Source organism: Jaculus jaculus, chromosome 9, assembly GCF_020740685.1.
Source record: "Jaculus jaculus isolate mJacJac1 chromosome 9, mJacJac1.mat.Y.cur, whole genome shotgun sequence".
Taxonomy (NCBI): Eukaryota; Metazoa; Chordata; class Mammalia; order Rodentia; family Dipodidae; genus Jaculus; species Jaculus jaculus.
In genome coordinates, this window is record NC_059110.1 from 75,978,891 (window position 1) to 76,050,979 (window position 72,089).

Consider the following 72,089-nt stretch of genomic DNA (forward strand, 5'->3'; position numbering starts at 1 on the left):
AAACACCAGAGGGCTGAATCTAGGATCCACCCACAGTGACACCAAGTTACAAGCTTGAATAAAACTCCCGAATAAACTGGGCATGGTGGCTCACACCTTTAATCCCAGCACTTGGGAGGCAGAGGTAGGAGGAATTCTGTGAGTTCAAGGCCACCCTGAGACTACACAGTGAATTCCAGGTCAGCCTGGACTAGAGCAAGAACCTACCCTGAAAAAACAAAAACAAAGAAACAAACAACCAAAAGTCTTCTGAATCTACTGGGGATATCCATTCAAACTACCATGCCACCTCAGCAGCTGCTGTGAGTTGAGCAGCACCAGGGGCTCGGCCTTTGAGTTCCAGTGGCCTCCTGGGTTTCCAGCTGAAGCACCACCTGTTTTGGGCTTTGGATCACCTGCTACCACCCAGCTGATCAATGGGAAGTACAGACAACATCCTACACATACATGCTCACTTCTGTGCTGGCCCTAAGTGAGGACTGACAGACGCTGTGGTGCAGCCCCTCTTCCTACACCTTCCCTCCTACTCCCATCTCCCCCCACTCTACTTCAGGAATGAAGAGCTCTACAGTGGAGCACCCACAGTCTTCCAACAGTGCTCCAGGCACTGATGTGAACACAGTTAATGCAGGACTGTCAGGCTCTGGGGGAAGCAGCCATGGGCTTCCCACACTGGCCTGGGCACTTCTGATTCACCCTTTCTGCAGTAATGAGTGGCACTGGGGACTTCACATCATCCTCCACCTCCTACCTGCCCAGCATACTTCCATGGGACCTGCAGCCTCCTCACCCAGTGGAGTAGGACTGAAGGGCACAGCCAGAAACTCTTCTGCTTCTCATATCATAAGGAAGATTAAGAGGTGCCCTGATAGTTATAGCAGGTGTGCCATGTGAAGTTCTGTCAGTTGGTTTTAACTCAGTACCAGAAGGTTCACCTACTGACTTCCCTGGCCTGACGGCCAGCAAGCCTGTTTCAACATTGAAAGCAGTGGGATTTATTAAAATATAATCAAAGATAAGTCAACTTCATGAACTTCAAGTACTCAGTTTAAAAAGTAACTGGGTATTGTACTCAATATGTTTGCTTTTCAAATAAATGTGGAGTGACTTACCCATAAAAATAAACTTTGATCATTCAGCAGAGAATAATTCTGTTCCTAGGCTTGTCTTTGTGGGGAGATTTTTTAAAAATATATTTATTTATTCACTTGAGAAAGAGAGAGAGAGAATAGGCATACCAGGGCCTCCAGCCATTGCAAATAAACTCCAGACACATGCACTACCATGTGTATCTGGCTTACATGGGACATGGAAAATTAAACCTGGGTCTTTAGGCTTTGCAGGCAAGTGCCTTAGCTGCTAAGCCATCTCTCCAGCCCTGTGGGGAGATTTTTAATTGCTTCATTCTCATTGCCTACCATGGGTCTATTTAAATTCTATCTTCTAGCTTTAATTTTTATTGGTCAAATACACCTACAGATTTGTCTGTTTCTTCTAGGTATCCAGGTTTGAGGTATTGCAGGAAACTTTTTCCCTGGGGCAATGTGAACTCATATCTTCTCCCTAGATAACAGACAGATGACAGACCAAAAAATGGTTACACCAAAATCAGTTTTGGTGAGCCAATGAGTTAGGGGTTACTTACAGAGCAGGGTGATGGGTTGCTTGTAGGAACATGATTCAAAGGCCGCTGCATCACTGAAAAGCCCAGCCCAGCTCCGGTTCACGTAAGCTGGATCTCTGCAGCAGGCTGCGCACCCTGCAGGCAGCTCAGCTCGTCAGACTCTGCAGCACACTGTACCACCTGCAGGCAGCTCATCAGCATCTAGAACACTGACTCACCTAGAGGAGGCATTCAGTAAACATTGGCTCTCATTGTTGCTCCTGCTGCTGTGGCAACTATCATCTTGTAACTGGAAATTCTTTATTTTTATTGGTCACAATGCTGCAAGAGAAGAAGGATGAATGGCAAAATCTAGAAACTATACCTAAATGTGAACTCTCTAACATCTCTGAAACTGTAACTGAAAAAGATTAAATGTAAGAGCCAAAGGAAGGGCAGGACTCCATATAACATGCTCCCTCCAGACACAAAATGGCCTGGATATCCATGGGCTCACAGTGCCTGACACTACCTGCATAAGACCATCATAAGAGGAAGAAAAGATCATGACATCAAAAGTAAAAAAGAGACTGATTGAGATGGGGAAGGGGTGTGATGGAGAATGGAGTTTCAAAGGGGTAAGTGGGGGGGGAGGGAGGGTATTACCATGGGGTATTTTTTATAATCATGGAAGTTGTTAATAAAAAAAGACTAAAATATAGGCTGAAGAAATGGCTCAGTGGATAATGTGCTCCCTGTACAAGCTAGAGTACCCAAACTCATTCCCAAGACCCATGAAAAAAAGCTAGAAGCTGTGGTGGGCTTCAGTAACAACCACATGTTGATACTGACTGCAAGATGGGAGGCAGAGGCAGGAGGATTTCCTGGAAGCTCATAATGAGCACAGCAAAGAACAGCTGAGTGAGAAACCCTGCCTCAAATGAGGTGGACTGGTGAGGACTGACCCCAAAGTTGTCCTTTGACCTCTGCACATACATGCATGTCTACACTCCCACACACAAGCACATAGGCCCACACACATGAACATGTGTGCATGCACAGGGACGTGCACCTACACATAAATAAGAATAAAAAGAACAAGTAATGATTGGCATGTTTGTGAAAGTGAACCAATCCAGGGAGGTGGCAGTTTGCCTAGTCAGCAGCTCTTCCCTCCTGTTTCTTTAATGACAAAGCCTGCTTCCAGGCAGAAAGATGGAAAACACAGTTGTCACTACCCCACCTTTCTTTTAATCATGACCTGAATATTTGTGTGCCCCAGAACTTCTGTGTTGAAATATCTCCCCCCACGGTGACAATGTTAAGAGATATGGCTTCTGAGCTAGTTGTGGCAGCTCACGTCTTTAATCCCAGCACTCAAGAGGCAGAGGGAGGTGGATTGTCATGCGTCCAAGGACAGCCTGAGACTACATAGTGAATTCCCTGGCAGACTTGGCTACAATGAGACCCTACCTTGAACCCCCCCCCAAAAAAAAACCCACAAAAATAGAGGGCTGGAGAGATGGCTTAGCATTTAAGGCACTTGCCTGTGAAGCCTAAGGACCCATGTTTAATTCTCCAGATCCCACTTAAGCCAGACACACAAAGGTGAGGCCAGGGTAAGGACGCATATGCCTGCTAGGTAGTGCAAGCATCTGGAGTTTGATTGCAGTGGCTGAGGCCCTGGCACCAGTTCTCTCTTTCTCTCTCTCTAAAATAAAAATTTTTTAAAAATGAGATGGAGCTACTGGGAGATGTGACCATGATGGCTATGATCTTGTGAATGGGATTAACACCCTTCTACAAGAAGCCCCAGAAGGCTGATCTTGGCACCCTCGCCCTCCAGAACTGTGAGGCATCAATTTCGGTTCAGAAACTAAACAATGCTATAGTTTGGGTCTTGAATGTCCCCCAAAGACCCATGTTAAAGGCTTTGTCCCCAACAGTCATGCATTTGGAAGGTGCTGGAACTTTTAATAGGTGGGGCCATGTGGGAGGTCCTTAGGTTATTAGAAGTATGCCTTTGAAGGGGTTAGTGGGCCCCTCAGCCCTTTCACTTTTTATTTGCTGCTTGGCTATGAGGGGGTTTTCCTCATCCCCTTCCTGCTATGGTGTGCCACTGCCTTACCACAGGGCCAAAGCGAAAGAGTCAAACCATTCGTGACTAGAACGTTTGAAACTGTGAACCAAAATGATGTTTTTCTCTTGATAAAAAGGTTACTTTTGTTATTTTGTTATAGTGAAGGGAAGCTGAGCAACACATCCAACCTAAGATATCTTCTTGTATGTAGCAGCATGAGTTCTTAAAACTGTTAACGTGTCACTTGTTTCAAAATAATGATTTTTCAATATGGAGATATGTTAGGTGTGAGCATTATCATAATTTCTTCAGGCTCAATAGAGCTCAAGGATAGAACCTGTTTTCTTATTTCTAGATTTTTCCAAATCAAGCAGTATGTAGCTGTTTGCTTGACTTGATTTTTGTGTGTGTGGGGGGGTGGTGAAATACATAGATCCTATGAAATCTTGATATATTTAATTTTATCATCCAAACTGACAGCAGAAAGCAAGCTATTGTTATATATGCTTAAAGTCTCAACAAGACTATGAATGTTCAAGGAAAAATGATTTTTTTATTGTTCATGGTAGTAGTGATTAAATTGTGAGATTGTTTTCATTCATGTTCAACATTCAATAAATATTAAGGACCTACTAAGTGCTAGGGCTTGTGCCAGACACCAGGAAGATAGCAATTAGCCTGATGAGTGCCACCCTATAGGTGGTTACTTTTTTTTGCATTTCTGTGACCAAGATCCCTGAGCAAGCAATCTAAATGAGGAAAGCTTTATTTTGCTATTTCTCTAGCCACCTGGCTCTGGGTTTCAGTTGTGAGGGACATCAGAGCTCTTTCCCTACTCCTAACTGGCTGAAAACTAAGAAGCTGAAGTTTCCTTCAAAGCCCCTCCCCTCCTTCCAAGGGAGCTCGCATCCCCACAAATCCTCACACTGGCCACCCCAACGTGATGAAGGGCATGGACATAAAAGCCCTGACACCATGACCTCACTCTCGCTGCCCTAACCTCCCCCAGGTGTGTACATTTCTGTCTTTGTATCTTCCTGCCTGCCCACCACAACTTCCCATTCTGCTCAACCTCTGTCTCTACTCTCATTCTCTCTTTCTGTTCTACTTCCTCCAAAGCACTTTCTCTCTCTCTCATTCTCTTTCTCTCCCTCTCTCTCTCTTTCTTATTCCCTTTTCCACTTCTCCCTCAGTCTGTAGCTACTTTCTCTCCCCTGAGGTATGCCCCTTCCTGGCCAGTACAGTACCAGCAGTTCCTTCCAGCTGCAAACACCTTGTACACAGACTCTCTCTCCCTCCTTTACAGCTTTTTAAGCCCTACTGCACCTCTTGGCGCTGATAATAAAGTAGTCTTGATTTAACCCACAATGGTCTCAGAATTCTCTATCTCAGTGGTGGGTAAGCAAAGACATAAAAGGGCCTGAAACAAGATATAGCCCCCAAAGACACATCCCCAACAAGCTGCTTCCTCTAGCTAGACTCCATCTTCTAAATTTTCCATAACCTAACAAAATAGCATCATCTGCTGGGGAGAAAACATTCAATATGTGAGCCTATGAGGACAGTTCATATTTAAATCATAACATTCCTAGATTAGGGAAGACAGAAAATAACTAGGTAATTGCAATACATAGAGAAAAGCCTTTCCATAGGGCCAAGTCCAGAGAAGTGTGAGAGCCTGGAGTTCATTCAACTGCTCATTCAGTACTTATTGACCTTTCATAATGTGCCAGGAGCAGGGAAACAACAAAGGAAAAGAAAGATAGTGTTGCTTTGGGTCAAATGGAAGAAAAAGACACATGAACAGATCAATATAGGTGTTAAAGATATGATGGAAAAGCACCTAAGCAGATGACCACCACACATTTGAGGGGGTGAGGAAAGGATGACTAAGGTGAGATGGGATGGGAAGGATGCCATGGTGGGGACAATGTTGCATATAGCAAGGGCAGCACTGTGCACAGCACAGGAGCAAGAAAGACGAGAGTAAAGGTAATTTCTACTAAAGTGAAATATTGGGCAGAGTGGAGGTTGTGAGAAGGAATGAAGGAAGGGGTTGGCAAAGACAGCTAGTACCCAGTATAAGGATCAGGAGTGACCAAGACCACAGAGCAGCTCTGAGGCAAAGATGGAAGATTTTATTTGGGGAAAAATACGAGCTGCCAGAACTGACTCTCAAGACTGGAGCACAGTCAACTTTGAGATTACAGATAGTGAGTTAGATAGAGCCCGTCAGCTGGGGGAAGGTGAGGAAGGGAAGGAACTCCTTTGTTATTTTTTTAATTTTTTTTAATTTTTTTTTATTAACTACTTCCATGATTATAAACAATATACCATGGTAATACCCTCCCTCCCCACACTTTACCCTTCTCCATTCTCCATCATACCTTCTCCTCCTCTCAATCAGTCTGTCTTTTATTTTGATGTCATAATCTTTTCCTCCTATTATGATGGTCTTGTGTAGGTAGTGGCCGGCACTGTGAGTTCATGGATATCCAGGCCATTTTGTGTCTGGAGGAGCACATTGTAAGGAGTCCTACACTTCCCTTGCTTCTAACGTTCTTTCTGCCACCTCTTCTGCAATGGACCCTGAGCCTTGGAAGGTGTGATAGAGTCATTGCAGTACTGAGCACTCCTGTCACTTCTTTCCAGCAAAATGATGCCTTCTGAGTCATCCCGAGGTCTCTGCCATCTGAAAAGAGAAGGTTCTCTACCAAAAGTGAGAGTACAATTTCTATAAGGGTATGAACATTAAGAGAAGTGCTTACTGGGCAGTTTGATGAGCATAGTATATACATTTAGCCAGACAGCAGCAGACATTACATCCCTAGGGCTCATGAATACCCCTGTTTTAAGTTTTGAGTATCACAGATGTATTCCCTCCCATGGAGTGGGCCTCCAGTCCAGTTAGAGGGCAGTTGGTTTCCACCATGACAGATGTGCCACTATTGCACCTGTTGGCTCATTTGGCCTGGCTGGCAAAATATAAAGCTTGCAGTGTCCATCAGTGTTGAGTATCTTCACTGGTGATTCCTCTCTTTCCCATTGAACTGCATGCAGAATGGCTTCTTCCAGCTTTCTGTCAGCTGGTCTACATGGAGGAGGTTATCAGCTCAGTTCCAGAAGGATTTCTCAGTGGCCTTGTAGCCCAAGTATGTGGAGTTTTCAGCAATAGGGTCTTACCACCGATTCCTGGTGGGAAACCAAGGGCCTAGGCAATGGCCTACAATGTTTTGGGGGCATCAGGGACCTCCCTGGCCAACAGCTCACTGGAGGTATCCCATCTCTGGCACTGAAAATTTTCTAAGAATGATCTATGGCTCCTGAGTGTTCCATTGTCTGAAACCGGAGGAATCCATATGATTTATTTGCATCCTCTTAGATTTTGGTTAGCCCTCCCTTCACCTTTCCTTTTCTCAATCTCTTCCCCTGACCTCACTTGGGCCTTTTCACCCCCATTAATCTATTCTTCTACTTATGTATATACGTTACCATCCAATTATGTGCTCCCTCCCTTCCTTTCTCTTCCTTTTATATCTCTTTTCTAGCTTACTGGCCTTTGCTACTGAGTTTTCTTCCTATTCACACAGAAGTCCAATCATCTGTAGCTAGGATCCACATATGAGAGTGAACATGCAACACTTGGCTTTCTGGGCCTGGGTTACCTCACTTAGTATAATCCTTTCCAGACTTATCCATTTTCCTGCAAATTTCAAACCTTCATTTTTCTTTACCACTGAGTAGAACTGCATTGTATAAATGTGCCACATCTTCATTATCCACTCATCAGTTGAGGGACATCTAGGCTGGTTCAATTTCACAGCTATTGCGAATTAAGCAGCAATAAACATAGTTGAGCAAGTATCTCTAAGGTAATGAGATGAGTCCTTATGATACATGCCTAGGAGTGCTATAGCTGGGTCATATGGCAGATCTATTTTTAGCTGTCTCAGGAACCTCCACACTGATTTCCACAATGGCTGGACCAGATTGCATTTCCACCAACAGTGTAGAAGGGTTCTGCTTTTTCTGCATCCTTGCCAGCATTTATGGTCATTTGTTTTCATGATGGTAGCCAATCTGACAGGAGTGAGATGGAATCTCAACGTCGTTTTAATCTGCATTTCTCTGATGACTATAGATGTACAACATTTTTTTAGATGCTTATATGCCATCTGCATTTCTTCTTTTGAGAACTCTCTATTTAGATCCATAGCATCCTTTTTTTTTTTTTTTTTGCCTTGCCTGGCAATAAATATTTTAATATTTGTTTCATTTTTGTGATGACAAATAATTTTCAAGTTTATTTCCTTTTTTGTTTGTTTGCTATTTAAATACAAAGCTAAATCACAAAATAGGTACAACCAAGACATTTAATCTCAGTTAGGTGCTCCTGTCAGGTCCTCCTCCAATTCTGTGAGCAGGCTGGTAGGGGTGGAGGCCCCGGGTCGCAGGGAAGATCTTAGGTAGCACCGTCATGATGCCAGAGGTCAAGGGCAAGGGTAGGTTCTCATACCTGGATCCATTCACATTTACCTGGCTCCCAAACCCCAGTCCTTGGATTGAAGGTAAAGAGTGAGAATCAGGTCCTCCTCTAGGGAGGGAGAAGGATGCCACCTGCTCTTCCTGTGGCATTTGAGCCTTCTCCTGGTTTCCTAGCCACTGAGCCCTGCTGGCTGCTACCCACACCTGGTATCTGCGGCTGGCAGGCTCATAAGAACACCAGGGAATCTAACAAACAGGTCTTGGCAGCAAAAGAAGGAGTGAAAGGAGGAGGGGAACAGTCTTAGTAATTTTGGGTCCCACTACAAAACATTTTTTTGATTAGAATAGAATACTATCATAAATCTCCTCTAAAAAAACCCCAAAAAGATAAAAATGAAAAGAATACCAAAATAAAAGCACAGCCACTTCACTCCCTTCTAGACCTGTATACATGTAAGTTGTTTTCTGTGCATTTTTTCCATTTTCTTTAATTTTTTGTTGTTTTATTTTTCCTTTTTATTTTTTAAAATAAATTCAGTGTTCACATTTCTATAAAGAATGAACGCAGTTTCAGGGGAAAGTGCTTCTCCCGGCATACCTCTAGTCTGATGCCCACCCTGATGCTTCCAGGTGCCTGGGAAAGCAGCGAGCCCTGGAAGAGAAGGCCTGCGCTTGGCTGGCGCCTCCTGGCCCCAGGCAGGCAAGCGTTCAAGAAAGCAGAGGGGGAGACTAACTCACTGCTTTTTAAAAAATATTCATACATTTTGATGCGCGTCTGTTGAGACGGTGAGAACAAGAGCTTGGAGACATCCCGTCCAGGCCATGCGTGGGGGGCAGCGGTGCCCTCGCACCTGCCTGTCGTGGGACATTAGGGTGCGGAGTAAGTTCTGGCTTTCAACGCGGGGCAAAGCCTCGCCCAGATTCCTAGTTCAAGGTTGACTCTTTCTCTAAAATCTGTGACTGCATGCATGAGAAGCATGAACGTTCGACTGGTATGCAAAAAGGTACAACAACAACTAGAATATAAAAGTTTTGGTAATATAAGGCCATCTGTTCAAGCCCACCTTGGAAACCTGTAACAGATATCTAAATACTACAGTGAAAAGGCATTTTATTATACTTTTTATTTTTTTTTTTAAATTTTTATTTATTTATTTATTTGAGAGCGACAGACACAGAGAGAAAGACAGATAGAGGGAGAGAGAGAGAATGGGCGCGCCAGGGCTTCCAGCCTCTGCAAACGAACTCCAGACGCGTGCGCCCCCTTGTGCATCTGGCTAACGTGGGACCTGGGGAACCGAGCCTTGAACCGGGGTCCTTAGGCTTCACAGGCAAGCGCTTAACCGCTACGCCATCTCTCCAGCCCTTATTATACTTTTTAAAACATCTGAATTCGCTAAGATTAAGTTTGTAAAAAAAAAAAAATCATTTCCCTTTGAGAGCACTTTGTCCTTTGAAGAAGGGGAGGTGGAGGGGAGGCGCCACGGGTACGCTTTAGTGGAGGCCTTGCTGCACACAGTCGTTTGGCGCTCCTCTCCTGAGGATGAGGATGAGGTGAGGCACTTCGTGGAAGTCATGCAGTTTAGTTTGGCAGTTCCCACATTTGCTGTGGTTGATCAGTCTCCCTAGGCGATTTGTCTCTCGAGTGGCATCCACGCAGTATGTTTTGCTCAGATACTGAAAATAGCACATGTAGCAGCCCGTGGAGGGGTCTTGTGCATAGAGCCTCCGGCTTCTTGGCGTCAGTGATCTCAATGAGGTCCCCGTGGTATTCCCTCACCAAGTCCCCCTGCGGAACTGCTTAGTGGCAATCACGCCCCTGCCTTTGCCATCAACGAGGTCAATCTTCATGCCCTCTTCCTTCCCACTCTCGATCAGCTCGTCTATTCTTTTCCATTCTTCAGACTGCAGCTCAGCTTTGCTCTTCCTGGAGCTCCTTCGGACTGGGTAGAAATCTGTGAGTTTGTGATTCTGCTGCGTTTTTCCTTGAGCTTTTTCCGGCGGGGAGGGGCTGCTTGTCCTTGAGGGGCTTTTTCGGAGCTTGCTTGGTGACAACTGCATTGGTAGAATCAAATGATGGGATGGAGCTTTTGGAGGTTCTGTTGCTTCAGATTTTTGGTTTGAAAAAGGTGCCAGGGGACCTCTCCGGGCATCTTTGATCTGTTCCTCAGACTTCATGGTGTTTCTTATGGAGTTCCCAGCATTTCTTTTCTCTTCTCGTTTCCTGTAGATCCCAGCTAATGGTTTCCCTTGGCATTTGACTTCGTGCTGTACAACTGAGTTCTCTTCTGAAGGGGGCACGCATTCCGGAGCATTTGTTCAGGCTCACGTAGGAATAGATCTTTGATTGCCTAGCAAACACATTTTCCTGCAGACCGGCCAGGCCCATAGCGGTGCGCCCGGCGCCCTCGCAGCCTGGCCACCAGTGAGGCTGCAGCGCCCAGGGGAAGGGCCGGCGGCGCCCCACGGCGCCCCCTTTCCCCATGGCCTGTGAACAGGGACCCGGATCCCACGCATCCTGGGGCCTCTCGGAGCTGGGGAAGCAGGGAGGGAGGGAGGCGCAGGCGGCGCATTTTCCGCAGCCGCCACAGCGGCATTGCCCCTGCAGCTGCCCACTTTCAGGCTCCCGGCCTAGTTTTTAATTGGCTTGTTTGATTTCTTATTATTTGTTTTCTTTTTGAGTTCTTTGTATATCCTAGATATTAATCCTCTATCAGATGTATAGCTGGAAAAGCTTTTTTCCCATTCTGTAGGTTGCTTCTTTGCTTTATTCAGTGTCCTTTGCAGTGCAAAATCTGTAATTTCCTGAGGTCCCAGCGGTTAATCTGTGGTTTTATTGCCTGAGCAATTGGGGTTATATCCAGAAAGTCTTTGCCAAGACCAATATGTTAAAGGGTTTCCCCAACTTTTTCCTCTAGCAGTTCCAGAGTTTCAGGTCTGATGTTAAGGTCTTTAGTCCATTTGGACTTAATTCTTGTGCATGGAGAGAGAGAAGAACCTATTTTCATCCTTCTACAAATACATATCCAGTTTTCCCAGCACCATGTGCTGAAGAGGCTGTCTTTTCTCTAATGAGTATTTTTGGCATCTTTTTTTTTTTTTTATATCAGGTGGCTATAGCTACTCAGACTTGCATCTGGGTCCTCTATTCTGTTCCATTGATCTACATGTCTGCTTTTGTTCCAGTACCATGCTGTTTTTGTTACTGTGGCTCTGTAGTATAGGTTAAAATCAGGTATGGCGATACCACCATCCTTATTTTTGTTGCTCAGTATTGTTTTAGATATTTGAGATGTTTTTGTGCTTCCAAATGAATCTTTGGATTTTTTTTTCTATTTCCATGAAGAATCCCATTGGAATTTTGATGAGCATTGTATTAAATGTGTAGATTGCTTTTGGTAAGATTCCAGTTTCACAATATTGATTCTTCCGATCTAAGAAGAAGGGATGTTTTTCCATTTCCTAGTGTCTTCTGCAATTTCTTGCTTGAAGGTTTTATAGTTTGCATTGTAGAGATCCTTTACTTCCTTGGTTAGGTTTATTCAAAGGTACTTTTTTTTAATGCAATTGAATGGGAGTGATTCTCTGATTTCATCCTCTGTGTGTTTGTTTTTAGAATATTGGAAGGCTACTGTTTTCTGTGTGTTTATTTTGTATCCTGCTACATGGCTGTAGGTTTTGATCAGCTCTAACAATTTGCTGGTAGAATCTTTAGGGTCCTTTATGTATAGAATCATGTCATCTGCAAATAATGATAACTTAATCTCTTCCTTTCCAATTTATATCCCTTTTATGTGTGTCTCTTGCCTTATTGTTATGGCTAAGACTTCCAGTGCTATATTAAATAAAAGTGGGTGCAGTGGACACCCTTGTCTTGCTCCTGATTTTAGTAGAAAAGCTTCCAGTTTTTCCCCATTTAGTAATGTGTTGGCTGTAGGCTTGTCATAAATAGCCTTTATTATGTTGAGATATGTTCCTTCTATTCCCAGTCTCTGCAGGACTTTAATCATGAAGGGATGCTGAATTTTGTCAAATGCTTTCTCTGCATCTAATGAGATGATCATGTGATACTTATTCATTCATTCATTCATTCATTTCCAAAGAGAGAAGGGTACTTTGTGCATCTGGCTTTACATGGTTGTTGGGGAATCAAACCTATGCCATCAGGCTTTGCAAGCAAGCATCTTCAAGAACTGAACCATTGCCCATTGCTCCAACCCAGGAGTTGATTTTAATTCTAACACGTGTCCCCCTACTCTTTTTAGGGGTTGGGAAACTTGTCTACAAGCAGTTCTAAGAGTAGTACAACCAAAACTGCTGGTTTTCTTCTGTAACTATACAATGGAACGTGCTTACATGGACTCCATACTGGATATTTAGTTCTCTCTTTTCCCTTACACAGAAGCACCAGTGTGAAGTGGGCACAATTTTCACACCTGCATATTGAGTTTCCCAAGGAATTGACAAAGCCTACGGTAAGTATGCACCATTGCTTACCTTTAGGAGCTACATCAGAAAGCATGGTGACCCAGGCCTGTGATCCTAGTGCTCAGGATAGAGAAACAGGAAGCAAAAAAGAGTTCATTCAAGGTGGGCTAGAGAGATGTCTCAGCAGTTAAGGCACTTGCCTGCAAAGCCTAATGAACCAGGTGTAGCACATACATCTGAAGTTCACTTGCAGTAGCAGGAGGCCCTGGCATGCCCATTGTCTCTCTCATTGCAAATAATAATTTTTACAAAAAAAAGACTTCAAGGTTATTCTCAGCTATATGTGGTATTCGTGGTTGGCCTTGGCTACATTTGGCCCTATCAAAAAAACAAAACAAAACAAAACACCGGGCGTGGTGGCGCACGTCTTTAATCCCAGCACTCGGGAGGCAGAGGTAGGAGGATCACCATGAGTTCAAGGCCACCCTGAGACTACATAGTTAATTCCAGGTCAGCCTGGACCAGAGTGAGACCCTACCTCGAAAAACCAAAAAAAAAAAAAAAAAAAAAAAAAAAAAAAACCAAAAAACCACAGGAGCTACATTAGCAGTGACCTTTCCTGATTGTTTCATTTAGGTCTGTTTCCTAAACATATGAAAAACAAAAACAGTGGGTCTAGCTGGGTATGGGGGTATGGTGGTGTATGCCTTTAATCCCAGCACTCCAGAGGCATAGGTAGAAGGATTTCATGAGTTCGAGGTCACCCTGAGACTACATAGTGAATTCCAGGTCAGCCTGGGCTAGAGAATCCAGAAATAGCTAGATCATGTGATTTTTGTCCTTCAGTTCATTATATAATGTATTACATTTATCGATTTGTGTATGCTGAACCATCCCTGCATCTCTGGGGTAAAGCCTACTTGGTTGGAGTGAATGATCTTTCTGATATGTTCTTGTATTCTGTTTGCCAATATTTTGTTGAGAATTTTTGCATGTATGCTCATGAGGGAGATTGGTCTGTAATTTTCTTGTTTTGTTCTATCTTTGCCTGGTTTTGGTATCAGGGTAATGCTGGCTTCATAGAAGGAGTTTTCCTTTATTCTTTACATTAGCCATTTCACATAGGGTTTGAGGCCAGTACAATGACCAGGTGACCTGAAAGATAAGGGGGCAGGAAACCTAGACCTGGGGCAGTGTTAGGCAAGGAAGGGATGATGGCTGGGTGGTTCCTTGAAGATTGTGAATAGCCCACTTCCTTACATCTCTGTTGCCCTCCTGCTGTGATTCCATTTTTGTCCTGACCTAACAGCCAGATCCTGAAATATCTTTATTTATTTACTTTTATTTTTAAAGTTTTTTTTTTTTTTTTTTTTTTTTTTTGCTTTTTCGAGGTAGGGTCTCACTCTAGCCCAGGCTGACCTGGAATTCACTATGGTGTCTCAGGGTGGCCTGGAACTCATGGTGATCCTCCTACCTCTGCCTCCCAAGTGCTGGGATTAAAGGCGTGCGCCACCACACCCGGCTTAAAGGATTTTTTAAAAGAAATTTCTATTTATTTATTTGAGAGAGAGAATGAAGCAGAGGGAGAGAGACAGTACACGCATGTCAGGGCCTCCAGCCACTGAAAGTGAACTCCAGATACATGTGCCACCTTGTGCACCTGGCTTATATGGGTACTGAGGAATCGAACCTGGGTCCTTAGGCTTTGCTGACAAGTGCCTTAACCATCTCTCCAGCCCTGACCCATGATTTTTTTCTGGACAAACCTGCACCCTGAGAACACCTACTATAAAAGATAACCATAGGTGTGAATCAGAAGGTAAATTCTGTCCTTTGTTGATTATTACAGTGCCACCTACAGGCATAGGAAAAGGAACTTGATTCCCTTTGGTCAGTTTGTTCTTCGTCCTATAAAGCCACTGGGGTTTGGTGTGTGTGTCCTGCAGAAGGCTTCCCAAGAACAGAAACGCTTCCTACCCTTGCAAACTCATGAGAGCCCTCAGCAGTAGCTGCAACCCCAGTCGTGCAGTGCAGAATAGGGCCTGAGTGGGGCTGAGGGGGAAAAGACTGCCAATACTTCTTTCTATAACTTCATTCACCTCTGGGTGTGAAACTGGGGATGGAAATCTGGGGGCTTCACACCATCAAACACCAAGGGTTAGAGTCACTTGAGCCAAAAAGCCAAGGGAACAAAGAGGGGATGTTGAGAAATGAGTCATTTTTATAGGTGCAAGCCTGGAGACCAACTTTCCAGACAATAGAACTTCCTCAACGGAAGCCAAGCTGGCCTCTCAGTCCTCGGGGCTGAGGGGCCACATGGTGCTTTGGTGCAGTCCTTTGATGGTGAAGGAATACATCTCGAGTTTAGGAATACTTCTCTCAGAGCTTCATAAAACCACCGTTCGCACTTACTGAAGTCTTAAGTATTTTTGATCACTTTTAAAATAAACTGTATGTACCCTCTTCAGCTTGCAAAAAAGAAGTGGTTGTTTTCAAATGCTGGTTTTCAGTATTTGCAGGGATTTCAACATCATCATAGTCATTTTCAGGCTCAGTGTGGCCCAGGATAGGAAAGGTCTTCTTATTTCTAACCTTATTTACTGATGAATATGGAGCTGGTGACTGACTCGGGCTTTCCTGTGGGGCTGAAATACACAAAAAGATTCAAAGCTATCATGAGTTGATATGTTAAATTTTTTTTTTTACTTATTTGCAAGCAGAGAGAGATAGAAAAGAGACAGACAAATGCCAGACATGGTAGCACATGACTTAATCCCAGCACTTGGGAGGCAGAGTTAGAAATTTCACCATGAGTTCAAGGCCACCCTGAGATTATATAGTGAATTCCAGGTTAGCCTGAGCCAGAGTGAAACCCTACCTCGAAAAGCCAAAAAAACAAAAACAAAACAAAACAAAAAACCAGACTCTAGATGCATGATACACTTTGTGTATCTGGAATTACATGGGTGCAAGGGAATTTAACTCAGGTTGTTGAGCTTTGCAAGACAAGCGCCTTAATTGCTGAGCCATCTCCCTAGCCCTGTGTCGATACAGTTTTGATCAAGTGGCTTGACATAAGTTTTTTTTTTTTTTTTTTAGGTTTTTCGAGGTAGGGTCTCACTCTGGCTCAGGCTGACCTGGAATTCACTATGTAGTCTCAGGGTGGCCTCGAACTCTCAGCGATCCTCCTACCTCTGCCTCCCAAGTGCTGGGATTAAAGGCGTGCGCCACCACGTCCGGCAAGTTTTAATTTGGTTTGGGGTCTTCCCAAATCCCAATAGGTCAGTTGCACACTTAACAAGGAAATTGAGCCATAGACATGACATGTCTCAGGATAACTCAAGTGAATGGCAAACACTGATCAGACATCATGACCCCTACATCTCTGTCATTTTGATCCCAACATCTCTGTCATCTTCACTCCTACATCTCTCTCATTTTGACCCCTACATCTCTGTCATCTCGACCACTTCATCTCTGTCATCTTGACCCCTACGACCGTGTCATTTGGACACCTCCATCCCCATCATCTTGACCCCTCCATCTCTGTCATCTTGACCCTTCCATCTGTATTATTTTGGCCTCGACATCTCTGTCATCCTGACCCGTACATCTCTGTCATCTTGAATCCCACATCTCTGTCATCTTGACCCCTATATCCCTGTCTTCTTGTCCCCTACATCTCTGTCATCTTGAGCCATAGATCTCTGTCATCTTGACCCCTACATCTCTGTCATCTTGACGCCTACATCCATTTCATCTTGAACCCAACATCTCTGTCATCTTGACCCCTACACATCTGTCACCTTCTATCCTACATCTCTGTCAGCTTGACCATACCTCTGTGTGATCTTGACCCCTACACCTCTGTCGTCTTCCCTCCTACAACTCTGTTATCTTCACACCTGCACTCTGTAATGTTCCCTCCTACATCTCAGCCATCTTGACTCCTATATCTAGGTCATCTTCCTTCCTACATCCTGTCATTTTGACACCTACATCCCTATCCTTTTGATCCCTATATCTCTTTCATCTTGACCTCCTACATCTGTGTCATCTTAACCCCTAAATCTCTGTTTCCTTGACCCCTACATCCCTGTCATCTTCCTCCCTACATTCCTGTCATCTTGACTCCTACATCCCTGCCGTGTTGACACCTACATCCTTGTCATCATGACCCATATGTCTCTGTCATTTTGTCCATACATCTGTGTCATCTTGAGTCCTACATCTCTGTCATGTTAACACCTCCATCCATGTCATCTTGACCCCTCCATCTCTGTAATCTTGACCTCTGACATCTCTGTCATCTTGACCCCTACATCCCTGCCGTGTTGACACCTACATCCTTGTCATCATGACCCTATGTCTCTGTCATCTTCACCCCTACATCTCTGTCATCTTGACCCCTACATCCCTGTCATCTTGACCCCTGCATACCTGTCATCTTGACTCCTCACTCTCTCATCTTAACACCTCCATCCCTGACATCTTGACCCCCCATCTCTGTCATCTTCCCTCCTACATCTCTGTCACTTTGACCTCCACATCTCTGTCATCTTGACCCCTATGTACCTGTTATCTTGACCTATATCCCTGTCATCTTGACCCCTCCCTGCATCTCTGTCATCTTGACCACTATATCCCTGTCATCTTCACCACTACATCTCCATCATCTTTAGCCCTATATCTCTGTCATCTTGACTCATATATCTCTGTCATCCTAGTCCCTACATCGCTGTCATCTTGTCCCCTACATCTCTGTCATCTTGAGTCCTACATCTCTGTCATCTTTCCCCCTACATCTCTGTCATCTTCAGTCTACATCCCTGTCATCTTGACCTCTATATCTCAGTCATCTTTACTCCTACATCTGTCATCTTGACCCCTACATCTTTGTCATCTTGACCCCTACCTCTGTGATATCTTCCCTCCTACATACCTGTCATCTTGTCCCCTATGTCTCTGTCATCTTCCCTCTTACATCCTGTCATCTTGACCCCTACATCTCTGTCATCAAAGACCCCACTTCAGGGGCTGGGAAATGACCAGCAGGTAAGAGCACCTGGTAGTCAAGCATGAAACCCTGAGAGGGCTGGGTTCAATTTTCCAGCACCCATATAAAAAGTGGACATGGGAGCCGGGCGTGGTGGCGCACGCCTTTAATCCCAGCACTCGGGAGGCAGAGGTGGGAGGATTGTGAGTTCGAGGCCACCCTGTGACTCCATAGTGAATTCCAGGTCAGCCTGGGCTACAGTGAGACCCTACCTTGAAAAACCAAAAAAAAAAAAAAAAAAAAAAAGTGGACATGGGCCACTCACTCATACCTATTACCCTAGTTCTGCCAGTCTGACCAAAAACAGCAGCTCCTAGGCTGGGTATGGTGGCACAAGTCTTTAATCCCAGTACTCGGGAGGCTGAGGTAGGAGGATCACTATGCGTTAGAGGCCAGCCTGGGACAACAGCATGAGTTCCAAGTCAGCCTGGGCTTAAGTGAGACCCAACAACTCCAGGCTCAGTGAGAGACTCTGTCTCAAGGAAACACGTGTAGAAAGAGTGATAGAGAATGACAGCTGAAGTTCTCTGGCCTCTACATGAGGCATATATAGCTGCACACACATACATGCATATACCCTACACCATACCACACACACTACACACACACACATACACACACACACACACACACATACACACAAGCCCACTTCATAAGAACCTTGAAGCAAACACGTAAGAAAGGAAGCAGCCCTCAGATGACTTCATTGTGTCTATAGACCCTAATTCTCAAAAAGGAAGTGGTACAAGCCATATTTCCTTGTTGGGGCATCCATCCCTCCCAGTAGCTTAGACTATTTCCCAAGACTGTCTGTAATTAATTGCTTTCATACAAATCTCTTTGCTAAGAAGTAAGGAAACAATGGTGTTTTCAAATGTTAGATTTGGTGCAGTGAGGAAAGGCCACATAAGGGCATGACAATAAGGCAGCAGTCTGCAAGCCAGGAAGAGAGACATCCCCAGAAACCCCCACACTTAAATCTTACTTCTAGCAGGGAGAACAGTGAGAAAATATTTTCCTATTGTTTAAGCCACTCTGCCTACAGTATCTTTGTTATTTCAGTCTGGGCTAAATAAATATTACATAAATCTGCTGTCCTACTCTGCCCTGAATGAAGCTTTCCTTAGCAAAATGTACACTTACATGAACCTCCTGGAGAGAGCGAGCCCCTAGGTGGCAGAGAGGGTAGCAGACCTGGTAATTGATTGAGAACATTCCTAGAGAGAGACAGAGAGTCAGTATTTTGTTCAGATCATGGCTACTGCCAGGAGATTCACAGAAAACATCAAGGAGGGTGAATCCTACACACTGGAAGCATTCCCTTCCTTTTCTAGATCATGCATTCCATTTGCAATGTCACCCTAAAGGAATCACTTCCTTTAGCCCAGAGTATGGGCCAGAAAGCAGAGCAATATAACTTATAGGGTAGAGCACACCTTCTAGTGTCTTCTTGAGTTAGATTAGGACAAGGAGAGGTACACTAGGTGTATTTCAATTGGCAAAACATATACTCCCTCCTGAGGCAAGTCCTAATTTTAGTTTTATTCCTTACTGAATTTTTTTTTTTTTAATTTTTTTTTCAAGGTAGGGTCTCACTCTCGTCCAGGCTGACCTGGAATTCACTATGTAGTCTCAGGGTGGCCTTGAACTCATGGCAATCCTCCTACCTCTGCCTCCCAAGTGCTGGGATTAAAGGCATGAGCCACCATGTCTAGCTCTGAAATGTTTTATGTTTACCAAATATGTATTCTAGAATGTTTGGAGCAGCACTACTCAGACAGCCCTGTTTTTGAGATGTCAAATGCCCCCCAGAGGCCTAGCATGGTACTATTGGAAAGTGGTAGAAATTTTGAGTTAGGGCCTAGTGAGAAATCTTCAGGTTACTGGAGACGTGCTTCAAAGGGGATTATGGGACCCAAGTCCCTTCCTCGTTGCCTTGCCTCATCTCACCTCTCCTCTTCTCCATTGCTATGGCATGAGTAGTTTTGCTCTACTGAATACTCCCTACCACGGTATGCTGCCTAGCCACAGGCCCAAAAGCAACAGGGCCAACAAATCACGGACTAGAACCTCCAAAACTGTGAGCCAAAACAAACCTTTTCTCTTTATAAACTGATTATATCAGACATTTGTTATAGGAACAGAAGCTCACTAACACAATCCTAACTGAGCATGGCCTGTATCAGCCTGAACCCCCTAGAGAAATATTCACATAAAATCAACTGTTACTCTAACCAAGCTCCCATTGGCAATTGAGGGATAAATAAATAAATTATATATATATATATATATGTGTGTGTGTGTGTGTGTATTCTTGCTGAGGGCTGGAGAGATGGCTTAGCAGTTAAGGTGCTTGCCTGCAAAGCCAAAGGACCAAGATTCAACTCCCCAGGATCCATGTAAGCCAAATGCACAAGGTGGAACGTGCATCTGGAGTTCATTTTCAGTGGCTAGAGGCCCTGGTGCACCCATTCTCTCTCTCTCAAATAATAAATAAATAAAAATTAAAAATATTTTTAAAAACAACAACAAAAAAGCTGGGTGTGCCGGGCGTGGTGGCGCACGCCTTTAATCCCAGCATTTGGGAGGCAGAGGTAGGAGGATCACCGTGAGTTCAAGGCCACCCTGAGACTACAGAGTTAATTCCAGGTCAGCCTGGACCAGAGTGAGACCCTACCTAAAAAAAAAAAAAAAAAAAAAAAAAAAAGCTGGGTGTGGTAGTGTACTTCTTTAATCCCAGCACTTGGGAGGCAGAGGTAGGAGGATCGCCATGAGTTCAAGGCCACCCTGAGACTACATAGTGAATTCCAGGTCAGCCAGGACTAGAGTGAGACCCTACCTCAAAAACAAAAACAAAAAAAGTGCCAAATAGCAAGTAGCACAAAACAAGGGGGAACCTGACTGTCTCTGTTCCAGACAGTGGATATCTCTGGTGTCATGACTAGTAGCAGCATAAGGCACATCTTGACAGCCACATCTCGGCTGCCAGCTAACTACTTGTGTCTACTCATTTTGTGGAAATTTGTTAAGTTATGCATTACCTGGGTGCATATTCTGTAGTAATAATATGCTTCAGTAAGTTTTAACTGTAGTGCCAGCTTTGCTCTTAGTAAAGGTGATGTTTGGTCATCTAGCTACCTGACCCATCATTGTCAAGGGAATCTGAATGGGTATGGAGGGGTTTTATTGGCTGGTCTCCTTGAACCCCACTGAAAGCACTTAGTTTTCTTTCTAAAATATTTTATTTTATTTAATTATTAGAGAGAAAGAGACTGGGTATGCCAGGGCCTCTAGCCACTGTAAACGAACTCCAGATGGATGTGCTACCTTATGCATCTGGCTTACGTGGTACTGAAGAATTGACCCCGGGTTCTTAGGTTTCACAGATAAGCACCTTAACTGCTAAGCTATCACTCCTTCACAATGAAAGCATTTTAGAGAAGTATAGATTTTGCTGTAGGTGGTATGCATAACCTCAAAAAAGTCTGACCTGTGACTAGCTCCTTAACAGTCTCCTCTAAGCGCTGAGAATATCATTCTGAAGAATGTATTTTTATATACCTGAGGCCTTGATCATTCTAGATAGTTTATGCTCATGGCATTATTCATGATGGATGGCTATTTCTGTTTTTCTGGGACCCTGAGCCATGCTGTGTCCATCTGACCCCTGGAAGCTGGAGGCTACGTAGCTTGAGTTAGTCACATGGGTGCTCTATGCCATCATGACGAACCTCAAATAAACTCTGGACACCAAGACTAGGATGAGCCCCTCAGTCTGTGACACTTCATATGCCCTGTCACACATGACCGCTGGGAGCCATCCTTGACGCTCACAGGAGAGAAGCTAGAGGCAGGTTTCTCCTGTGCTTCACCTTGTGTGTCTGTTTCCTTTGCTGATTTTTTAAAAAGATGTTATTTTTATTTATTTTATTTTATTTATTAGAGACAGAGAGAGAGAGAGAATTGGTGAGCCAGGGCCTGTAGCCACTGAAAATGAACTCCAGACGCATGTGCCACCATGTGTATCTGGCTTATGTGGGACCTGGAGAATTGAACCAGGGTCCTTAGGTTTCGCAGGCATGTGTCTTAACCACTAAGCCATCTCTCCAGCCCACCTTTACCGATTTTAATCAATGTTTTGCTACATTAAAGTGCAACTATGAAGAGAGTAACTTCTGCATCCTGTGAATTTTTCTAGTGAATCGTCAAGCCTAAGTGTGGTATTAGGGACTCTCAGCACAAACAGCAATCAAAAGCCCTCAGGGGCGGGAGAGATGGCTCAGCAGTTGAGGCACTTATCTGCAAAGCCTAAGAACCCAGTTTGAGTTCCCCAATACCCACATAAAACCCGGTGCACAAGGTGGCGCATGCAGCTGGAGTTCATTTACAGTGGCTGGAGGCCCTGGCATACCCATTCTGTCTCTGTTTGCCTTCTCTCTCTCTGTCTCCATATATGTATACACATATATATCATATATATATATATCAAATAAATAAATAAACATAAATAAATAAATAAAGCCCTCAATTGGGCTGGGGAGATTGCTCAGTAGGTAAAGCGTGTGTTGGGCAAGCATGAGGACCTGAGTACAGACCCCCAGTGCCCATGTAAAATGCTGAGCATGGAAGCTTGTGCCTGTAATTCAAGCACTGGGGAGGCAGAGACAGGAGGATTCCTGGGGCTTGCTGGCTAGTTTGCCTAGCCAAATCAGTGAGCTCCAGATTTAGTGAGGCCTTGTCTCAAAACATAATAATAGGGCTGGGGAGATGGCTTAGTGGTTGAGGCGTTTGCCTGAGAAGGCTAAGGACCCTGGTTTGATTCACCAGGACCCACGTTAGCCAGATGCACAGGGGGTGCACGTGTCTGGAGTTTGTTGGCATTGGCTGGAGGCCCTGGAGTGCCCATTCTCTCTCTCTCTGTCTGCTTCTTCCTCTGTCTCTCTCTCAAGTAAATAAATAAATAAAATATTTGTTAAAAAAATGTGATAATGATAGTAATGCAGAGGGCAACTGAAGAAGACACCTGATGTTGATCTGTATTTTCCACATGTACCTGTACACACATGTGTGCCCACATGCATATGAACATGCAGATACCCTCATACACATGCAAAACTGTCCAGAATACAAAACAAAAGTAAAGCAAGTCCTGTATTTTTGTTTGTTTGTTTTTCGAGGTAGGGTCTCACTCTAGCCCAGGTTGACCTGGAATTCACTATGGAGTCTCAGGGTGGCCTCGAACTCATGGCGATCCTCCTACCTCTGCCTCCTGAGTGCTGGGATTAAAGGTGTGCGCCACCACGTCTAGCTAAGTCCTGTATTTTTAAGCTTATATGTATGAGTGTGGGGGAGGGGTATGTGATATGTAGGGGTGTGTGTGTGTGTATGAATATGCATGAGTGTGGGGGTGTATGATGTGTAGGGGTATGTGTATATGTGTATAATGTTTGCGTGGGGTGTAGGATGTGTATGGAGTGTGTGTGTATATGAGTGTGGGGGTATATGATGTGTATGGTATGTGTGTGTGTGAGTGTGGGGGTGTAGGATGTGTGTGGGTGTGAGTGTGGGGGTATATGATGTGTATGGTATGTGTGTGTATGTGTGTGAGTGTGTGTGTATGAGTGTGGGGTGTGTGTGTGTGAATGTGGGGTGTATGATGTGTATTGGGGTGTATGGATATGAGTGTGTGAGTGTGGGGTGTAGGATGTGTATGGGTGTGTGTGTGTGTGAGTGTGGGGGTGTAGGATGTGTATGGGTGTGTGTGTTTGTGAGAGTGTGGGGGTGTAGGATGTGTATGGGTGTGTGTGTGAGTGTGGGGATGTAGGATGTGTATGTGTGTGTGTGTGTGAGTGTGGGGTGTAGAATGTGTATGTGTGTGTGTGTGTGTGAGTGTGGGGGTGTAGGATGTGTATGGGTGTGTGTGTTTGTGAGAGTGTGGGGGTGTAGGATGTGTATGGGTGTGTGTGTGAGTGTGGGGATATAGGATGTGTATGGGTGTGTGTGTGAGTGTGGGGGTGTAGGATGTGTGTGGGTATGAGTGTGGGGGTGTAGGATGTGTATGGTATGTGTGTGTGAGTGTGGGGGTGTAGGATGTGTATGGTGTGTGTGTGTGTGAGTGTGGGGGTGTTGGATGTGTGTGTGAGTGTGGGGGTGTAGTATGTGTGTGGGTATGAGTGTGGGGGTGTAGGATGTGTATGGGTGTGTATGTGTGAGTGTGGGGGTGTAGGATGTGTATGGGTATGTGTGTGAATGTGGGGGTGTAGGATGTGTGTGTATGAGTGTAGGGGTGTAGTATGTGTATGGTGTGTATGTGTGAGTGTGGGGGTGTAGGATGTGTATGTGTGTGTGTGTGAGTGTGGGGGTGTAGGATGTGTGTGTGTGTGTGTGTGTGTGTGTTTGTGTGTGTGTGTGTGAGTGGGGGGCGCTGTATGATTTTTATAGGGGTATGTAAGTCAGAGAACAACTTTGAGTTCTTAGCCCAGGATATTTGTCTTTTCATTTTGTTTCTTTAACATTTTTTTTATTTTTAATTTTTTGGTGTATATGCATATGTTGCAGTGTGTGTGGTATGAGGTGTGTGTGGTGTATTCTTGTGTGTGTGTGCTTGTGTGCTCACAAATGTGCTGAGCCCATGCATACCTCTGTGAAAGCCAGAGAAGTCTGGTGTTCTCCTTTACCCCTCTGCTGTGTACTTCCTTGAGTCAGAATCTCTCTCTGAATCCACAGGTGCTGGTTTGTAAGCCCTGGCAATTCTCCAGTCTCCACTCTCCACAGGACAGAGGCAATAGGCCTGTGTGGCTATGCCTAGCTTTTTGTGTGGGTGCTGGGGAACTGAACTGAAGCAGTGTCAGTTTCATGCTTGCACAGCAAGTGCTCATAAATCCATTGAGCCATGTCCCCAGTCTCAAATGCTATATTTTTATTTCGCACAACAGTCTTTCCAGAGGACTATACTTATAATCCATCTAAAGACAAGAGGTATATAGCAAGGCATGGTGGTGCATGCCTTTACTCTCAGCACTTGGGAGGCAGAGGTAGGAGGATCACTGTGAGTTCAAGGCCACCCTGAGACTTCCTAGTGAATTCCAGGTCAGTCTGGGCTAAGGTGGGCCCTACCTCGAAAAACCAATAGAAAACCCAACCAGTAACCTCTATCCAAATAAATGTAATAAAGAGGTCTTGGATATCAGAGAATGCCAGAAGGCACCAGCATATGTGCAGTGGAGAAGATTGGCAGATACAGCATTTCACCAATTCCATAGGAAAGGGGGGCATTTCAGTTACACCGAAGCAGTAGTGGAAGGGCAACAGCAGAGGTGATAGATGCTTCTCGAAATTGAATAGTAGAAGTATTTCCCCCACTTACTCATAAGTCTTTTCTGCATTTCCTTGGTTTTGTTTCAAGGGCTTGTCAATTTTCCATTTCTTACCTAAGGAAGAATTCAGGGTGCATTAATAAAAGTTGTGATGCCAGAGGGTAGAGATTATCAGAGACCAAGCAGATCTGCGACATTAGGAAAAAGAAACAGATTTAGGAGCTCAGCGCTAATAAGTGACAGAGCTGACACGAGAACCCAGGCCAACCAACCACACAGTCTTGGCATAACCAAGGGAGAGCAGCAACCACATGCTGTTTCTCCATTGCCTTAATTATGCCTGGCACTTGACCCATTGTATGAACGACCAGAAATGGTGGGGAGGGGATGACATAAGGAATGGGAAAGAGGAAATGAGTTAAGGACTGGAAGGAACAGTTTCTGCTATGATGTGTTGAACATACATGCTATTACTTATTATAACCTTCTTATTAATACAAGTGGTTCAAGATGAAAGAGAGCAGGTTAGGCTTTTGCTAAAGGTCATACATTTGCCTACATCTGAGAATAAAAAGTATTAAGAAGGCAAATTGCTGAGTCAGGTGTCATGGTACATATCTATAATCTAACACTTAGGAGGCAGAGATAGAAGAATCAGGAGTCCTAAGCCAGCTTAGGCTACAGGAAGCCTTGTCTCAAACAAATAAACAAAGAAACAAGGCAAATGAAGGAGTATATGGGCCCAGAATACACTTTTTTAAATTGGTGTATGGAATTGTACAAAGTAATAACATTCAGAATAGACTTTTATTAATTTATGTGCAAGGAGAGAGAAAATGAGAATGAGAATGGATGTTCCAGAGCCTCTTGCCACTGCAAATGAACTCCAGATGCATGCACCACTTTGTGCATATGGCTTTACATGGGTGCTGGAACATTGAACCCAAGTCATTGGTCACTGGATGAAAGTATACTCGCCATCTCTCCAGCCCATTATTCAGGAGTTTTATTCAAGCTTATAACTTCACTGTGGGTGGACCTTAGAGTCCAGCCCTAAGGTATGTTGGAGGGGGGTTGTATCTGAATCCCAGCTAAAGTTATACAGAATACTTGAGCTCTCCCTGGAATTCCTGGACTGTGCTTGCTTATGGTGCTGGCGGTGGTATTCCTCTCTGGGTGAACCTGTGAAAGGGGGACAGTGTCTTATGCCATTAGGGAACTTCCCTTGGATCTGTAAGCTTCACTAAATGCCATTCCTACCATACCTTGTGCCTAGTTTAGAAGTTCATCCCAGCAATGTGAAGCTGACTGTGACAGAATTGGTACCAAGAGTGGGGTGTTTGCTGTGTGATGAATCTGACTTTGTGGAACTTTTTTTTTGGAGGAATGGGCATGGAATTGGTACTTGCAACTAAAGATGCCTGCCATAGTGCTAAGCCAAGCTTCATGGACTATTTTGGTAAGAATTTGAAAATGCTAACTGCAGGAAGAATTGTGTTTGGAAGCTTTGCCTAGAACTTTCTAAAAGGAAGAAAAGACTGCAGAGAACTTTTTAGAACTGGGCTATTGGCATAAAGGCTGGCTGTGTTCTGCTCTCCATGCCCAGAGAGTTTGATCAAGGTTAAACTTGTAGTGGACTGATGTGCTTGGCTAAAGATATGGATCTGAAAAATTTAAGATTTAAAAAGTTAGAAAAACTTAAGCAAGTTTAAAATTACTGGCACTGAGATTGGTTGCTGAAGCTGCTGTTGTTAAGGAGATATTACCAGGTTTAAGGATAGACCAACTTCTTTTTTTGTTTGTTTGGGATTTTTTTGTTTGTTTTTTGAAGTAGGGTTTCACTGTAGTCCAGGCTAACCTGGAATTCACTATGTAGTCTCAGTGTGGCCTTGATCTCACAGTGATACTCCTACCTCTGCCTCCCAAGTGCTGGGATTAAAGGTATGCACCACCACACCCAGCCCAACTGCTTTATATTAGAAAAAATGGAAAGGATGCCTGAGGAAAGATTGAATGGTAGAAATGCAAACTCTTGGAAGGAATTGATTGAAAGGAAGGAACCTGCTCTTAAAGGTCACAATTTATTTCTATCCTGAATTAAGAATATGGCTTTGGGCTGAAGAGATGGCTTATCACTTAAAGCATTTGCCTGCAAAACCTAAGGACCAAGGTTTGATTCCTTAGTACCCACATAAGCCAGATGGATAAGGTGGGTATGCATCTAGAGTTTGTTTGCAGTGGCTGAAGACCCTGGAGTGCCTGTTCTCTCTCTCTCTTGCTTTCTCTGCTTCTTTGTCTCTCAAATAAATCAATTAATTAAAAATTAAAAAAAATATTGCATGTCCTGCATACCTGATATTGGTGGCATGAAAAATGTATGGAGTGGGTCGTGAAGTGCACATGATTTCAGGTATAGGCAGGGCATGGTGATCCTGATAGGTCAGTGAAGCCATTGGAAGATGGACCATGGTTTGTATGGAAACCTGAAGGTATTTTGGGTATACCAGGACTGTTGGCTTGGGATGGAAATTTTACTTGGCTATTCAGCCCAGCTGAAAGGTTGGAATTGGGAATTTTATAGATTGTCAGTCATTGGTTATGATATTGGATTTGAACTGCAGAGGTTTGATGTTTGCTTGATGGTTATTGAGTTTGCGTTGGTCCTGGATATGCCTTATAGTAGTTGGAAATGTAACTCTGTGCCTTTATATGTTGAAAATTTATAATTTGTTTGATTTTACAGGACTCACAGCTAAGAGACAATCTTAAATTTCAGACTTGGGCCGGGCGTGGTGGCACATGCCTTTAATCCCATATCTTGGGAGGCAGAGGTAGGAGGATCACCGTGCGTTCAAGGCCACCCTGAGACTACATAGTGAATTCCAGGTCAGCCTGGGCTAGAGTGAGACCTGGCCTAGAAAAAACATAATCTCAGACTTGGAACCTTGAAACTATTTTAAGTTGGTAAAGACTATGGGACCTTTGAATTTAGACTGAAAACAATGTACAATGTGAGATGGGAGGAATGACATTTATTCATTTGCCACCAGGGAACTTTCCCTGGATCTATAAGCTTCAATCAATGCCATTCCTCCCACAACTTGTGCCTAATTTGGAAGTTCATCCTAGCAACATGAAGAGGTATGTGATTCTTAATCCAAAAGTCAGCCCATATGGCCCTAGACCTAGTCTTGTCCTAAGGAGATTTAATTCACAGTCATCCACTCCTGCTGCCTCCTGTCCAGGCATTACCTTGTCTAAGCTGCCACCGGCAGACACAGAACAGAATGAGGCCAAGAACCAAGGATACAGTGATGATGGCCACAGCTAAGATGATCCAGAAATTGTTCTTCCACCAACTCATTGCAGCAAAATCCTAAGAGAAGGGAGACAGAATACAAGGCATGGATAAGAGTCCCTCAGTGGTGACGGGCTGTTGTCTACCATGCTTCCTGAGATGTCTGCTGAGGAAGCAGACAATGAAACCTCCAGATAGTCCCCTAACAACCAGAAAGCTCAGGACATCACTTACCCTTCTCTGAGACCACAACCCTTCTGCAATAAGGGAGTGCTGCTGTCTACTACTGTGCAGGGGTTTGTGAGGATTAAGGACAGGCTATGTACCTACTAGGTACCCCAGAAATAGTGGGCATAATCATCATTCTGGCTTTTTAAAGCTTATTTATTTGTGGGGGCTGGAGAGATGGCTTAGCGGTTAAAGTGCTTGCCTTCAAAGCCTAAGGACCCAGATCCAATTCCCCAGGACCCACATAAGCCAGGTGGCGCATGTGTCTGGAGTTCCTTTGCAGTGGCTGGAGGCCCTGGTGCACCCATTCTCTCTCTCTCTCTACATCTTTCTTTCTCTCTCTATCTCAAATAAATGAATAACAATAAAATATTTAAAAATTATATATCTTTATTTATTTGCAAGCAGAAAGGTATAGACAGTGAAAGAGACAGAAAAAAGAGAGAAAGAGAGACAGGGCCTCCAGCTACTATAAATGAACTCTAGAAGCCACTCACATTCCTAGGCTCATGACCTTTCCTATCTTCAAAGCCAGGCTATCATACATCTCTGGTTATTCTTCCAATGCCACAGCCGCCTCTGATTCTCATCTACTGCCTCTTTCCCCCAAAGGTAAGGGCTCTTGTGTCTACACTGGGCCCACCCAGCTAATCCAGGATAATTTCTCCATTTCAGAGTTAGTTGGTTAGAAACCTTAATTCCCCTTAACCTTGAAATCTGACATCACAGGTCTGGAGAAATGGCTCAGTGGTTCAAGGCACTTCCTTGCAAAGTCTGATAGCCTGGGTTCAATCCTCCAGTGCCCACAGAAAGCCAGAGGCACAAAGCAATTTATATGTCTGGAGTTTGTTTGCAGAAGGCTCTGGTGTGTCTATTCTCTTTCCTTCTTTCTCCCTGACTGTAGCAGACAGCTTCAGGTTCGCTGAGATGAACTTCCAGACCAGGCACAGTTATAGAGAAAAGAATTTATTGAAGCTTACAGATCCAGGGGAAGTTCTGTAATGGCAGAAGAAGCTGGCCTGCTTTCACAAGACCAAACACACAGAGAGAAGAACAAGCCTAAAAAAGCCAAAAGCCACATAGCACAGCACACTTCAGGAGTTCCAGCTAGGCACACTTTGCATATCTTTAGATTGAAATCTCAAACCCCCCACCACACCTTAAGATCCCCCAGTGAAACCACCTCTAGCCAGGAGGCTGCAGATGCAAACTACAAAGTAATAAGACACTGAATATATTGGGGGCCATCTATTCAAACCACCACACTGATGCTCTTTCTTTTTTTTTTTCTCTCCCAGATAGATAAGTATTTAAAAAAGATATCTTATTTATTTATTTATTTATTTATTTGACAGAGAAAGAGGGAGGGGGGGGAGAGAGAGAGAGAATGGGTGTGCCAGAGCCTCTAGCCACTGCAAAGGAACTCCAGATGCATGCACCCCTTTGTGTATCTGGCTAATGTGGGTCCTAGGGAATTGAATCTGGGTCCTTTGGCTTTGCAGGCAAATGCCTTAAGCACTAAGACATCTCTACAGCCCCAAATAAAGTTTTGTTTTGTTTTTTTTAAAGAAATCTGACATTGTCACAGGTTCTAGGATTTAGATATATGGACATCTTGAGGGAGGAAAGGATCATGACACAAACGACTTTGTGCTCATATATCAGTGAGATGACACTCTTTTTTGTTTTTTTGAGTTAAAAATCTCACTCTATCCCAGGATGACCTGGAACTCACTATGTAGTCTCAGGGTATCCTCAAACTCATGGTAATCCACCTACCTCTGCCTCCCAAGTGCTGAGATTAAAGGTGTTGTGTCACCACACCCGGCATACAATATTTTTTTTAAAGAGAGAGTGAGAGCAAGAGAGAGAAAATTTGGCTTGCCAGGGCCTCAGCCACTGCAATTGAACTTCAGATACTTGCACCGCCTAGTGTGCATGTGTGACTTTGTGTTTGCATCACCTTTGTGCATCTGGCTTATGTGGGATCTAGAGAGAGAGTGAACATGGGTCCTTAGGCTTCATAGGCAAGCACCTTAACCATTAGGCAATCTCTCCAGCCCAGATGACACTCTTAAGTTAAAATAGTTTCATGGGCTTATGCATTTAATTTTTTTTTTTTTAGGTGTGGTGGTGCATGCCTTTAATCATAGAGCTTGAGAGGCAGAAGTAGGACTATCATGAATTGAAGGCCAGCCTGGGATACAATTAGACTCTGCCTCAAAAAAAAGAGGTGGGGGGGGGAAATGCCAGGGCTGGAGACGTGGCTCAGAGGTGGTTAAGGCCTGCAAAGCCTAACAACCCAGGTGGCACTTAAATTTTTAAATTCTGACATCTTGGTGAGATTTCAAGAAGAAAAGGAGGGGAAAAAGTGGGCAATGATTTCACATCTTTCACCAGAGGTCCATTGCATGGTTCCTGATATTGCTGACCCTGCCTTGAAGCAGAAGGGTTTTGTTACAAGGCAGGCATGTAGGGAGCTGCCATGTGGGAGAAGTAATCTTTGTTCTTAAGCAGTGGAGGAGTTAGGAAGTGTTCTTAAGACAAGACTCAGGGATAAACAGGACTGTGGGAATCAGCGAGACCCAAGAGTAAATTTAGACTGGAGTATAAAGCCTGACATGCAACAGAGCTGGTCTAACTCCTGACCCTGAGGCCAATGCCAGTCCCAAGCCTGGGGAAGGACTGAGACAACAGATGTCAGTATAGGAGTCTCAGCTTCTGGAAGGGGATCAGGGAGCTGGGAGTGCTCTGCCTCAATTCCTGACAACTTGAGAACAGTCGGTGGGTCAAGAATTCGGGCTGGATAGTAAAACATCTCTATCATACCTTCCAAGGTCAGGGTCCATTGCAGAAGAGGTGGTGGAAAGAATGTAAGAGCCAAAGGAAGGGTAGGTCTGTTTACAATGTGCTTCTCCAGACACAAAATGGCCTGGATATCCATGTCCTCATAGTGCCTGACACTACCTACACAAGACCACCATAATAGGAGAAAAGGATCATGACATCAAAATAAAAGAGAGACTGATTGAGAGGGCAAGGGGATATGATGGAGAATGGAGTTTCACAGGGTAAGTGTGGGGGGCAGGGAATTACCAGGGTTTATTGTCTATAACTATGGAGACTGTTAATTTAAAAAATAATAATAATAAAAAGGATTTGGGCTGGAGAGATGGCTTTGCAGTTAAGGTGCTTGACTGTGAAGCCTAAGGACCCATGTTCTACTCTCCAGATCCCACATAAGCCAGACACACAAAGGTGAGGCAAGCACAAGGTCGTACATGCCCACTAGGTGGCACACGCATCTGGAGTTTGATTTCAGTGACTGAGGCCCTGGTGTGTCAATTCTCTCTCTCTCTCTCTCTCTCTCTCTCTCTGTCCTGTCTCTGTCTTTCTCTAAAAAAAAATAAACAAAGCCGGGCATGGTGGCACACACTTTTAATCCCAGCACTCAAGAGGCAGAGGTAGGAGGATTACCATGAGTTCAAGGCCACCCTGAGACTACATAGTGAATTCCAGGTCAGCCTGAGCTAGAGTGAGACCCTACCTCGAAAAACCAAATAATAATAATAATAATAACAATAATAATAAATATGAATTTAAGGGCTTTCCAAACTTTCCATCCTTACACATTGTAATAACCTAGAGAGCTTTAAATTTTTGTGGTGTATACAAGAATCAAAGATTCTGATGTAATTGATCTGGGTGGGGCTTGGCTGTTGAGGTTTTATTTGTTTTTATAGAGCTCTCTAGAGGATTCTGATATGAGGTCAAGCTTGAGAACCACTGGCATACATTTCACTGGTTCATTATAACTTTCCAAGGGAGGGACTCTCAGTTTAGGAGCATGGGTTGGTTTCAGGATCCTCCTTGGAGTATCATGTATCCCCAAATCCATGGGGCCTCAAGTTACTTATATAAAGCAGCATGTAAGTGACTTGAGCACATACATATTTATATATATGCTATATGCCTATACACATCCACCTGTATACTTTACCATCTCTTTATTACTTTCATAGAGTACATTGTAAATGTTATATAAACACTATATTGTTTAGTGAATGACAACAGTAAAAGTGTACACATATTTAGTATAGACACACATGTTCTTATTGAATATTTTCATTCCTCTGTTAGTTGCATCCAAAGATGTGGAATACGAAAAGCTAACAGTATTCCCACTTTACAGATGAAGAAGTAGAACTCAAAGAGGTTGAGAAATTTGTTACCGGCTATACAGGTCAGTTGATGACCAGAGAGCCCAATCTAAGACCAGTTTGTACTGTTGACTTTGTTGCCCTGACATGATCATGAAAAATCTTTCGTTTCATAACACAACTGAAAGCAGAACCAGAGTTGAAAAAGTACCAATATTGGCAAGCCTTCAGTCCTTAGCTGTGACTTGTGGCACATGAGAACCACAGTATGAGAATGCACTGTAGAAAGCCAAACTGCATTGTTCTGTCTCTCCCATGAGTCCTCACTACTTGTTGTAGTCAGGTTCACATTGCTAGTAGAAATCACCCAACCAACATCAGCTTCTGGGGAAGAGGTTTATTTTGGCTTACAGACTCCAGGGGAAGCTCCACAATGGCAGGGGAAAACAATGGCATGAGCAGAGGGTGGACATCGCCCCCTGGCCAACATAAGGTGGATAATAGCAACAGGAGAGTGTGCCAAACATTGGCAAGGAGAAACTGGCTATAACACCCATAAGCCTGCCCCCAAAAATACACTGCCTCCAGGAGGCATTAAGTTCAAAATCTCCATCAGCTGGGAATCTAGCATTCAGAACGCCTAAGTTTATGGGGCACATGAATCAAACAAACACATTCTCCCCCTTACCCCCATAAACTGATAATCATACATGATATAAAATGCAACGTATTCATACAACTTTAAAATTCCCCATAGATTTTTTTATTAATTTCAATGATGTTCATATATCCCCATAGTCCAAGATCTTTTTTTTTTTTTTTTTAATTTTAACGTGGGACCTGGGGAACCAAGCCTCGAACCGGGGTCCTTAGGCTTCACAGGCAAGCGCTTAACCACTAGGCCATCTCTCCAGCCCAGTCCAAGATCTTTTAACTGAACCATAATACCAAAAAATAACCTCAAAAAACCCATAGTGGCATAGAATAAACATTCACACTGCAAAAGATGGCATTGGGCATAGTGAAGAAATACTCAAGCAATACGTGATTTAAAACAACCATGGCAAACACCAAACTCTGTAGCTTCCTCCAACAACTCTAGCCAGTGACAAATCTCCAAGTTTGATACTTCTGACCAGCAATAAGTCTCTGGCATTCCAATTATGCCCCTCCAGCTAGGATATTCACAGTCCTGGAACACTTCATCAGGGCCAGCAGCTTTCCTTAGCAGCCATCTTGTGGTCCCAACATCTCCACTGGGTCTCCACTGCAATCTACGGTTCATTCTCATGACCCCATCAGGTCTCCATGCAGGCATCCAGAAAACCTGCTTCACACTGCCCATGGCTGTTTCCAAAACACAAGACCATGTTGCAAACTCAATGACCCTCTCTTTCCTGCATTTCTTATACTCCACAATACCAGATAGGGTGCCAATTTGTTAATCTGGGGTGGAGGGGGGGAATAAAGCAGACTTTGAAGAACAGGACACTCCTTGAGCACTCAGTCCCCTTCAAAAGAGTCTACATTCTTCCTGTTGCCCCAGTTGCAGGTCAACTGGCCCAATCTCAAAGGTTGTAATGTCTGAATTGCAGCTAAATGGGCAGCAGTTCACCCAAAGATTTTTCTTTCTGTGCCATATCCCTCTGCTCATACTAGTTCATTTCTACACAAAGCAACCCTGCACAACTTCTCAGAATATGGCCATAACAGCAAGCTTTTCACAAACTACTAGCCCAGTCCAGGCAAAGCTCTTTCTCACCCTCATAAGCCAAACCTCACAGTCCATAGTTCTTACTGCATTCAGGCCTTTCAACTCTGACCAGAATAGTCCATCAAGCTGTACTTTCAGCACTGCAAGGCATCTCTTAGGTCAAGGTTTCAAATCCTTCCACATTCCTCTTGAAAATCAGCTCTAAAAGGCCAAAGCCACACAGTCAGGAGTCTAGCAGCAATCCCTCTCCTCAGTACCACTTCACTGTTGCAGTCAAGTTCACATTGCTGATAGAAATCACCCAACCAAAAGCAGCTTCTGAGAAAAAGGTTTATTTTGGTTCACAGGCTTGAGGGCAAGCTCCACGATAACAGGGGAAAACAATGGCATGAGCAAAGGGTGGACATCACCCCCTGGCCAAAATAAGGTGGATAATAGCAACCGGAGAGTGTGCCAAACACTGGCAAGGGGAAACTGGCTATAACGCCCATAAGCCCCCCCCCCCAAACAATACACTGTCTCCAGGAGGCATTAATTTCCAAATCTCCATCAGCTGGGAATCTAGCATTCAGAACGCCTAAGTTTATGGGGGACACCTGAATCAAACCACTATAGTACCCTACCAGCTCATTTACTGTCACAATGCTATTAGTCCATTTTACAGATAAGAAAACAGTTGTTTAGAAAGGATTAACTAAAACTTGTCCAAGATTATAGAGCTAATAAGTGAAAAGATCAGAAACCAAACTCCGGCCTTCCTGAGTCTAGGCCCTAAGTTTTGATCGCTAATTAGACTCCTCAAAAAATTACCTTTGAGCCTGGCATGGTGGCACACGCATTTATTCCCAGCACTTAGGAGGCAAAGGTAAGAGGACTTCCATGAGTTCAAGGCTACCATGAGACTACATAGTGAATTTCCAGGACCTGGGCTAGAGTAAGACCCTACCTTGAAAACCCAAAAAAGAAAAAAAAAAAATTACCATTGAGAGATGACTCTATGGTTAAGGCACTTGCCTGCAAAGCCTAATAACCTAGGTTTGATTCCCCAGTGCCCACATAAAGCCAGATGCACAGAGTGGCACATGCATCTGGAGTTCGTTTACAACAGCTGGAGTCCCTGGCACACCCATGTTCTGTCTCTCTCTCTCTTATTCTATGCTTGCCACTAAATAAAAATATTTAAAAATTACGAATGAATTGCCAGGAACAAGTATTAAAATGTATTTTAAGTCAGGCATGGTGGCTCCCAGCACTCGGGAGGCAGAGGTAGGAGGATCGCTATGAGTTCAAGGCTACCCTGAGACTACATAGTGAATTCCAGGCCAGCCTGGGATAGTTCAAGACCCTACTTCAAAAAACAAAAAAAAGGGGCTCGAGAGATGGCTTAGCTGTTAAGGCACATGCCTGTGAAGCCTAAGGACCCTGGCTCAATTCTCTAGATGCACAAGGTGGCACATGAGTCTGGAGTTCGTTTGCAGTGGGTAGAGGTCCTGGTGTGTCTATCTCTCTCTATCTCTCTTTCTCAGTCTCTAATAAATAAATAAATAAAACAGCAACAACAACAACAAAAAGCATTTTAATACAAGGTCCTGTGTTCCCACTCCCCTCCAGTTCTGACTTGTAAGTCTATCTGAGAATATGGTATAGGTATTTGTAGCACACACTGCAGGTGGTTCTCAGACCTCAGGTGAGGACTTCTCATTTAGCTGGTCTGCAGAGCTTCCAGTTGGTGCTGGGGAGCAACTGAGCGCTCACTCCTCGGAACACTCATAGGAAATGGCTGCATGAAGGGCACCAAGAAAGACTCCTGTTTGCTTGTCACAGTTTGTGGAAGCCCATCACTTAGAACAAGTCACTTCTTTCCAGGGTAAGGCTCCATACCACCCCCTCTTCCCATTTCCCCTTCATTTGAGCCCATTTTCCTAAGTACTAGACAATTGAGGAAGAGAAACTGACACTTTTGGGGGGATTAATTTTTAAAAATATTTATTTATGTATTTGAGAGAGAGGGGGAGGGAGAAAGAATGAGCCAAGGCTGCTGCAAACAAACTCTAAACACATGTGCCACCTTATGCATCTGGCTTATGTGGGTCTTGGGGAATCAAACCTGAGTTCTTTGGCTTTGTAGGCAAGTGCCTTAACTACTAAGCCATCTCTCCAGCCCCTAAACTGACACTGGTTCCTCCATTTTCTTCCCCAGGACTGGCAAGAACAGAGACATCTGAGAATCTTTGCCCAAGGCCCTGGGAGGATAGTCCTGTTGGGATGTGATGGGGATATAGGAATGTCATTCCTAGCAGATAGAGGATCCAAGAAGCCTCTCTTGTCTAAACATATGTCTTCCTGGCTTGGTGTCCACACCACACACATGGCACTTTCTGTTTAGAAGCTCAGAACTTCTGCACTCTCTTCCTTTTCTCCTCAGTCATCCTGCCCTCAGAAAGTCTGTGGTTCTTATTAACTTTGAGAAGACCAGAGAGAGATGGAATCCATACATCAAATGGAAGGAAAGAGGGGCTGGAGAGATGGCTCAGGGGTTAAAGTACTTCTCTGTGGAGCCTAATGACCCGGGTTCAGTTCCTCAGTACCCACATAAAGCCAGATGCACAGAGTGGCACATGCATGTGGAATTCATTTGCAGTGGCTGGAGGCCCTGGCACACCTATTCTTTCTGTCTTTCTTCTATCTCTCTCTGCTTGCAAATAAATAAATAAAAATGTTAAAAGTGCAAGAAAAGAGAAAGGGTTTGAAAAGGAGAATGAAAGGAACAGTCAGAGGAATAAGGAACAGGAGAAAAGGTGTCCTGCAGGTCCCCAGGTGGGCATCCTTCCCTGGGGGAGGGAATAAGGGTGGAGAGAGGGGAATAATACTGAATAGAACCAGAGGGAAGACTGGGTGTGAGGGCAGGAAGTTGAGAACTCACATACTAAAATACATCTTCTCCAAAACAGGAGGCAAAAATCAATGACCTGGGGACCAGCATGGGGCAGAACAGAAGGCAGGCTTGAAGGTGGTGATGACACCATGTGCATCAGACTCCTCTTCCACTCATAGCCCAGCTTCCCCCACCTTGAACATCTTCAAGGTGCTTCCTTCTGGGGTCTGCTTTCCTTCTCATCTGCCCCCTCCTGAAGAATACTTCTCAGCTATGTGACCCAGGGACCCCACTGACCCTACAAACTGCTAGGATGAATAGTGAGATACATCTTTCCTCCAGTAGAACTTGTCACCGGAACAGCTACTCTTGTCCTATGGGTTTATTGTCTCCCACAGTGGAGTGTAAGCCGGGGCAGCGCTTCTCTTCTTATCACTATTTCTAGTGCCTACAAGTGGGACACAGTCCATATGCATCTGTGAATGTGTGAACGAATGAAAGATACCACAGCCTCTTTCACCACTGAGTGGACTTCCCTTTGTGACAGCACAATGTGGAGCCTAGCAGCACCGCTCCTCTATGAGTGGTTCTTTCAAAGTTCCTTCTTTTCTTTTCCTTTGCAAGATAGCTCCCTCCCATCGCCTGGTATTCTAAATTCTAAAGAGGAACTATACCACAATGATTCAGATGATAACTGCTGAGCCTGTGAGTGCACTCTGTGGCAGATCTCTCTTGTCTTGCATGCAAAAGCTCTGAGATAGATCCCCAGCACCACAAATAGAAGATGATAACTGGAGCTGGAAAGATCGCTCAGTGGTTAAGATACTTGTCTGTAAAGCCTAACAACTCCAATTCGATCCTCTAGTACCCATGTAAAGCCAGATGCACAAAGTGGCTCATGTATCTTAAGTTTGTTTGAAGGGACAGGAAGCCCTGGCATGCCCATGCTCATTCTCTCTAATATGCCTATAAATAAATACATATATATAATAGATAAAATATTTTTAAGATAACTGGTAATAATCTTCATTTAATCTCTCTTTCTCTCTCCTTACAAATAAATAAGTAAGTAAAAATATGTTTAGGGTCTGGAGAGATGGCCTAGAGGCTAAGGCATTTGCCTGCAAAGCCAAAAGATTTCGATTCCCAGGACCCATGTAAGGCAGATGCACAAGGTGCAGATGCATCTGGAGTTTGTTTGCAGTGACTGGAGGCAGAGGTAGGAGGATCGCTATGAGTTCGAGGCTACACTGAGACTATAATGTGTCCAGGTCAGCCTGGGCTAGAGTGAGACCCTACCTTGAAAAAAAAAAAAAAGGGTTTTTTTTTCTTTTTCTTCTTTTTTTTCCCCCCCGAGGTAAGGTCTCACTGTAGCCCAGGCTGACCTGGAATGCACTATAAAGTTTCAGGGTGGCCTTGAACTCATGGTGATCATCCTACCTCTGCCTCCCGAGTGCTGGGATTAAAGGTGTGCGCCACCATGCCCAGCTCAAAAACATGTTTAAATAATCTTTCTTTAGGTTTACAGAACCCAGAGTATCTTTGGATAACATTAGATATGCAACACCCTTTATTTTGAATTAACTAACAGGTGTAAATTGCTATGTAGTTTAACTTGCAGAAAATAAACGTATCTGTCTAAGGAACCCATCCCAAGAGGTTGCCCTGCTCCATCCCGAGGAGGAGGCAGCAGGAGACCCGTGCCCTAATGCTGAAGACCTCGCCCTGCTCGTAGTCCTGCCCACCGCCCTTTGCACAGCCTTTCCTTCCCTGCAAAACTCCTCTCATGTGCCTGAGGTCTCCAAGTCAAAACTTTGCAGACAATAGCCTCCATCTTCCAGGGTTTCAGCCCTTGACTAAAATTAACTTCTTTGTCTATCAGTAGCTCTGTCCTCAGTTTAGGCTTTCCAGCAGTGAGCATCCAAACCTGGGGTTAGTGACCGCAGACAGTTTGGATCCAGTATAAGAAATTTTTGTGTGGAGCAATACAATTCCAAAGCTACCTCATGGACATATAACCTAGGGAGGGCTCCTGGACTTCCATCAGCCATGAGCCACTTGGGTCTAGAGGTGTGTTGGGAGATTAAGGCCATTGCAAGTGTTGGGAGTTAGTGGGATTCTAGCTGCCCCTTGGTTTCTCCCCATTTTTCTTCTTAAAGCAGTTATATATATACATACATATCTATCTATCTATCTATCTATCTATCTATCTATCTATCTATATAGAGAGGGGGGGGGGAGAGAATGGGCATGCCAGAGTCTCCAGCCGCTGCAAATGAACTCCAGACATATGCCCCACCTTGTGCATCTGGTTTACATGGCTCCTGGGGAACTGAATCTAGGTCCTTTGGCTTTGCAGATAAACGTGCCTTAACCACTAAGCCATCTCTCCAGCCCTCTCCCCATTTTTCTAGTTGCCTCAGGCATTTTCAAGGATCATCAAGGGGCCTGATGCAGTTTGAGTGGTTGTAGGGGAAAGCCTGAGGAAGACATATGGTAGAGGGGAGGGGTGAGAGAGCCCTGAGAGGCAAGTGTCATCTCAGTCTCAACTTTCACTTCTTCACAAGGCATTTCTGGGAAGCCAGTGAGGTAACAGAACTACATTAATCTTCATCAGTAATTCCTGAGATTGCAGGGTTTTTTGTGTCTTTTTGTTCAACAAGGTTCTTATTAAGAAATACAGTTCGGCTGGGCATGGTGGCACATGCCTTTAATTCCAGCACACGGGAGGCAGAGGTAGGAGGATCGCCATGAATTCGAGGCCACCCTGGGACCCTATAGTGAATTCCAGTCAGCCTGGGCTAGAGTGAGACCCTACCTCGAAAAACCAAAAATAGAAAGAAAGAAAAGAAAAAGAAATACAGTTCGTGGGCTGGAGAGATGGCTCAGCACTTAAAGGCGTTGGCACATTGGCGTGCAGTGCCTGACAGCTAGGGTTTGATTCCCCAGTACCCACGTAAGGCCAGGTGCATAAAGTGGTGCACACATCTGGACTATGTTTGTAGTGCCAGGATGCCCCGGTGTGCCCATACTCAATCTCTCTCTCTCATTCTATCTTTCTGCCTCTTTCTCTCTTGTCTCTCTCTCTCAAATAAATAAATACTATCTTAAAAAAAAAAGAAAAGAAATTCGGGCTAGAGAGATGGTTTAGTCATTAAGGCACTTGTCTGTGAAGCCTAAGGACCCATTCTCCAGGTCCCATGTAAACCAGATGCACATAGCGCATGCATCTGGAGTTTTTTTTCAGTGGCTAGAGGGCCTGGCATGACCATGCTCACTCTCTCTCTCTTTCTTTCTTTCCATCTCCCTAATAAATAAATATAAATAAAAAAGATCTGTGTGATAAGGAAAAAAACTCAGTAGCAGAGGCCAGTAAGTTAAAAAGGAGATATAAAGGGAAGAGAAAGGAAGGGAGGAGGGTACTTAATAGGTTGGTATTGTATATATGTAAGTAGAAGAATAGATTAACGGGGGTGAAAAGGCCCAAAGTGAGGTCAGAGGAAGAGACTGAGTAAAGGAAAGGTGGAGGGAGGGCTAACCAAAATCTAATAGGATGCAAATAAATCATATGGAATCCTCCGGTTTTGGACAATGGAACACTCAGGAGCCATAGATCATTGTTGGAAAATTTTCAGTGCCAGAGATGGGATACCTCCAGTGAGTTATTGGCCAGGGAGGTCCCTGATGCCCCCAAAACATTGTAGGCCATTGCCAAGGCCCTTGGTTTCCCACCAGGAACAGATGGTAAGATCCTATTGCTGAAGACTCCAGATACTTGGGCTGCAAGGCCACTGAGAAATCCTTCTGGAACTGAGCTGATAACCTCCTCCATGTAGACCAGCTGACAGAAAGCTAGAAGAAGCCATTCTACATTGTAGTTCAATGGGAGAAAGGGATACCACCAGTGAAGATACTCAACAGTGGACATGGCAAGTCTTATAATTGGCCAGCTAGGCCAAATGAACCAATGGGTGCCATAGTGGCAGATCTGTCATGGTAGAAACCAAATGCCCTCCAACTGGACTGGAGGCCTGCTCCATGGGGGGGGGGGGAACACATCCCTGATAAGGAAAAATTAAAACAGGGGTAGTCATGAGACCTAGGTGTGTAACATCTTCTGATGTCTGGAAAAATGTATATGCTATGCTTATCAAACTGCCCAGTAAGCAGTTCTCTTAATATTTATACCCTTATAGTAACACTACTCTCACTTTGGGTAGAGAATCTTCTCTTTTCAGATGGAAGTAACCTTGGAATGACTCAGAAGGTATCATAGTGCTGGAAAGAAGTGACTGGAGTACTGAGTAACATCTCGATCACACCTTCCAAGGCTCAGGGTGTAATGTGGAAGAGGTGGCAGAAAGAATGTAAGAGCCAAAGGAAGGGTAGGACTCCTTACAACGTGCTCCCTCCAGACATAAAATGGCCTGGATATCCATGACCTCACAGTGCCTGACACTACCTACACAAGACCATCATAAGAGGAGGAAAAGATCATGACATCAAAATAAAAGAGAGACTAATTGAGATGGGGAGGGGATATGATGGAGAATGGAATTTCAAAGAGGAAAGTGGTGGAGGGGAGGGTATTACCATGGGATGTTTTTTATAATCATGGAAAATGTAAATAAAAATTTAGAAAAAGAAAAAAGAAATATAAGCTGGGAATGGTGGCACATACCTTTAATCCCAGCACTTGGGAGTAGAGGTAGGAGGATTTCTGTGAGTTCAAGGCCACCCTGAGATTACATAATGAAATCCAGGTCAGCCTGAGCTAGAAACAAACAAAAACAAACAAAAGAAAGAAAGAAAGAAAGAAATACAGCTCATAATGTGAAAAGTATACACAGATTCATATAAATACAAAGTATTGAAGAATCTTGTTGTGGGAGAACAGACATGAGAAGGTAAATGGGAGGAAGCCAAGAAGGGGAAGCAGCCTCTGGAACAGAGGTGGACACACAGCTGAAAGCAAGTGATCAGGAGTGGGGTGACAAAGATGGGGCTATTCTGCATTCAAGTTGTACTTTGCAGGATGTCTTATGCACCCCTCTGGCAGTCCTCTGCCCCGGTCCTTGGGAAGGTCTTGGCATCTGCCACTGCTTTTATGAGCAGATTTGTTTCAGTGGTTTAGGAACCCGAAAAGGGGCTCTGTTCATCCTTGTTCAGTGTAGGACAGTCTCACACCCAGAGGCTGTGAGCCAGTGCTGACCAGGGGAGAGAGCACCTCCTAAGAGGATCCACAGACATCTCAGGGGTGGGGGGCTTGGAAGGTCCCACAGTAGAGCCTGGCATGGGGATTTGAGCTGACCTGAAGGCCTGGGAGACTTTGTCAGCACCAGCAGTTTTAACCTGGTCCCCTGCCACTGCCAGACCATTGCAGACAGCATTCAGGGAGGCCACACTGCCCCTGACTTCCTTGCTGGTGTCAGTCCATAAATGGTCATGTGGATCGTTGGTGACAGCATGCATGGGGCAAAGCAGAGTAGAGTAATAAGAAGGAGTCCAAGATTGTAGAGATCAAGCTAACTGGCAAAAGGCTAATCTTTGCACAGGCTAAATGTGGAGACGAGACATGGAAGACTATGTACCTTGGGTGAAGTTTCTTGAAGACAGGAAACTTGCAGCTTCTCCAAAGATTTCCTGATGTAATAAACAAACAACTCATGATCTGATCTGATGTGAACACCTCGTGATCTGTCTTATGCCCTGATTCCCTTCGACTGCCTGAAACTGAATAAAAGCTGTGAGTACAATCAGTGGGGGAAGCGATCCAACACGTCTCTCTGACCCTCCATTAAGTCATATTTTGCCTGGTGTGTGTTCATTTTGTGTTTATCCAAACACCACTGGGCTGTGTACACACAGGATCTTTTCTCATCCTCTGGCTTTCCATTGCTGAGACTATCAAGCTTAGCCTCGTTCCCCTGCCTCCTGTGGCTTCTGTCCACCCCCTCAACGTCCATATTTTACCTTCTCAAAGCTTTTTTTTTTTTTTTTTTTTTTTGAGGTAGAGACTCACTCTAGCTCAGACTGACCTGGAATTCACTATGTAGTCTCAGGGTAGCCTTGAACTCATAGTGATCCTCCTACCTCTGCCTCCCAAGTGCCGGGATTAAAGTCCTGCACCACCACACCCAGCTTCTCAAAGCTTTGTAAATAAATTTCCATTTATTTCTCTCTCCACTTTCAGTACATAATTCAGATTCCTAGTGGGCCTTGCACCTGGTCCATTGTGTTTTTACTGCACCCTAATGCTTCTTTTTTAAAATATTTTTTTTAAATTTTTATTTATTTATGTGAGAGTGACAGACAGAGTGAAAGAGGCAGATAGAGAGAGACAGAATGGACGCGCCAGGGCTTCCAGCCACTGCTAACAAACTCCAGACGCATGCGCCCCCTTGTGCATCTGGCTAATGTGGGTCCTGGAGAATTGAGCCTCTAACAGGGGTCCTTAGACTTCACAGGCAAGTGCTTAACCACTAAGCCATCTCTCCAGCCCCTAATGCTTCTTTAGCCTACTACTGGCTTCCAAATATAAGTAAACCCTCCTCTGCTATAAGCTTTTTAGTAGGGCAGAGTGAAATCTGAGCTTCCCATGGCTCCACATGGCCAAGCCATTCACTATTGTTGCCTGCCTCCCTTAACTCCCTCAGCACTCCAGATGACCTGTGGTTCCAAGGACTCTTATGCCTGCCTTTCCCTTCTGGCCTGTGCCTCAGTCCCTCAGCTAAAAACAATGATGCGGGCTGGAGAGACGGCTTAGCGGTTAAGCGCTTGCCTGTGAAGCCTAAGGACCCCAGTTCGAGGCTTGATTCCCCAGGACCCACGTTAGCCAGATACACAAGGGGGCGCACGCGTCTGGAGTTCGTTTGCAGTGGCTGGAGGCCCTGGCATGCCCATTCTCTCTCTCTCTCTGCCTCTTTCTCTGTCTGTCACTTTCAAATAAATAAACATAAAAAACAAACAAACAAAAAATTTAAAAACAATGATGCTAAGCTGGGCGTGGTGGCGCATGCCTTTAATCCCCATCATTCGGGAGGCAGAGGTAGGAGGATTGCCAAGAGTTCGAGGCCACCCTAAGACTACATAGTGAATTCCAGGTCAGCCTGAGCCAGAGTGAGACCCTACCTCAAAAAAAAAAAAAACCAACAACAACAACAAAAAATCCAATGATGCTGAGAGTTCTGTATCTGACCCACCAGTGGGCCTCAAGGTAGTGGTACCTCATGTTTTGCATCCAAGAGGTACTTGGGGATAGCGATCTGGTTATCTTGAAACTACATTTGCATAGCAAGCATTCTGGTTTTATTTATTTATTCATTTATTAGTTTACACATTTTAGAGAGAATGAGTATGGACTCTCCAGGGCTTTCTGATAGTGCAAAAAACCTCTGGACGCATGCATCAATTTGTGCGTCTGGCTTTACATGGGTACTGGGGAATCAAACTGGGGTCAGTCAGGCTTGGCAAGCAAGTACGTTTAACTGTTGAGCCATTCCTTAGCCCTTTTGTTTTTATTTAGATATTATGTAAAATAAATAAAATGGGAGTACTTCATATAGATGTGTAATTTCCAAATTCACACTCAAAGTAAAATTTAAAAATAAATATTTTAAAAATAACATGCAATAGCTGGGCATGGTGGCACATGCCTTTAATCCTAGCACTCGGGAGGCATAAGTAGGAGGATCACCATGAGTTCAAGGCCACCCTGAGACTACATAGTGAATTCCAGGTCAGCCTGGGCTAGAGCGAGACCCTACTTTGAAAAAACAAAAGATAAAAAATAAAATAATAATAACATGCAATATCTTATTAAAATGAACATAAAATAGGGAAGAGAGAAGCTCAGACATTAAAAGTATTTGTTTGCAAAGCCTAATGGCTCAGGTTGGATCCCCCAGAGCTCATGTAAAGCCAGGTATTCAAAGTGGCATATGTGTTTGGAGTTCATTTCAGTGGCAGGAGACCCTGGTGTGCCCATACCCATTCTTTCTCTCTCTGTGTCATAAATATATAAAGATATTTTAAAACGAAAATATAGCTGGGCATGGTGATCCATATGCCTTTAACCCCAGCACTTGGGAGGCAGAGGTAGGAGGATCACCGTGAGTTGGAGGTCACCCTGAGAATACAGAGTGAATTCCAGGTCAGCCTGACTTAGAATGAGACCCTACCTCAAACAAACAAACAAACAAACAAAAAGGGCTGGAGAGATGGCTTAGTGGTTAAGGGCTTGTCTGTGAAGCCTAAGGACCCTAGTTTGAGGCTCAATTCCCCAGGACCCATGTAAGCCAGATGCACAAGGGGGCACATGCATCCGGACTTCATTTGCAGTAGCTGCAGGCCCTGGCATGCCCATTCTCTATCTGCCTCTTTCTCTCCCTGTCTGTTGCTCTCAAATAAATAAATAAAAATAAACAAAAAAGAGAGAGAAGAAAATATGACAAATTATTTTTTTATTTTTTAGTTTTCTAAAAATTTTATTTATTTAATCATTTGACAGAGAGAGAGAGAGAGAGAGAGAGAGAGAATGGGTGCACCAGGGCGTCCAGCCACTGCAAACGAACTCCAGATGCATGCACCCCCTTGTGCATCTGGCTAATGTGGGTCCTGGGGAGATTGAACCTGGGTCCTTTGACTTTGCAGGCAAACACCTTAACTGCTAAGCCATCCCTCCAGCCCCAACAAATTATTTTTAATTTTAGTGTGCAAAAGTAGGATCCTTCTTTCTCCAATACCAGGTCTTACTCTTAAGTATAAAATAAACACATTTTCAAAAATGTGGGCATCATTTCTAAAAAGATCTTTTGCTCTCTTCTCACAGATAAGCAGATCTTCTGATGTTTCTGAGATGCTGGTTCTAACAAGGTGGTGGCAGTTTTCTTTACCTTTCTTTTTTTTAAATTTATTTTTATTTATTTATTAGAGATAGAGAGAGGGCGACAGAAAGAGTGAGAATGGGAGTGTCAGGACCTCTAGCCACTGCAAATCAACTCCAGACTCATGTGCCACCATGTGCATCTGGCTTACTTGGGACCTCGAGAATCAAACCTGGTTCCTTAGGCTTCATATGCATGTGTCTTAACTGCTAAGCCATCTCTCCAGCCTGTGTGGTAGTTTTCAAATGATTAGGCTGGTCTCGAGTTTCTGGGCTCCCCTGATCATCCCACCCAGCTCAGAGTGTTGGTATTACCAGGTGCCAACAATGCCCACTCTTGGTGTTCCTTCAAGGTATACATACGTAGTGGCACAAGTATAGGAGTGGCTTTAAGAAATACATTGGAAATGGACAGAATGAACCCAGGTCTCCTCCAAACTTAATTTTCCAGAGAGCAAGAACATATGGCTCAAGCAGGATCTCATGCCAATACAACACAACTTGATCCTGAGGCCTTTGAAGGTAGGTGCTTTATAAATCCCCAAATACCAGAAGCACAGTCACAAAATTATCAAAGTACCCAGAACTGATGGTGTAACAGTTCTTTCACCTAAGATACAGCCTGAAGTTTACCCAGACCATGCTTTTCCACTCCTGCTCTTAGCACAGTACTGGGAAGGTCCTCCACCTATCAAGTACCAAATCTCACCATCGGTAGCCACACAGCAAAGATCTCTTTAGTTTATGCATCTCATTTCAACCTGAGAGGCTGAGCACACACACCAGGAAACAGGCCCAGAGCAGCGAGGTGATGCCTGAACTCACCCAGACAGTGACTGACAAAACAAACTCAAGGCCAGTGTTTTCCAACCCCACCCAACCATGTACCAAGACCTCAAGCTACAGTCCATCAGCCCACACCCATGGAGTCTCATGCCCTGGTGTCAGAACTGGCAGGTGGCTGCGGGGATCCCTAGGAAAGCCGACACACTCACCTGGTCTGCCAGGGTGTCCAGATGTGAGCAGTTGAGGCGGTAACAGTGGACTGAGTGCTGTCATAAAAGCACAGCTGCTAAGAGGTACTGTCGCCCGCCCACGGTGCCCTCACTCTCCCTATGAGACTGTGAGCACCAGCCTGACCACACTTCCCTTTTCTGGTAGCCCATGGGGTATCACCACCAGACAGAACCCCCCTTTCCAGGCAAGCTGATTCTTTGAGGCTTTTCCAAAGCCTGCATTATCTGTTGTTTCCACAAGGCCCCATTAGAAGACCGTGCTGGCATAGGAGGGAAGTCTGGAAGCATCAAGGCTCCTGGCGGAATGGGCACTTTGCAATGTGGGTGGGTGAGTGTTCTCATAGGGATGTCATCCCTGAACATTCCTGAACACAGCAATCTGGAGCTCAAGATGAAAGACAGGAGCCCTAGTCTACCTAGAGATGGACCCTGGCAAGAGACCAGCTCATATGACAGACATGCCATCCCTCAAGAGCAGAAACCTTTTGAAGCCCCTGAGAACTCTGGAAGAGCTGGCCCAGCTTCTGCTCAGAACAGGCAAAGGAAAGGTTTCCTGTTTCTAACAATATGTGATGGATGCATTGAGAATATACCCTAGGGGCTGGGGAGATGCCTCAGAGGTTCAATTCCCAAGTTCAGTTCCCCAGCACCCATGTAAAACCAGACACAAAATTGCACACGTATCTGTAATCCCAATGCTCCAGTGGAAATAGGAGGTGGAGCCAGAAAAATCTGGAATCTTGAGTGCCAAGTAGGCTGGCACAATCTCAGTGGCTAAAACAAGGGAGACCCTGTCTCAAGCAAGGTATAGAGAAAAGACAGACACCCTAAGGTTCCTCAGACCTCTACATGTGTGCCCATGCACATGCCCATGCACACCCACACCCACACATACACATAATAAAGCCCAGCATGGTGATGCAGGCCTTTAATCTCAACACTTGGGGAGGCAGAGATAAGACAATCACCATGAGTTTGAAGCCAGCCTGAGACTACATAGTGAATTTCAGGTTAGCCTGGACTAGAGTGAAACCTTATCTCTAAAAACAAACAAACAAACAAACAAAAAGCCCCAAAAAAGAAAGAAAAAAAATACATAATAAAAAAAACGTGACCTTTAATCCCAGCACTTGGGAGGCAGAGGTAGGAAGATCACCATGAGTTCGAGGCCACCCTGAGACTACAGAGTTAATTCCAGGTCAGCCAGGACCAGAGTGAGACCCTACCTCGAACCCCCCCCCAAAAAAGTGTGAAGTGGGCATGGTGACTCATACCTCTAATCCCAGCTCTTGGGGGACAAAGGTAGGAGGATTGCTCTGAGTTTAAGGCCATCCTGAGACTACAGAGTGAGATCCAGGTAAGTCTGAGATAGAGTAAGGCCCTACCTCACAAAACTTCAAGAAAAAAAACGTGTACCCTTGAACATGTGATCCTCCTATCTGTACCTTTATAGGTATGTGCCACCACAGCTAGCCTCACGGCATACATTGTCAACTTAACAGGATCTAGAATCACTTGTGAAGGTGTGTTGATTAGGTCAACCCCTGGGCATGTATATGAGGGTGTGTTGATTGTGTTAGCCCCTGGGCATGTCTGTGAAAGTGTATTGATTAGGTTAGCCCTGGGCATTTCTGTGAAAGTGTGTTGATTAGGTTAATTAAAGTGGGAAAAGTTACATTTTTTTTAAGGGAGTGGAGATGCTTTAGTGGTTAACACACCTGTCTGAAAAGCCAAAGGATATAGTTTCAATTCCCCAGAACCCTCATAAAGCCAGATGCACAAGGTGGTACATGCATCTAGAGTTCATTTGCAGTATCTAGAGGCCCTGGTGCATCAATTTTCTCTATCTATTTGCTTCTTTCTTTCTTTCTTTCTTTCTTTCTTTCTTTCTTTCTTTCTTTCTTTCTTTCTCTCTCTCTCTCAAATAAATAAATTATTATTAAAAAACAAATATATAAAAATAAAGGGCTGGAGAGATGGCTTAGCGGTTAAGCGCTTGCCTGTGAAGCCTAAGGACCCCGGTTCGAGGCTCGGTTCCCCAGGTCCCACGTTAGCCAGATGCACAAGGGGGCGCACGCGTCTGGAGTTCGTTTGCAGAGGCTTGAAAGCCCTGGCGCGCCCATTCTCTCTCTCTCCCGCTATCTGTCTTTCTCTCTGTGTCTGTCGCTCTCAAATAAATAAATAAAAAATTTTAAAAAAATAAAATAAAATAAAATAAAATAAAGAGGGAAGACCCACCCTAACTGAGGGTGGTACAATACCATGGGCTATGGTCCTGGACCATGTAACAAGGTGGTGAATGCCTTTGATCCCAGCACTCAGGAGGCAGAGGTAGGAACACTGCTATGAGTTTGAGGCCATCCTGGAGTGATAGAGTGAGTTCCCAGTCATCCTGGGCTAGAGTGACACCCTACCTTGAAAAAAAGAATTGAGATGGCTTAGCAGTTAAGGCGCTTGCTTGCAAAGCCTAAGGACCCAGATTGAATTCCCCAGAACCCACGGAAGCCAGATACAAATGGTGACACATGCATCTGGAGTTTGTTTGCATTCATTAGAGGCCCTGGTGTACCCATTCTCTCTTTTTCTTTCTGTCTCTCAATTAAAAAATAAAATAAATAAAGTAAAAGGAGAGAGCTGTCTGAGCATTCACTGCTTTCTGCTTCCTTACTGTGGCTTGAATATGACCAGCTGCCGCCATACCTTCCCTGCCAAGATAGACTGTGTAGGCCTGGAACTGTAAACTGAAAAAGTTCTTTCTCATTTAACCCATTTCTTAGCAGGCATCTTGTCTCAGACAGTAACTGCTATACCTGGCCAGTGGACCATTTTGACTGAGTTAAGTCACTTCCTATAACATTATAAGATATAATTCCCAGTGAAGCTCACAGCCTCTGAAAATGGAAGATTGGGGTAAGGAAACCCACAAGCATTTTATGGAGATGGTGCTTGTGGCTGAATGAACACCTAGTGGGCAGACTACTGATGCGTCATGAGGTCGGCCTCTAGCCTCTCTAATATATATACGTGTGTGTGTGTGTGTGTGTGTGTGTGTGTGTGTGTGTATCTTTGGGGGGCATTGAGGTTGGGTCTCACTCTAGTCCAGGCTGACCTGGCATTCATTCTGTAGTCTCAGGGTGGCTTCAATCTCATGATGATCCCCCTACCTCTGCCTCCTGAGTACTAGGATTAAAGAACTGGGCCACCATGTGTGGCCTAAAATATGCTTTTTACAGTACTGAGAATTGAACCTAATGCTTTGCACATGCTAGGAAAATGGTCCACCACTGAAACCTAGGCCTCTATTTACTTTTTAAAATAAAAATATTTTTATGTATCTATTTGAGAGACAGAAAGAGGCAGAGGGTGAAAGATAATATGGGCACACCAGGGCCTCCAAGCACTGCAGTTGAACTCCAGATGTATTCACCAACTTGTGCATCTGGCTCATAAGGGTCCTGGGGAATCAAACCTGGATCCTTAGGCTTCACAGGAAAACACCTTAACCACTAAGCCATCTCCCCAGCCCTCTTACTTGTTATTTAAAGTCTTTTAAAATTTATCTTATTTATTTGCAAGCAGAAAGAGAGAGAGAGAGAGAGAGAGAGAGAGTGAGTATATGTGTGCCAGGGCCTCCAGCCACTGCAAATGAACTCCAGATGCTTGTACCACTCTGTGCATCTGGCTTATGTGAGTATTAAGGAACTGAACTTGAGTCATTAGGTTTGACAGGCAAGCACCTGAACTGCTGACCATCTCTCCAGCCCTCTTTTTACTTTTTTTTTTTTTTTTATCAGTTATGTACACAGTGTGTATACAGCCAAGTTGGTACCATCGTTAGCCCCCTCCCTGTTCTCCCCCCCTCCAAGGGAACCCTTTTAGTTGGGGAATGTGGGTCATGCATTGAGGGGTTAGCCATCCGTTATGGGTAAGAGGTACTGTCTCTATGTATAACGTCCCACCTTGTGGCTCTAACAATCTTTCTGCCCCCTCTTCCACAAATTTCCCTGAGCCATGTTGGGTTCATTTTAGGTCTACTTCAGTGATGAGGTCTTGGGAGCCTCTATGTCTCTGGATATCTGGTTTGGTAGGAGTTGAGTGTTCTCTGTGTCTATGTCCTTCACCCTTGTGCTGGTACCAGGTTCACCAAGAAAGCATCACTCTTTCTCATTTCCCCAATTACTCTTGGTTTCACTTGGGGCCCTGGTGAGGTGTAATGGGCTGATATTTGCCTCAGGATTTGCATCCATCTGAAAAAGAGAAGAATACTCTCCAATGGAGAATGAAGTTAGCACCAGATAAATAGGATAACCATTATTATTTTAGAGGGAATTTAATAGGGGCAGGGCCTCTTATAGCCCATGATTGGTGGGAGCTTGATATTGGAGAGCGGGCTCATTTTTTGATATAGTTCTGACTTGTTTCTCAGTTCCAGCTATGGCTTCCATTCCATTGCGTGGATCTGTTAGCCAAATCAAGAGCAGTTGGTTATCCACCATGGCTGTGTGCCATTATTGTACTTGTGTGAGCATCACATCAGGTTGTTTGCTGCTGAGTAGCTTAGACCATGAGTTGCTTGGATAGATGTTGGTCATTTTCCCCCAGTTGCCCATGTAGCACCTTCTGGCACTAGAAGAGCTAATTCTCTGGGAACTGACTCTCTTCCAGATTCTAGCCAGGTCACTCCATGATCCATACCAACAGTGTATGGTGTCTTTGGCAGTAAGGTCTTACCATTAACCTTTAGTGAGTCATCAAGTACTCTGACAGAAATCTGTCTTCTTTTTGGAAACCTTGTAAGTCTTTCTGATCAACAACTCATTGTGGATGTTAACTGCATGCTGGTACTGGGAGTTACATACAGTCCAGCACCAAGGGAAAAGAAGGAAGAAAAAGATAGGTAATTGTTGCAGTCAGGTTCACATTGCTGGTAGAAATCACCCAACCAAGAGCAGCTTGTGGGAAAAAGAGGTTTATTTTGGCTTGTAGGCTCAAGGGGGAGGCTCCACAATGGCAGGGGAAAATGATGGCATGAGCAAAGGGTGGACATTACCCCTGGCAACATCAGATGGACAACAGAAACAGGGAGTGTGCCAAACACTGGCAAGGGGAAACTGGCTATGACACCCATAAGCCCTCCAAGAGGTATGAATTCCCAAATCTCCATCAGATGGGAAACTTGAATTCAGAACAGCTAAGTTTATGGGGGACAGCTGAATCAAACCACCACAATAACATAAGAGAGAAAGAGAGAAGAGGAAGGGAGAGAGAAAGAAACAGGAGAAGATTAAGGTTAGTCTTCATCATACCCTCTCCAGGGCTCTGTGATTCAGGTGTTCCCTCTAAGGACCTACAAAGGTTCAACCTTTTAGTCTGTCTTTTAGGATATAGAATTTTATGGTACCATTGCCATTTGGGTCCAGTTTTGTGCCCCCCCTTACCCTCCCCTCCCGCTCTACCTTCCCTATTGTCTGGCCCTCAACATGCTTATTGGGGATGTCAGCATCTTGGGCAGATTAAGGATAAGAGCCACAGATGAGTGAGACCATGTGACGATTACCTTTCTGTGGTTGGGTGAGTTTGCTGAGAATGATCTGTTCCAAATTCGACCATCTTTCTTCAAATTCCATTGTGTCATTTTTCCTTACTGCCATGTAGAATTCTATCATGTAGATATACCATACCTTGGTTATCCATTCATCTAATGATGGACATCTGGGATGAGTCCAACTCTTAGCAATTATGAATTAAGCAGCTATAAACGTGGTTGAGCAAATCTCTCAGAACTGAGGCATGAAGCTGTTAGGGTAAATGCCCCGTAAGGGAATAACTCGGTCTGTTGGTACCTCTATAGTCAACCATTTTAGGAGTCTCCATATTGCTTTCCATAGTGGTTGTACCATCTTACATTCCCACCAACAGTGAATGAGGATGCCTATTTCTCCACATCCTCACCAGCATTTGTTTTCATTAGATTTTTTAATGTCTGCTATCCTTACTGGGGTAAGGTGGAGAGACAGTTTAGTGGTTAAGGTGCATGCCTGCAAAGCCTAAGGACTTAAGGTTCCATTCTCCAGGTCCCACATAAGCATGTGTAGCACATGCATCTGGAGTTCATTTGCAGTAGCTAGAGGTGTTGGAAGCCCATTCTCTCTCTCTCAGATATAAATAAACAAACAAACAAACAAACAAATAGAAATATTTTATTTATTTAAGAGAGAGAGGCAGAAAAAGGAAGAGAGAGAAAGAAAATGGGTGCACCAGGGCTTCCAGCCACTGCAAATGAACTCCAAATGCATGCACCACTCTGTGCATCTTGCTTATGTGGATCCTGGGGAATTGAACTGTGGTCCTTTGGTTTTACAGGCAAACACCTTAACTGCTAAGCCATCTCTCCAACCCCCTCCTATCTCTGCCTCTCAAGTGCTGGGATTAAAGGTGTGTGCCATCACATCTGGCTATAAAATAGTATATTTTAAGCTGGTAACTTGACTTCAATTATATGGAAAAATCCTAACCCTTTCTTGGTTTGGGAGTCCTGGGGATTGAACCCATTGCCTCATGTGTGCTAGGTAATTGTTCTATCACTGAGCTATACCTGTAGCCCCCCAAATTCTACACCTTCCACAAATACTTCGATGTAGTGACAATTAGCATCTTTTTATATAGTGTTCACAAGTTATCATAATTATTATTTTCATCTTATCTGTTGTGTTTTTTGAGACTGGGTATCATATATCCCAGGCTAGCCTGAAACTTGCCATGTAGCTATGGATAACTTTGAACTTCTGATCCTTCTGGCTCCACCTCCCAAGTGCTGGAACTATAGGTGTGTATCAGCACATCCAGTTTGTGGATGGACTGGGGATTTAACCCAGTTCTTTCTACAGGCTCTGCAAGCACTCTTCCATCTGACTGGCATCCCCAACTCTGGTCTTTATCTTGAAAAGAAGTATTCTATGTGGGACTCTTTGGCAATGGCCTACACTGGAGTCACTGGACACTTTACTTGCTGTACTATTACTTGTTCTTGAGGGACAAAGCATGGGCTGAGGTCTCTTGAGGCACCGAGTTGTGCCATCTTTGGGGCGGGGAATGGAAGTGAGGTGGAATTGGTCCCTTTGCTACCTTCACTTTGTCTACTTTCTGATTTTTTTTTTCCCTCCAGTGATGTGTGGAACATCTCTTCTGGACTCCTGGACTCCTACAAAGATACTCTAGTCCATGAATAATGGTCAGAACCAGTGCACTGGGGAGATGAGACAATAGAAAACTGCTCTTCCATCATCATGTTCTCACTGACTTCTGCTTGTCTGTTACTGTCTACTCGCCTTTGCTGGAGAATGCCTGGAGGACCTATGCCTTCTTTTATTTTTTTTGAGGTAAGCCCAACAGACTGCCTTTTCTTTTCTTTAATGCAAGAGAGACAGACAGAATTGGCATGCCAGGGCCTCCGACCACTGCAATTGAACTCCAGGCATGTGTGCCCCCTTGTGTGCATGGTCAACCTTGCACATCTCAGACACTGTGTGGCTGGCTTATGTGGGACCTGGAGAGTCCAACATGAGTTGAACATTAGGCTTTACAGGCAAGAGCCTTAACCACTAAGCCATCTCTCCAGCCCACTGATACCTTCTTACTTACCCTTCTCAATCATGGCACCCAACATGTCTTGCACACAACAGAAAATGTCTGATAAACACCTGTGAGTGAATATGAAACTTGGTCTACCTTCACTTGACCAAGTGATGGAGAAATGAATCATCCTCAGTGCCTGCCTTCAAGGAAGTGCCTCAGAGCTGGTGATGCAGCCCAGTTATAGAGCAATTGTCTAGCTAAGGCATTGATTTCAAAACCCTCATTCCTGCCAAGACAAAACATACCAAGATCCCCAGCACTGAAAAAACAAAACAAACACCAGAAAAAGAAAGTCCTAGGGCTGGGGAGATGGCTCAGGGCATAGAGCACTCATGCTCAAGCTGGAGTGCCCATGTTTAATCCTTAGGCTCCCTATAAAAAGCCAGAAGCTCTGGCAGGCTTTTATAATCTCACTACACTGAAGCTGTTAGGATGAGACAGAACTTCCCAGAAGTACCTGGTGAGTTCAGGGAAGAATTTAAAAAGAAAGAAAGAAAGAAAGAAAGAAAGAGAGAGAGAGAGAGAGAAAGAAAGGAGGAAAGAAAGAAAGAGAGGGAAGGAGGGAGGGAGGGAGGGAGGGAGGGAGGGAGGGAGGGAGGGAGGGAGGAAGAAAGAAAGAGAAGAAGTCGGGTGTGGTGGTGCACGCCTTTAATCCCAGCACTCAGGACACAGAGGTAGGAGGATCGCCATGAGTTCAAAGCCGCCTGAGACTACAGAGTGAATTCCAGGTCATCTCTGAGCTAGAGCAAGACCCTACTTCGGAAAACCAAAAAAAGGCGGGGAGGAGGGAGGTAGGCTAAAGAGATGGCTTAGCAATTAAGGCACCTGCCTGGTTCAATTCTCCAGTACTCACTTAAGCCAGGTGCTGGAGGCCCTGGTGCACCGATTCATTCCCTCTCTCTCTCTCTCTTAAATAAATTTTTTTCTTCTTTTTTATTTTTGTTTTTTTTAAATAAATTTTTAAAAATTAATTGAAAAAAAGAAAGTCCTTAAGGTGCAGAGTAAGGTGAAGACATAATATGATCAGGTGAATCTCAGTGCTCTTCACTTTGTGCTAGGCTCCCAGCACATCATGGGTCGAGCCCATGTTCTGTAGGACAGAAGGAGACAAGGAATTACTAAACAAAGTGCAGGTGCTATGGGCAGTGACATTTGAACTGGCCAGGCCTTCAAGGATGTACAAGAGCTCAAGAAGTGGAGGGAGTGTGGACAGACCAATCCAGAGTGTCTGGAGCAGAATATTGTGCGGCTGATCAGAATAGAACAAAGTTGAAGGACTCACACCAGGGCATCTGGACCTACTCATTTCCCTGCCACTTCCCCACTTCCTCTGACTTAACTTGTCTTTACATCAAAAAAGGAGGAGAGGGAGAGAATTACCATGGGATATTTTTTTATAATCATGGAAAATGTTAATAAAAATTAAAAAAAAAAACCTATAAGCCAAAATAAGCCCTTTCTTCCATAAAAAAAAGGAGGAGAAGCAGGTGTGTGTGGGGGGGAGTAGGAAATTGGAGTTGTCATATTTGGTCTTTACGCACTTCTGAAATACCACCAGCAGGTTTATGTGACTAAAAAAAGACCCAAAGGACTGGAGAGATGAGTTAGCAGTTAAGGTGCTTGCCTGTGAAGCCTAAGGACCCAGATTCGATTCCCCAGGAACCATGTAAGCCAGATGCACAAGGCGGCACATGCGTCTGTAGTTCATTTACAGTGACTGAAGGCCCTGGAGTGCCTATTCTTTCTCTGTCTCTGTCTCTGTCTCTGTCTCTGTCTCTGTCTCTGTCTCTGTCTCTGTCTCTGTCTCTGTTTCTCTCTCTCTCTCTCTCTCTCTCTCTCTCTCTCTCTCTCTCTCTCATCAAAAAGAAGGAGAAGGAGAAGGAGAAGAAAAAGAAAAAGAAAGGGAAAAAGAAAAGGAAAAAGAAAAAGAGAAAGACCCCAAGGGCTCTAGATTAGCTGGCTGGCCAGAAAGTATTAAAGGGCCAGAGTGCGCCCTCTGGTGGTCATCTTTGGTGTTTCCCCATCTCAGAATCCATCACCAATCACTCAAGAGAATAGCTGAATATGTATCTGTTAAAGCTAAGGAGTGAGAGACTGTCGGACTACAGGACACCCAGAAAGGAGTCTAGTCCATTCCCCACCCCATGATTTAACGTCTTTGTCAATGTCTTGCTAAGTGGCACACATCCAAGTCATGTACAAAATAAGCTCCTTCCTTACCTCTTGAGCCATTTTATTAATGTCAAGCAACACCTGCCATGGGAAACAACAGAACAAAGGACGTATGAGTAGAGAAGTAACACTACAAGGAACTATGATTTGTGCCTTCTAATCATGACATTGCAGGCATTGAAGGTTACACTTGTGCAGAATCAAAATGTAGAACAGGGCGTGGTGGTGTATGCCTTTAATCCCAGCACTTGGGAGGCAGAGGTAGGAGGATCACCATGAGTTCAAGGCCACCCTGAGACTACATGGTGAATTCCAGGTCAGCCTGCGCTACAGTGACACCTACCTTGAAAAAAAAAATGTAGAACCAGAACTAATAGGCGGCAGCTCTTAGTATGGAAGAAAGCCCTCTTGGTGGCAACTAGTACTGGTGGAAGCAGTGGACATTGAAGGGTGGAGATCTGGAAGCTTAATATAATGTATTTTTTGGTGATGTGTAGTGTATGTGGTATGTATATTTAGTGTGGTTTGTGTGTATTGTGTATGGTGTGTGTGTGTAGTATAGTGTGTGTGTGTGTGTGTGTGTGTGTGTGTGTGTATAGATGCAGATACCCTGTATGTATGCATAGGAAGACCAGAGAAACATGTCAGATGTCTTCCTCTACCACTCTTCTGCATCATTTCCTTGCATCAGAACCTGGAACTCCCATTTTTTGTTAGACTGGCTGACCAGAGAGCACCAGTGATTCTTCTGTCTCTGCCCCCCTCATTGTTGGGGTTACAGTCATTCACAACCATACCCAACTTTTTTTTTTTTCAAGACAGGGTTTCACTCTAGCCCAGGCTGACCTGGAACTCACTATGTAGTCTCAGAGTGGCCTTGAACTCATGGTGATCCTTCTACCTCTGCCTCCCAAGTGCTGAGATTAAAGGCATGTGCCACCACACCCAGCCCCTACCCAGTTTTTTATGTGGATGCTAAGGATTGAACTCAGGTCTTCATGCTTGTACAGCAGGCACTCTTACCTATTGAGCCATGTCCCCAGCCCATGTAATGTATTTTGTTACCTTGAACTATAGGACACAGTTGGACAACTTCCCACAGGAGAACTCATTCCAGAAAATCAAAGATTTAACATTAAAATACGAAATGATGAAAACAAAGCTGGGCATGGTAGCGTACGCCTTCGATCCCAGCACTGGGGAGGTGGAGTTTGAGGCCACCCTGAGACTACATAGTGAATTCCAGGTCAGCCTGGGCTAGAGTGAAACCCTACCTCAAAAAAAAAAAAAGAATAATAATAATTAATAAATAAAAATAAAAATAAGTAATCATGAGTAAAGAAAGACTCTTTTTTTAAAGACTTTCTAACATAAGCTTGCTTACAAGATCAGAAACTTAATAGAAAATATTAATATAATTTATACCATTTTTAAAAAGTAGTTGAAAAATAAGCAGAATCATTTACATGAGTAAAGAAGATAAATGACTAAATGAAATTAATTATTTGATACATGAATGCAACAGTGTTAATATTTCTAGTTTCAAAACATTTTTACAAACCAAAAAGAAATAAAATAAACATTATTAAATAACATAGGAAAAATCATATGTAGGAAATTCATAGAAGAACTACAAATTATTGGCAAACATGAACTTATTTACCAATAATAAAAGAAATGTATGAGGTTGGGCGTGATGGTGCATGTCTTTCCCAGCACTCAGGAGGCAGAGATAGGAGGATCACTGTGAGTTCAAGGCCACCCTGAGACTATATAGTGAATTCCAGGTCACAAAAAACAAAAAAAAAAAAAAAGAAGAAAGACAATGTATAGCCCATCTAGAACAAGGCAGACTAGGCCACTCAGGTCCCAGGTGAACACCAGGGAGACCCAAGATCTTTTGGGTGCCTAGCACAGGACAAGTCATCTCTGTCACATCTGCCTGGGTCCAGGAAAACATGACAGAGGAAGTGTCAGATTAAATGAGTGCTGCTTTCATGGCTAGCCCAAGAACCTCCTCCAGGGAGATGGTGGTAGACACTGAGGAGACTCAAAACTCCTCAAAGCAGAAAACAAGTGACTTTAATGGAAGATGGGCCTTGTGGAGATGTGCACTAGGGTTTAGGGAAGGAGCCAGGTTGGCTGGATCTCCTGTTGAGATGTGGCTGGCTGGGGAGTGGACTTGCCCTAGGACAGAGATGTGCAAACAATAGCAGGTTCATTTCTCGCAGTTCTCTCTTCTTCATTCCAAAATACAGGGCCACTAATTCCATTCCTTAGTCATCTCTGGCTAGAGTGAGGGGACTATCAACTCAGCCCAGATACATCATCACTTCTCCATCTTCTCTTAGACTTTCTTTGCAGTGGTTTTAAATATACCCACAGAGTCAGGCGAGGTGGCACAGGCCTTTAATTCTAGCACTTGGGAGTCAGAGGTAGGAGTACTGCTGTGAGTTCAAGGCCACCCTGAGACTACATAGTGAATTCCAGGTCAGCCTAGGCTAGAGTGAGACGGTACCTCAAAAAAAAATCCAAAACAAACAAAAACATACCCACAAATTCTTTGACATGCCTTCTACTGAGCACTGGGAATCTGTGCCTTGTCTGCTTGACTCTCAGCTGCTCACTCAGTAAGCTTCAGAATATGTTGAAAGTAAGTCTGCTGAATGTAAGCAAGTTCTGCTAAGGTCATGCAGCTTCAGACTCACTCTCTTGAGACACTTGTCCAAAGGGGAACAGCTAGCATGTAGGACGTGTCAGCCCTTGGGACCTGCTGTGCTGGAGAGGTACTTGTTTGGCAGCAGCCTGCACCAACAGCCAGCCATACAAATGAGTCATCTGACATCAACCCCTGTTGGGCCTTCTGAGGCCTTCTGAGGCCTTCTGTGTCCAGGGTTGTATGGCAATAGACATTGTTGGGCCTTCAGTTGATAACACCTGAGCAATTGCTGGAGAGAAACTGAGTGAGAAATATTCAGCTAAGTCCTTTTTAAACCTTTCTGCCTCACCCCCTTCGAAAATCATGAGCAAACTAAATGGTTATTTTAAGCCACTAGATTTTAGAGTAACTTGTTACACACCCGTGTGCTGGACCAATCATTCTTCTACCCTACCACAACACTACTGTGCCTCCAGGCACAAAGGAGAAGGCACACATGACAAGCATTGTCCCTGGTCAGTCAACCTGCCACAGCTAGAGTAGACATCCCTCTGTATTCCCAGGCTTTTAGTCCTTATTTGAAGTAAATAGCAATTCTTTCTTTTGAGAAAGATACCCCCACACACACCTCCCTGGTCTCCCTCGCCGACTGTATTTTTCCAGTCAGAGCAGCTGAGCTCTTTTTTGTTGTTCTTCACCCATCGGCTGGGATTCAGGTGCCTGCAGGAGCCGAAAAGCCAAGAAACCTGATGATTCTTCCTTAGAGCTTCCACAAAGAAACAGTCTGCCAGCCATGTCAAGCTATAGGACTCGAGCACCGCCGGGGTTGTTTTAACCTACAAAATGTGGTATTTTTCCATACTAGAACAAGAAACTACTATCTCCTCAACAACCCTGGGGCTCTGCACATCTTGTTTATGTCTAACCAGCTCAAGAAAGGTTGCTGTCTGGAGCAAGATTCATCAGCCAAAATCACAGATAGCAGGGCAATGACTGGGATGGCAATCATAGCTCCTGCCTTTGATCTTCCCCAAACACCAGGTTGCCTTTGAAAGGTAAGAGATGACATAGAAGCCTCTCCTTAAATCTACCATTTCATACCCTTCATCCTGCTGACATCTCTCCACCTGCTCCCTTATAGGTGGTGGTGGTGGTGGTGGCTTTAAACACTGACTGTGAACACTGATGTTTTTGTTTACATGGCAACAAAAGTTTCATAACTATACAGTGAAAAAAAATAAAGATTGCTGTCATTTACTACCAAAATAATCCTTTTAGAATAATAGGAAGTCTACACAACCCTCCATGTCTGAATGCAGGTTCTGCACCCACAGATTCAATCAATTAAATATATTTAGAAAGGGCTGGAGAGATGGCTTAGTGGGTTAAGGCATTTGCCTGCAAAGCCAAAGGATCCTGGTTCAATTCTCCAGGACCCACATAAGCCAGATGCACAAGGGGGCATATGCATCTGGAGTTTGTTTGCAGTGGTTGGAGGCCCCTGCGTGCCCATTCTCTCTCTCTGTCTCCCTCTTTCTCTTTCTCTCTCTCAAGTAAACAAATTTTATATATATATATAATATAAATTATATATATATATATAATATAAATTATATATATATATATATATATATATTGCCAGGTATGGTGGTGCATGCTTTTAATCCCAGCACTTGGGAGACTGAGGTAGGAGGATCCTCATGAGTTTGAAGCCAGACTGGAGCTGCAGAGTAAGTTCCAAGTCAGCCTGGGCTACAGTGAGACCCTGCCTTAAAAAGTAAAAACAAGGGCTGGAGAGATGGCTTAGCAGTTAAGCGCTTGCCTGTGAAGCCTAAGGACCCCGGTTCGAGGCTCAGTTCCCCAGGTCCCACGTTAGCCAGATGCACAAGGGGGCGCACGTGTCTGGAGTTCGTTTGCAGTGGCTGGAAGCCCTGGCGCGCCCATTCTGTCTCTCTCCCTCTATCTGTCTTTCTTCCTGTGTCTGTCGCTCTCAAATAAATAAATAAATAATGAACAAAAAAAAATATATTTAAAAAAAAAAAAACTTAAAAAAAAAAAAAGTAAAAACAAGCCTGGTGTGGTGGCACACACCTTTAATCCCAGGATGCGAGAAACAGAGGTAGGAGAATTGCCGTAAATTCAAGGTGACTCTGGGATTACGTAGTGAATTCTAGGTCAGCCTGGGCTGGCATGAGCCCCTACCTCGAAAAAGAAAAAAAACAAAGGAAAAGAAAGAAAAGCTAAAAACAAACAACAAATCGTGTGTTATTAAACCTATATTATTCTTACTGTTTCCTAAGCAATGCACACATAGCATCTACTATGAGAACATTGGCATTTTACTAGGTGTTATAAATGACCTCCATGACTTAAAGTGTATGGGAGGAGGTACCTAGGCTAAATAAGAAGATCTCACCATTGAATTTTTAAAAAATATTTTTATTGGGCTGGAGAGATGGCTTAGTAGTTAAGGCACTTGCCTACAAATCCTAAGGACCCATGTTGTACTCTTCAGAGCCAGACGCACAAAGGTGAGGCAAGCGCAAGTGTCTGGTGTTGATTTCAGTGGCTTGAGGCCTTGGTGCGCCAATTCTCTGTCTTTTCCTCTCTCTCTCTCTCTCTCTGAAATAAATTTTTTAAAAATTAAAAAATAAGCTGGGTGTGGTGGCACACACCTTTAATCCCAGCACTTGGGAGGCAGAGGTAGGAGGATTGCCATGAGTTCAAGGCCACCCTGAGATGACAGAGTTAATTCCAGGTCAGCCTGGACCAGAGTGAGACCCTACTTCAAAAAACCAAAAAAAAAAAAAAAATTAAAAAATATATTTTTCTTTATTTGAGACAGAGAGAGAGAGACAAAGAGGGAAGGAGAGAGGGAGGAAGAGTGTATGGGTACACCAGGGCCCCAAAAGTATTATTATTATTATTTGTTTTTGGTTTTTTGAGGTAGGGTCTCACAGCCCAGGCTGACCTGGAATTCACTATGTAGTTTCAGGGTGTCCTCGAACTCATGGTGATCCTCCTACCTCTGCCTCCTGAGTGCTGGGATTGAAGGCATATGCCACCATGCCTGGTTCAAAGCTATTTTTCTTTATGTATTTGAGAGAAAGAGGGTGAGTGAGTAGTGTGAGTATGGTACCTCTTGCAGCTGCAAATGAACTCTAGTTGCATGGGCCACTTAGTGTATGTGGCTTTATGTGGATACTGTGGAATTGAACCCAGGCTGACAGGCTTTGTAAGCTTGTACCTTCAACCACTGAGCCATCCCCCCAGCTCACCATTTTATATAGCATCATTTCTATCGCCTCCATTCCAGTCCAAGCAGACTTGTTAGTTGTTGAGGTCATAGTCATGGTTTGTTTTTTAGCTGAGAACTGAGCAGCTGGGGTGAAAATGTTTATTATTTATTTATTTAATTAATTAAAAAATTTTTTTTGTCTTTTGAAGTAGGATTTCACTCTAGCCCAAGCTGACCTGGAACTCATTATGTAGTCTCAGGGTGGCCTCAAACTCAAGGCAATCCTCCTACCTCTGTTGCCCAAGTGCTGAGATTAAAGGCGTGCACCAACATGCTCAGATAGGTTTATTATTATTATTTTTAATCACAACTTAAAAAAAATGTCTAAGGCTGGAGAGATGGCTCATCAGTTAAAGGCACTTGCTTGCCTGAAATGTCTGACAGCCTGGATTTGCTTCCCCAGGACCCATGTAAACCCAGATGCACAAAGTGGCTCATTCATCTGGAGTTCATTTGCAGTGGCAGGAAGCCCTGCTATTCCCATATTCTGACTTCTGAGTCTCACTCTCACTCTCACTCTCTCTCTCTGTCAAGTTAATAAATTATACATATATAGATACAGATATAATAAAAAATAAATAGTGTGCTGGAGAGATGGCTTAGTGATTATGGCACTTGCCTACAAAGCCAAAGGACCCAGGTGTTATTCCCCAAAACCCACATAAGCCAGATGCATAAGGTGGCACATGTGTCTGGACTTCATTTGCAGTGGTTGAATGCCCTGGCATGCCCATTCTCTCTCTCTCTCTCTGTCGAATAAATAAATAAAAATAAAATATTTTTTATAAAATAAATAAAAGGCTAGTCCCTGAGAACTTGTGAAATCTTGTTCAGTTTCAGCTTTACTCACAGAAACTCATCCAGAAAAATATCTTTCTTTTTTTCTCATTGTGGTAAACCTTTTTTATGTGCCCAGTTCTGAGGCTTTAAGTATAGCCTTAATGAAGACTTTTTTTGGGGGGGTGAGTTTGAAGTAGGGTTTCACTCTAGTCCAGGCTGACCTGAAACTCACTATGTAGTCTCAGGCTGGCCTCAAACTCACAGCGATCCTCCTACCTCTGCCTCCAGACTGCTGGGATTAAAGAGGTGTGCCACCACACCTGACTAAGACTCTTGATTTTTCTCTCTTTGCTTTCCAGTTGTTATGAGGAGAATAGCTTCCTCCACCAATGATCTTATCATGAATACTGCAATGTTACAAGTTTAGAAGCAATGGAACCAAGAAACTATGGGCTGAAGCCTCTGAAACTGTGAGCTAAAATCAACCTTTCCTTCTTAGAAGTTGATTATCTCAGCCAGCAGTGTTGGCGCACGCCTTTAATCCCAGCACTTGGGAAGGCACAGGCAGGAGGACTGCTGTGAGTTTAAGACTAGCCTGGGGCTACATAGTGACCTCCAGTTAGCTTGGGTTAGAGTGAGACCCTACTTTGGGGGAACAACAACAACAAAAAAGCCAGTTTCTTATGTTAGGTATTTCATCATAGCTGCTGAAAGCTAATCCAGATGGGAAGAAAAGATTGCTTTTTATATGAGAGGCCAAAATTGCCCTCTCTATAGACAAGAATTACTGTGGAGGCTGGAGAGATGGCTCAGCAGTGAAGTGTACTTCCTGGGCAAGCATAAGGTTACGAGGAGGCTTGAAACCACTGGAGTTCACACCTCCAGATCCCATATAAATAGCTGGGAATGGTCACATGTACTTGTAACCCCAGTCCTTCAGGGGAACAGTGACCCAAGAATCAATGAAGCCCTTCAAGCTCCAGAATCAGTAAAGAGTCTCCAGCTCAAAACAAGACCAGAGGGCTGGAGAGAAGAAGGCTTAGTGGTTATGGTGCTTGCCTGTGAAGCCTAAGGACTTGTGTTCGACTCTCCAGGTTCCACATAAGCCAGACACACTAAATGACACAAGTGCACCAGGTCGCACATGCACACAAGGGTGCATGCATCTGGAGTTAGATTACAGTGTCTGGAGGCTCTGGCATGCCAATTCTCTCTCACACTCTTTCATAAAAAAGGGGGACTGGGAAGATGGCTCAGCAGTTAAGGCACTTGCCTGCAAAGCCTAAAGACCCAGGTTCAATTCCCCAGTACCCACATAAAGCCAGATGCATAGTGGCACATGCATCTGGAGTTTATTTGCAGTGGTGGAGGCATGGCACACCCATTTTCCCTGTTTCCTCTTTCTCTCTCTTTCTCTCCCCTCCCTTGAAAATAAATAATTAAATATAAAAATATTTTTTAAAAAGGTCAGTCTGTTGGGCTTTCTTAAAAAAAAATAAAACAAACAAACAAAAAAGACCAGGAAAGAGCAATGATGCCAGCACTAATGATATTCACTCTAGCCACTGCAGAGAGCCTGCCATCTCCCTGCCACAGACACACACTCTTCACACACACATATACACGCTCTATATCTCACACACACACACACACTACACACCACACATCCACAAACACACTCCATACCAAACACACACTCTACACCACATATGCATATACACACGCCAAACCACACACATACACACACACATGCATACAACACACTGCACCACACCACACACATACCACACTCTACACACACTCTACAGTACACATATATACACACACCCCACAAATGCATACATGCCCCCCCCACATACCACACCATACCATACCACGCACACACACAACAACAACAACAAAAAGATTGAGTCTTGCATGGCTATCAGTTGTCTTTACTTAAAGGAGAATTGGGATCATATAACCAGGAGAAATGTGTTTTGGAATTCAGACAATGCATAGTTTTATGGTGAAACACAAATTTTCCCCTACCTGATGGGAGGGCTGAGGCTAAAGAAGTAGAAAGAAGAGTTTGGTAACAGAACTGGAGAGAAGAAGGCAGTCAGGAGATATTTGTGGACCAAGAATAAGGCTGCATATTTCTGGGAGATACCAGAGCTTCAATTGTCATTACCTATCACCCTGGATCCCTCTGAATTCTGCTGTAACCTCTGAGGGCTTGCTCCAGGGGCACTTAGGAAGGGGGAAGCTGGGAAGCACCACTAAACCCAAAAGCCTTTGTGGGCAGGAGGCCCTCCCACTTTTTAGATGGAGGCAAAGCCACAGGAAAGGGGTACTCGGGCTACTAAGACAGCCTGGCTAAAGCTGCGCTCTTTAGAACTGGGCAACTTTGTATAGTCTCCATGCCAGGAATGCTTCAAGAGCTTGGGCCTGAATGGAGTGTCTACATTCTAGAATTGGAGCCAGAAATAACAGGATTACCCCAAAGGAGCTCTGAAGGGGTAATTTGGGGATTTGATGAGGTAATTCCTGCTGGGGGAGCCATCTTGGATCACCTGTGAACATAGTTCTGCCCATGGTCTCTATCCTGGTACTACCAAAACTGAGTAGAAAGAACAAACTGAAGTACCTTCTGAACTGAGGAGATTATCAAAATTTACTACCTGGCTGGTACCATTAAATCCCTCTCTAACCTCCATCCAGTCTCTTTCTAGAATTTTCAATGAAAATTATAAATTGCCAGAAGTTTTGGAAATCTTCTCACCAGATAATGCCCATTGTTCCCTCATTAGTTAATTCTTAAATTATAAAATAATCCATTCCACCTACAACGGAGCCCGCCAGAACCCATGCTCCTCTGCTCAATGAGGAGATGTGCTCAAACCATGCAAGCTTCAAGTATCTGGGTTCAGGGGAGGAACAGAGCAAAGCAGACAAGGCCAGAAAGCTGGGAGCCCAGCAGTGGTGGGAAGGAGGCTCTACCAGAAACTCTCTCCAGCTTTCTTCCCCAGGCTACCTCATTCTTGTGTTTCACTCCACTTTGTAAAGAAATTTATGCCAGGCGTGGTGGCGCACGCCTTTAATCCCAGCACTCAGGAGGCAGAGGTAGGAGGATCGCCAAGAGTTCGAGGCCACCCTGAGACTACATAGTGAATTCCAGGTCAGCCTGAGCCAGAGTGAGACCCTACCTCGAAAAAAAAAAAAAAAAAAGAAAGAAATTTACATTCCAAGCAAAACTGCTTCATTGTTATGCCAGGTATGGTAGTGCATGCTTGAGCCCAGGAATTTGAGGTCAGCCTGGATAACATAGCGAGACCCTGTCACTAAAAACTAAAAAAAAGTAGAGAGCTGGAGAGATGGCTTAGCAGTTAAGGCATTTGCCTACAAAGCCAAAGGACCCAGGAACTCCCCAGTACTCATGTAAAAGCCAGATGCACAAGAAGCACAGGAGGTTGTTTGCAGTGGCTAGAGGCCCTGGTATGCCTAGTCTCTTTGTGTCTGTCTCTCTCTTCTCTCTCTCAATGCTTGCAAATAAATAAATAAAATTTTAAAAATTTTAAAAAATACAAAAGAAAGGGCTGGAGAGATGGCTCAGTGGTTAAGGCACTTGCCTGCAAAACCTAACAGCCAGGATTCAATTTCCCAGTACCCATGTAAAACCTGATGCACAAAGTAGCATATGCATCTGGAGTTCTTTTACAGTGGCAGATGTATATATATATATATGATGTTTAAAATATTTTATTTCTTTATTTATTTGAGTGAAAGAGAGAGAAAAAGGCAAAGAGAGAATGGGTGTGCCAGGGCCTCTAGCCACTGCAAACAAACTCCAAATGAATGAGCCCCCTGTGCATCTGGCTTATGTGGATACTGGGGAATTGAACCTGAGTCCTTAGGCTTTGTAGGACAGCATGCCTTAACTGCTAAGCCATCTCTCCAGCCATCTCTCTCTCTCTCCATATATATATATATATATTCCATTCTTTTTAAAAAATTTTTTACTTGTTTATTATTTATTTGAAAGAGAAAAAGAGAATGGGCACACCAGGGCCTCTAGCCACTGCAAATGAACTCCAGACACATGCGCCACCTTGTGCATCTAGCTTTACATGGGTACCAGAGAGTTGAACATAGCAAGACCCTATCTCAAAAAACCTAACTAATTAAATTAATGAATATTTATTAATATATTATATTATTAGCTGACCAGAACTAAAAATAAATGTTAAAGGAAGCACTTCAGCCCAAAGACAATGATATCAGATGAAATCTGAGCTTTACCAAGAAATAAAGGTGCAGATAAATATAAACAACTTTCAAATTATGTTTACAATCTTTCTCAACTTGAATAAAGAGATCTATGAAAGATCTATAGCTAATTTCATACTTGATGTTGAAATGCTGAATACTTCAGCCTGTGGTCAGGATCAAGTCAAGGATGTCTGCTTTTGCCATTTGTATCCAAGATTGTGCTGAAAGTTCTGAAAAGATAGTACAGTAGGAGAATGGAGTAAAGGGAACCTGGATTGTAAAAGAAACATATTTAATCACAGAAAATATAATTACTATGTGCAAATTTCTGAATGTATAGAAAAAATACTAATGGGTGAGCAATAGTGCTATGGGATATAATACAATCTTTTCTATATATAAACAATGATCTGTTAGATTCTAAAAGAAAAAAATTATTGGGGGCTGGAGAGATGACTTACTGGTTAAGGCTCTTGCCTGTGAAAGCCTAAGAACTCCTGTTCAAATCTCCAGGTCCCATGTAAGCCAGATGCACAATGCCACAAGCATGCAATGTCCCACATGCTCACAAGGGGGTGCATGTGCCTGGAATTTGTTCACAGCAGCTGAAGGCCCTGGCGCACCCATTCTTTCTCTCTCCCCCCCCCGCCTCTTTTTATTTCTCTCTCAAAATAAATAAATTAATTAATAATAATAATAATAATGAAAAATTACAGGGCTGGAGAGGTAGCTTAGCAGCTAAGGCACTTGCCTGGAAAGCCAAAGGACCCAGGTACCCTTCCCCCCACGCCCCTATACTCATGTAAAAACCAAATGCACAAGGTGGCGCATGTGTGAGGAGTTTGCTTGTAGTTGCTGGGGGTCCTGGCCTGCCCATTCTTTTGCTGTCTCTTTCTCTCTCAAATAAATAAATTAAATATTTTTTTAAAAAATATTTACAATTGGGCTGGAGGGATGGCTTAGTGGTTAAGGCGTTTGCCTGCAAGACCATAGTACCCTGCTTCGATTCCCCAGGACCCACATTAGCCAGATGCACAAGGGGGCACACATGTCTGGAGTTTGTTTGCAGTGGCTAGAGGCCCTGGTGTGCCCATCCTCTCTCTCCTTCTCTCTCCCTCTTTCTCTGTTAAATAAGTAAATAAATAAAAATACAATATTAAAAAAATCTATTTTCAATAAATACCATGAAAACTATTAAATACTGAGGACTCTTCTACATCTAACAAAAGATGTATAAGACCCATACATTGAAAGATAGAAAATGGGCTGGAGAGATGGCTTAGCAGTTAAGCGCTTGCCTGTGAAGCCTAAGGACCCCGGTTCGAGGCTCAGTTCCCCATGTCCCACGTTAGCCAGATGCACAAGGGGGCGCACACATCTGGAGTTCGTTTGCAGAGGCTGGAAGCCCTGGTGTGCCCATTCTCTTTCTCTCCCTCTATCTGTCTTTCTCTCTGTGTCTGTCACTCTCAAATAAATAAATAAAATTAAAAAAAAAGAGAGAAAATATTACTAAGAAGAAATAAAGAAAACTGACAGAAATGGAGACCTATAAAATGTTCATAGGTCATGTGATATTATGATGTTTTTGTTTTCATTCACAGTTCTTGCCTCATAACTCTTTCCTCAAAGGCAGGCCATAAAACCTAGAATTTCTCTTCCTTTAGCCAAGTCATAGAAACTGTTCTTCCCCCACCTTTCTTCTTCTTTTTTTTTTTTTTTTTTTCCAGGTAGGGTTTCACTCTAGCCATGGCTGACCTGGAATTCACTATGTAGTCTCAGGGTGGCCTTGAACTCATGGCAATCCTCCTACCTGTACCTCCCAAGTGCTAGGATTAAAGGCATGTGTCACCATCCCCAGCTTTTCTCCCACCTTTCTGACTTGGACTGGCCATAAAGAAATTCTTTGACGTGCCCTTATTTGATAAGTTACAAGCCCTCTTCACTCCAGAAGACTCCTGCTCACACCATGAAGGAAAGAATAATATCCAGAGAGTCCAAGAATGCTGAAGCAAACAGGTCTAAGACCTACTCAATCTATTAGCATTAGATTGTAACTTCTTCACCCTTTACATTTCAACATGGTTGCCCATGCCTCAATCATGCCTGTGCCATGAAGTCGCCACAAAATACTCAAATGGGCAGGGTTCAGAGGGCTTCAGAACACAAGGAGGTTCTGAGAGTCATATCAAGAGAAGGCAAGGAAGGTCTGCATCCTTCCCCATACCTCATTCTGTGCTTCTTTTTATCTCTATGCTTTGTTTTTAAAAGATTTTTAAAAATTATTTATTTGACAGAGAAAGAGGAGAGAGAGTAAGAGAATGGGAGTGCCAGGGCCTCCAGCCACTGCAAAGGAACTCCAGATGTGTGCACCTCCCCCCTTGCGCATCTGGCTAAGAGTGTGTCCTGGATCCTTTGGCTTTGCAGGCAAATGCCTTAACCGCTAAGCCATCCCTCCAGCCCCTATCTCTATGCTTTGTAATATCTTTTATAATAAACTAATATGCATAATTATTTCCCTGAGTTCAGTGAGCCCTTCCAGCAAATTAATTGAACCTGAGAAATGGGTCTTGGGAACCCTGGTTTATAACTGGTTGGTCAGAAGTACAAGTCAAACAACCTAGACCTTGTGATTGGTATCTAAGTGCGTATGAGAAGGGGCATCTGAGGATTGAGCCTCAGCCTGTGGAATCTGACACTAAGGCAGTGTCTGAACTGAATTAAATTAGATGACTGACTGGTGCCCACTGGTGCAGAATTGCTTGTTTACTGTGCTTACTGGTAGAAGGAAATTCATATCTGGTGTTAGAATCTTCTGTGTTGCTTGTGATATGAGAGGAAGATGGAAGAAAGACACTCTATTTTTACTAACACATATCAGAGGACTCAGTCATTGGTATGATGCCAATTCTACACAGACTGATCTGTAAAATCAAGAGTTCCAACCAAGACTCCAATGGACTTTATTTGGTGAGCTGATTCTGAAATTCACATAGAAATGCAAAGGAGTGAAAAGGGCTATGTGGACATCAAAGAAAACAATGCTTGAGAGCTTAACTCCACTTGATTCAAGACATCATACAACTACAGCCATAAAAATGATGTGTTCAGGCTGGGCGTGGTGGCACATGCCTTTAATTCCAGCATTTGAGAGGCAGAGGTAGGAGGATCGCTGTGAGTTCAAGGCTACTCTGAAACTACAGAATGAATTCCAGGTCAGCCTGGGCTAGAGTGAGAACCTACCTCAAAAAAAAAAAAAAAAAAAAAAAAGTAAACACACTAGTGGAAAAGAACAGAGTTAAGAAATAGACCTGTATGTGTATGGTTGGTTGGTTTTCAACAAAGGAATCAAGGCAATTCATCGGAGAAAGAAGCTTTTCCATTCTTGTAAATAGGTCATTGGAACAGAACAGAGAACCCAGAAATAGACCTGCACATATATGGTCAATTGATTTTCAACAAAGATACAAAGGCAATTTGGTGGATAAAGAAAAATAATAATCTTTTTCAACAAATAATGTTGGAATCATAGATAGCCATGTAAGCAAAAAGAGACCAAAAAAGGTCAAAATTGATTATAGAATAAAATACTAAACATAAAACTTAAAATTGTGGGCTTGAGAGATAGATGGCTTAGCCGTTAAGGTGCTTGCCTGCAAAGGCAAAGGACACAGGTTCAAGTCCCCAAGATCCATGTAAGCCTGATGGACAAATTGGCACATATATCTGTAGTTCATTTGCAGTAACTGGAGGCCCTGGTGTGCTCATTTTCTCTCTTTCCTTATCTGCCTCTTTCTCTCTCAAATAAATAAATACAACTGTAAAACTTCTAGCTGGGTGTGGAAGCACACTCCTGTAATACAAGCACTCAGGAGGCAGAACCAGGAGGACTAAGAGTTTAAGGCCAGCCTGGGCTTCATGAGGCCCAACTCAAGAGACCAAAAACCAGGTGAGATGGGACAAATCACCACATCTGAGCATAGGAACATATATAACACCAAAGAAGATAAATGTCACAGGTCAAAACATAGGCTCTAGATAGGTGTGGTGGCACATTCCTTTAATCTCAGCACAGGGAGGCAGAGGTAGAAGGATCTCTGTGAGTTCGAGGCCGCCCTGAGACTACATGGTGAATTTTGAGTCAGCATGGGCTT

The 72,089-nt window shown here is 43.9% G+C and overlaps 1 protein-coding gene and 1 pseudogene across 1 annotated transcript; both read right to left on the reverse strand.

Moving 5' to 3' along the window:
- Positions 1-9,662: 9,662 nt before the first annotated feature.
- Positions 9,663-10,572, reverse strand: LOC101610746 (annotated as a pseudogene).
- A 4,463-nt stretch (positions 10,573-15,035) lies between these two features.
- Positions 15,036-28,332, reverse strand: LOC101610467 (SLP adaptor and CSK interacting membrane protein). The gene is made up of 4 exons (XM_004666869.1): positions 28,221-28,332; positions 25,019-25,082; positions 18,796-18,869; positions 15,036-15,241 (listed from the first exon to the last, which is right to left on the reverse strand). The coding sequence occupies exons 1-4, from the start codon at positions 28,330-28,332 to the stop codon at positions 15,036-15,038; spliced, it is 456 nt and encodes a 151-aa protein (XP_004666926.1).
- Positions 28,333-72,089: the final 43,757 nt, after the last annotated feature.

What these genes read in the sequence shown, in the direction of transcription:
- LOC101610467 (XM_004666869.1), bottom strand. Translation starts at nt 28,332, where the DNA reads ATGAGTTGGTGGAAGAACAATTTCTGGATCATCTTAGCTGTGGCCATC. An exon ending in AATGCAGAAAAGACTTATGA is followed by an intron (nt 18,870 to 25,018) that starts GTAAGTGGGGGA and finishes GTCTCTCTCTAG; the next exon opens with GAATGTTCTCAATCAATTAC. An exon ending in GCTCTCTCCAGGAGGTTCAT is followed by an intron (nt 15,242 to 18,795) that starts GTAAGTGTACAT and finishes TGTGTATTTCAG; the next exon opens with CCCCACAGGAAAGCCCGAGT.